This window comes from Eublepharis macularius, chromosome 2 (genome assembly GCF_028583425.1).
Source record: "Eublepharis macularius isolate TG4126 chromosome 2, MPM_Emac_v1.0, whole genome shotgun sequence".
Classification (NCBI taxonomy): domain Eukaryota; kingdom Metazoa; phylum Chordata; class Lepidosauria; order Squamata; family Eublepharidae; genus Eublepharis; species Eublepharis macularius.
Window position 1 is genome coordinate 66,591,955 of NC_072791.1, and position 51,337 is coordinate 66,643,291.

The 51,337-nt window shown below is 45.2% G+C and overlaps 1 protein-coding gene across 4 annotated transcripts; it reads left to right on the forward strand.

Moving 5' to 3' along the window:
• Positions 1–9,083: 9,083 nt before the first annotated feature.
• Positions 9,084–41,081, forward strand: LOC129324851 (carbohydrate sulfotransferase 8-like). Of its 4 annotated transcripts, XM_054972277.1 has the most exons (5): positions 9,084–9,134; positions 21,700–21,834; positions 22,321–22,382; positions 37,843–37,990; positions 40,208–41,081. In XM_054972277.1, exons 4-5 carry the CDS (start codon positions 37,888–37,890, stop codon positions 41,059–41,061), a joined length of 957 nt encoding a protein of 318 aa, XP_054828252.1. In that variant the 5' UTR covers positions 9,084–9,134; positions 21,700–21,834; positions 22,321–22,382; positions 37,843–37,887; the 3' UTR covers positions 41,062–41,081. The 4 variants fall into 4 exon arrangements, with proteins under 4 accessions (XP_054828252.1, XP_054828254.1, XP_054828253.1 ...); XM_054972279.1 differs by lacking the exons at positions 21,700–21,834; positions 22,321–22,382 and having other exon boundaries at positions 9,090–9,134; XM_054972278.1 differs by lacking the exons at positions 9,084–9,134; positions 21,700–21,834; positions 22,321–22,382 and adding an exon at positions 11,125–11,195.
• Positions 41,082–51,337: the final 10,256 nt, after the last annotated feature.

Below are 51,337 nucleotides of genomic sequence, written 5' to 3' on the forward strand. Positions count from 1 at the left end.
TTCCTTTTTATTCCCGTTATTTAAAATTGCTTCAAAGCTGGTCAATTGAGTTTGCATGATCTGTTTTAAATTGATTTGACTGGCCATATGTTGTAGCTGTAGGTATAGAAACTAAGGAATGGGACTTTGCAGGCGGTTTTCTAGCTCCCGTTTAGATAACAATCCTCCTAGGGAAGCAATGTCCATCAGTCTTATATTAATTAGTTTTGAGTGTTGATTAATGAGAACCTGTTGAGATTCCTTAAAAGACCCTAGGAGAGATTGAATAGTGGAGAATCTAGAAGGTTTTGGCAATAATTTGGATCTATATTTATCCCATGTGGAGAGGAGATTCATTAACATTATATTGTCTTGAATACTTATTGGACGTGATTTACGTGTGCACCAAAATACTTCTTGAAGTGTTAAAGGCTTGCAAATTGGGTTTAAAATGTTTGGCCATGCATAGTCGGCTTTGATTCCCAAAATATGGGTTATTTTAGCTAACTGAATAGCATCTAAATATGTTGAGAGATCAGAATATCCAAAGCCTCCATTTTTAATTGTTTGTCTGAGCGTTGTGAAAGCAATCCTTGGCTTTTTTAAAAAAAATATTTTTATTAAGAATTTTCAATTATTTACACAGGGGAGTGGTGCAAAAATACGGCAAAGTGATATTCTTATATAACAACCAAGTATATTATATCATGAAACTTATATTAGTTATTATATCGGATGTATAATCAGGTTATATAAGCAATCCTTGGCTTTTTAAAGTTCCAAAGAAAGTTGTTAAGGAGGGTCTGCCATTGCCTTAGTAGAGTATGAGGGAGTGCTACTAATAGAGTATGAAAGAGAAAAATTAGTTTTGGAAGTATGAATGCCTTAATTAAGTGATATTTGTCGTACCAAGAGTGAGATTGTTCCAGATTAATATATCTTTTTAAAAATCCTTAATCTTTACTGAGCGATTGACTTTTATGAGATGATCCAAATTTGAGGGGATGTTTACCCCAAGATAAGGTATTTATTTGCCCATTGATAATTGTAGTTTGATTGCAATCTATTTTTTGTAATTTGAGGGATATTAATAGGAAGTATTACTGACTTTGTAGTATTAATTTTCAATCCTGCTATTGTTGCAAAGGATTCAAGAGTCACTTGTAGTTCTGATAATGTTTCGTCAGATTTGGTAACATAGAGGAGCATGTCATCCGCAAAAAGACTTATTTTATACGTTTGAGAATTTGAGCATAGACCATGGATGGAATCATTATTACAAATGAATTCCGCTAAAGGTTCTAGGGCTGAAGGGAAAAGTAAAAGGGAGAGGGGGCAGCCTTGCCTGGTGCCTCTGGTTAGTTATATTTCACTTGAGGAAATATTGTTAACCTTTATTTTAGCTTTTGCCTGATTGTAAATAGTAGATAGTGTTTGAAGGATATTATGTCCAAAGTCCATATTCTCCATAATATAATAAAGATATTTAGTCTCAAGTGAGTCGAAAGCCTTTTCCACATCTAATGAAAGTAGTAATGATTGTATGTTTTTCTGCTTGCAGGTTGCCAGGATGTTAAGAGTTTTTTTGGATATTGTCAGCTATATCCCTACCAGGAATGAAGCCCAATTGGTCCTGATTTATATATTGGTCAATAAAGGTATTAAGTCTTTTTGTGATAATTGAGGTGAATAATTTGTAATCATGATTTTAAAGCGATATGGGTCTGTATGAAGATGGGATAAGGGGATTTTTATTGGCCTTAGGGATTACTATTATTGTCGCTTCACTCCATGTTGGAGGTTGGTGACCTGTTTCTAATAAGTAATTACAAACAGCCTTTAATGGAGATGTGATTTATATTGGTCTTGGTACTGTAATAAAAATGATGATGATGATGATGTGATTAATGAAGCAAATGTTCTATAAAACTTGTGTATAGCATCTTGCATTTCACTGATTATAACTGGACTATTTAATAATTGCCTATGCTCTTCTTTCAGTTTTTTTATGATATTATTTTTACTTAAAAATGGCTGAATCTGCTCTGTAGATGGATTTTTAGTTGTGTATGTTTTCATAATAGTGATACTAGTTATGTGATTTCGATTGTTGTAGATTTTTCCCTTGGAATCCTGTATTGCGATCACCCCTCTTGAAGCCCTTTTTTCTTTCATACACCATGCTAATAATTTAAGCTGTTTTGGTGATATAAAGGCATGTTCCTGTTTTTAAAATAATAATTTCTTTTGAATATGGTTTATTTCCAGTGTTTCTAATAATTTATGTTCCGTCATTAATTTACGTTATACTTTCTTGCTACCTTTTTCTTTGTTATTGTTCTAAAATTTGATATTATCCAGCAATTTCTGTTTATGTAACATCTTTTTGTTTTCATAGGCTGCAATTGAAATGAGTTGTCCTCTTATCACAGCCTTAAAGGCGTCCGAGATCATATGTGGAGCTGTCTCTGGTGTATTGTTATCCTTTAGGTAGTTTGTTATGGCAAGTTCTATTTGTTTGGAAATATTCACATTATGTAATAATGCTTTATTTAGTGTCCAGTGTGTTTCGGTATTAATGTTCAAATTCAAAGATAATATGCACGTTAACCATGCATGATCAGAGCAAGTTATGTTACCAACGGTTGTACTGGTAGTTATGTCCTTAAATCCTTCTGTGATCAGAACATAATCTATTCTGGTGTGTGTGTTGTGCCTTGCAGAATAGTATGAAAAATCCCTCTCATTTCCATGCATGACATGCCATATATCTATCAAATTGTGTTTTTTCAAAAGTGGTCCTAATTTAGTTTATTGTGTTTTAAGTAACTTATTATTATGGTGATGGTGAGATTTATCTAGATTACTGTTTACTATATAGTTTAAGTCACATCCAATTATTGTCTCTCCTTCATGAAAACTCTCAAGCTTGCACAAGATTTCATCTATGCATTTTATTTGGTTAGAGCTTGGGGCATAAATAGCTGCAATAGTGACTTGTTTATTTTCCAAGATTCCCTTGATAAATAGGTATCTTCCATTGGGATCCTTACAGTGGCTTTATGCTGAAATTGAACTGTTTTGGAGATCAGAATAGAGACTCCTGTCAATTTGGAAGAACCCTTCGAGTGGATCCATTTTCCTTTAAGCACTGGATCGTCTTTGTCATGAAGATGTGTTTCCTGTAAAATTGCTATGTCAGCTTTATTATGTGCTTGATTGTCTAAGATATGTCTCCTCTTGACAACATTATTAAGACCTCTTACATTGTATGAAATGAATGTAATTTTGGATAGCATTCTATTTTGACAACAATAAAAGTTTATATTAGACTATATAAATGTTACCAGAACTGCTCTTTTTATAATGGGGAAATTAGCTTTAGCAGTCTGTAACTAAAAATAGCGCGGATCTAACCTATGTTTACGGAGGTCCCGATTCCAGACACTCTAGTGACAAAGAGTCAGACTACAAATAGGTTCCAAACACGTGTATTTACTAATAGTGTGGCGTAAGCCTGAACTTGCACATACACACAAGAAAGCACAAAAGACCTAGGAAATACAGAGTATGAAATATAGAGACTTTCGCATTAGCAGGTTCCCAACGATGGTGGGGAATACTCACAATCCTGAAGCGAAGCAGAGACACAACAGCGAGGTGGCCCAATGCCAGCAGTGGAGCCACAGAGAGACAGCAAGGGGGGTCTGGATAGGATGGCACGCGCACCATGCGGTCTGGGAGACCGGCTTAAATACCCCAAAACGTACCCTGGGGCTGGTGCTGTACTTGGTGGTTCTCACAGGTTAAAACAAAGGTTCTAATGGGTTACTGAATGGCTTGGATGGGCCACTTTGGTAATCTGATTGTGATAAGTGATACCTCAGGAAGAGGGGACAAAGGAGGGAGGGGGAAATCCGAGTGGGCTGAATGGATGTTCCAGCGGACAGGGCTTGTCCTGATGTCATCAGCTCTGGAATGCGGAGGTTTCTTTGAGATGCATTCTCTAAGTGCTTGGGATGGTCGGCACTTAGTTCCTTCTCCAGGGCGGCTCCTAAGATATGCAGAGCGGGGCGAGGGGCTCTCGCTGCGGACGTGGTGTGCCCGCTTCGCCGAAATGGCTTCTCAAAGCAGTCTTCTTCCCTGGGTCTTCTGGCTGCCTAAGAACATGGATGCCAGCGGGGCATAGCTGGGGCTGGATAGCAGGCTGCCCGGTAGCGAGGGCAAGCTCGGTGACCGGTCCGCGGGAGGCTCCAGGCGGGAACTGACCAGGGAGCGCCTAGCCAGGCTCGCTGGAGGTTTCCCCGGCAGGCGCCCGGCTGCTAGCAGCAGCTTGGGCCCATATGAGGCAGGCTTCCATGGAGGCAGGGGGGGAACAGCACATAAAACACAGTCCAAAGCAGGGAACAGGCACGGTCCGTGGCAGATGGCAATGCAGGCACGGGGCACACTTGTAATAAAGTCCAAACACACACTGGGAAGTCCAGGTATAGGTCAGGGCAGGGCTGCCCAGGAAGAGAGTCCTTTGTGCGGTTAACCAAACATGGAGCCAGGGAACTACACAGTCTATTGTAGCAGCAAGGCAATTAACAAGCAGGCAGGAAACTGACACGTGTACCAGAACACACACGTGCAGGGCAATCTTTGCGTAGCAGTGAAACAGCAATGCAGGAAACTTTAACACAGTCCATGGCAGGCCTTAAAGCAGGAGAGGGGGCCTACTTGGCAACAATAAAGACCAAGTGTTTTCATTTATACCTATAGCAAAAGGAATATATATATGTTCTTTAGTTATATTACTATTTATGCAGTTAAGTTCCTTGTAAGAATATAATTAAATGAGCTGTAACTTTATAACTGTAACAAGTAACACCTAAGGACTACAATAACCAACTATAAACTATTAAAGATCTTATTGTCGAAGGCTTTCATGGCCAGAGAATGCTGGTTGTTGTAGATTTTCCGGGCTGTATAGCCGTGGTCTTGGCATTGTAGTTCCTGACATTTCATCAGCAGCTGTGACTGGCATCTTCAGAGGTGTAGCACCAAAAGACAGAGATCTCTCAGTGTCACAGTGTCACTACAATGCCAAGACCACAGCTATACAGCCCGGAAAATCCACAACAACCAGTATTAAAGATCTTCTTCTTCTGTTTAAATGAAATTGAGCAATATTTATGTTTTAACCAAATATATATTAACTGTTTCTTCATAGTTAATGCCACACAACATAGATTTAACAACTATTGATCCTAAATGCACAACTATGAACTGGATTAACTATTAATTATTAACTATTAAATAACACACTAAATAACCTTAAACAAAACCCCACACTTTTATCCCCAGCCAGGCAGGCCCAGGCCCCAAGCTGCCAGGGGAGCTGCTGGGGAGGGTTCAGAACCAGCAGAGGTGAGCCCGGCAGAGAGCAGACCAAATGTCCCGCCCTAGTCTGGGATGGAGTGGGTGGGGCTAGGAGACTGCAGAGGCTATCCAGCCCTCCTGTCAGATAGGCTGAGAGCAGGGCCAGTTAGGGAGACTGGGTGGAGATTGGGAGCAGAGCCAGGGAGGTGGGGCAAGGGGAGGCCTTTAAATTCAGGTTCCTGTGAAGGTTGAGGAGGATTTTTCAGGGAGAGGCAGCTGAAACGTACTGTTACTCCCAGGGTAGGAGAAGGAACAAGGTGGTGCAACCCCCTTCCCTGCCCATCTGAGGCCAGAGGACACCTGCCTGGAGAGCTGGTAGGATGGCAGGCCGTCAGGTGGGGGCGCCAGTAAGGGAGGAGCCTCACAAAGGGGTCTGTTTAGTCAATTGAACTTGATAAAGACCCTGGAGGACTCAATACTAGACTTTGGGGGCTCTCTCTTTTTCTGAGTTAAATGCAAACTTGTACCCCAATGAAACTTCAGCTCTTTCACAGTTTCCATCTATGCATCGACCAATTTAATTTTCTTTTCGTGTTTCTCATCATACTGTAACACTCCCCAAATTGAGTATCCGTTAAAATATTGTTTTAAAAAATAAATTCTCAATCTCCACATCAAGCTTCAAGTCAAGCCCCTTGTGAGCCATTGGCCTACTCTTCCCATTCAAAAACTATCCTACCTGCCTTCACAGCAAAAGGAAAACTTATGGAAAAAACATAGGTCTGCTGGGGGTGGGGGAGATTCAGATAATAACAGTGCCTGCCCGTCTTTGGGTGATGGAGATTAATGCGAGAACATCCCATTTTGCATTGAGTGTCAAAAGGTAGGATTCAGATTTGCCCTTCATTGTGGGAATGAAACTGCAAAGCACAAGGAAAAATGGCAGCAACAGGCAACGGCATGACACTAAGATAATTTTTTGGCATTACAAGAAAGAAAGTGAACATAAAGCATTTTTTAAAATGTCATTCTGCTGCACTGGTTGGAGTACTCTTCTGCTTTGGCACTGCTCTGCTGCTGCTGCTGCTGCTGCTGCTGCCCCGCTAACACTTTGTCAGACAGTTTTCTATTCACCTTCTTTGGGGTCTGTTGGGTACATGTGCATAGTGTACTTGAGGAAAAACTGGATGGATTGATGTTTTAGAGGGAGGGGGACTAATGGTCAATATGGCTTTTGTTTTGTGTAAGAGTGAAGACCTCTGCCCCAGAGCCTTGTTTCCCCAACACCCCCTTTAAAAAAGAGTGTGCACATGCTTAGCCACCCCACACTTGCCTTGATTAATGCCTTTCCCAAGCATTCTTCAGGGTCCATAAACACCAATCCCCATTGTTGTATATGCTCAAACTTGGTGTGTTGATTGTTTAGAGGGATGACTGTGTTTTGTGCAATTTTGGAGGTGTTAACTGCAAGAGCCTCAAAGGACTCATTGCAAAGAACAGGGCCAAAACTCATGATAATAAAAAAAACCCTCAAATGGATTAGAGCCAAACTGACAACACTCCACCCCCCCCCCCCAACCCAATGGAAAATAGTTTGAAAACCTCAGATTTAAAACTGAAACTATTTCCAAGTGCATATTTCCAAGGACACAATGATGAGATAAATGAGAATTAAGAGACAAAAAAACCCCTTCGAGTCTGGAATATTCAGGTTTGGCCTTTAGGGCAACCTGGGTAAGAGTGGAGAAACTGTGGTATACACCAAACCTAATTCTTCATATTTACAATGGTATTCCACAATAAAATTATCGTCCTTGATGCTTAAGGTCCAGGGGATGGCTGACCTAGCCTCCGCAGTCCATCTTGAAGAGTTGAGGGTACAAAGACACCACATCACCAGCAGAAAAGGTCAAGACACAGAGCTGGGGGAGAGGGGCAACATCAGTCACTTGACCCCTCCTGTGGCCACGGGACTGACTAATCTGGCTCAAAGAGCAGGGTTTATTTAAGCTACTATGTTCCAAGAGGCTCTATTAGTGTTTACAGGTAAGAGAAGAACTGGTCTTGACTGACTGATTTCTGTTGTAAGAACTTCAAGATCCTCTTCTACAGCTAGGCTTGCATTTTGCAAAGAGGCTGATTCTATCGTGACTGTCACAGTTGTTTCTTTCCTTGAGGCCTTGGTGGGGTTGCTGCTTCCCACTCTGAACTAGCTTCTGAATTGGTTGGAAAGAAGATTTTTAAACTGCCCCGCAGCACTGAGGATTCCTTAGGCTTTCCTCCATCTCTTTGCCCATTTTCACCTCTTTATTTAGTCATTTGCTCCAGTATTTATTCAAGATTTAGAGATGGCTATGTACCGATATACTGCCATGTACTGATGAAATCACTACCCCTCCAGCAGATGTTTAAAAGGTCCGCATAAGCCCTGTTCCCATCACAGGGAATGCACATACATCCCATGTATACATCCCATGCAAATGTCTGTTTGTTGTAGATTTTCCGGGCTGTATGGCCGTGGTCTTGGCATTGTAGTTCCTGACGTTTCGCCAGCAGCTGTGACTGGCATCTTCAGTGGTGTAGCACCAAAAGACAGAGATCTTACAGTGTCAATGTGTGAAGATGTTAGCAGGTAATTTATATCTACTCAGGAAAGTGGGTTTAGGCTGAGTCATCCTGTAAGAGTTTCCCAGGGTGTGGAATGCTAATGAGGGGAAGCTTCACTGTATCCTGAGGAGGTTCTTTTGCAAATGGATTGGTGGTTGATATGCTAATCTTATCTGCAGGGCTATTGTAAGGTGTATGTTCATTTTGCAAATTAAACTGGTACCTGGCCAAATGTGGAGTTGTAATCACGTGTTCAGCTGTATATGTGTTGAACGTAATGTGAGAATTACTCAACACTTGTATAAAGAACAATCAAGTGTATACTGTACATGGATTGTATGTGCATTACTGTAACTTGTGAATAGCGCTATGGCAGAGGAGAAGCCCTTTCCTATTGTTCCCATCTGGGATGTGAGAGGCATAGTACATCCCTTTCTAGTTCTCTTCCACTTCTTGCCAGGATTGCTGGCAGATTGCACCCATCGAGGCAGGCCTCTTTGAGGGTGGGAAGTGAAGTATGCATCTGGGAGGGGTCATGAGAAGTCAATCAATCAATCAATCAAGTACCTTTAATGGCATACAAAGATCTAAGACAGCAAACAAGTCACTATAAAATTACATAAATTTCAGAAGTCAATATATTTATACAAAACTTGTATGAATCTTAAGCATACCCACTAAAAACTCTGCAACCACTTTAGAAATCGCTGTATCATTATCCTTTAACAGAAAACGACAAAAGGATAGATTGTTCTGGTGTTCAATATGTTTTGGCAACCTCTCAAACAGCATTCTCCGCAACTTAACATATAAATGGCATTCCAAAATTATATGCTGGATGGTATCTGGGCAGTTGGCTCCACACAAACAATGTCTTTCAGAAGTCTAATGTAGCTGTTCCTGAGGAAATTCCTATATAATGTCCATCTGTTTGAAAAACAGAGTGCTATGCAGAATAATTACAAAGGGCCTAAAGTGCCATAAGGTGCTTTTTTCTCTCAAGAGATTTTTTTCACTTAGTTAATATTTGGTTTAAGGAAGTTATTCTGTACCTGTTTGCAAGATCTGGGAGAGTCTCCTTTCCAAAGGGTGATTACATTCAGTTGATTTCCTCTTCTGATTTAGAAGAGGAGATAACACTTGCCTGCCTGCTGTCCTGACGCTAAGCTGAAGAAAACTTCACGGTAAATTCAACTCTCTCTCTCTCTCTCTCTCTCTCTCTCTCTCTCTCTCTCTCTCTCTCTCTCTCTCTGGGCACCTGACATAGGGTAGCGGATCTGCTCCACTGTATCTCTTTGCCTCCACTTATTCTGTTTATTATTTATGTTATTTAGTTGTGCTTTCCTGGCATATTTATAAATAAAGTGAATATTACAGCCTCCATGCTGTTTAATTCAAAGGAAATACAATCATCCTGCTATCAACAAAAAAGATAACACAGGCTCTCTGCAGTAGTAATGGTCAAATACTTTGTCCAGGTTTGAAATTTTGAAGATAACTGATAATTGTTGAATTGGCTACATCACGTAAGGCAGGAGTGTCACCATAGCTATCTCCAGTACGTGGAGACTGTCCCCTCTCTCAGAGAGGCATTAATTGCTTCGACTATTCTATCTCCCTCAGGCAGTTTATAGGGGGCAGGAAAGGAAATGGATCCAAGCACCACAGTTAGTTGGCTTCAATTCTCCAACTAAAGGAGAAACATCGGGAGCTAATTTTTGCACCCATTTTTCCCTATTCAGAAAGTTATTCTGTTAGCATATTATCAAAATTGCAGGGGACAGATGGAAGAGATAAGACCGGTGTTAGGAGAGAAAACTGTTTTTTCTTTCTCTCATTATGCGAGATGAGTTGTATTATTTTGAACTAAATGCAACAGCTGAGTTGGAATACTTTAGAATAATATTATAGTAGTATGTGAATTTGAAAGTGGTCATTTTTACCATGCCTATATTGAGTATTAAATAAAATTTTCATAAAACAGGGGGGTGGGTGGAATACTAATGGAATAATTTCCCCCCAGTTTTCTTTGAAATTTTCTAGGAGGGATCACCATTTTTTTTTTAAGTTGGAAAGGAAGAGGGACTGGGAGAGTTTGGAACAAGAAGTTAAATTCTGGAAACACCATTTCTCCCGAATCAAGATAAATTATGCATTTTCCAGCATTTGATGTCCAATTTGACCTGCTTCACTGTTTTTTATAGTACCGTTTCTATATCTATTATGAGGATTCAGGATTATTAACTTTTAGATATTTTATAATTGTGGAAGCTTTCAATCGGCTTTATTGTGCTTATAAATTAAGATTTATTGATTTCATTAAAAATAGAAACAGTCAGATAATTTAAACGATCCACATAACTGCCCTCTTTCTGCACCTTGTTCATTCACTGTAGGAAGACAGAAAAACCAAAAAAGGACTGGACACCACAAGACAGAGTAAAAGATGAGGGGGAAAATCCACTTCTACACTGCTATCAGATAGGGTTGCCATCCCCCTGGGGCGAGGGATCCCCCAATCCCACCCTTTCCCCCTCTGCGCCCACTCACCTGGGCGGCAGGGGGGCACGATCCCGTGCCATGAGAGCAGGTGGCGGCAGTGGCAGCAGAGAGAGCAGGCGGTGATGGCAAGAGCAGGCCGCTCTCACTGCCGCAGCTGCTGCAACCCGCTCCCTCGCTGCGACTGCTGCCGCCGGCACCGCTGCCCCCGTGCAGCCCACGCCAGCAGGATAATAGCAATTAACAGCTTTTGAGCAATTAATAAAATTGCTAGGCAAATGTGAATCTCCTCCCTACCAGCACCAGCACCCCCATCCAACCAAGATAGGTGCTCTGTGGCCTCAAATGGGTAGGGAAAGGGTTGCACCACCCTGTTCCTTCTCCTGCCCAGGAAGTGACAGCACACCCCTACTACTACTCCCTATGCTTCTCCCTCGGAACTCACAGGAACCTATTTTTAAAGGGTACCCCTTTTCCCATCTCCTGAAGTTTGCACCCAATCCCCACTTAGCCTCCCTGAATGGTCTTTCTTCCAGCCTATCTGATGGGAGGGCTGGGTAGACTCTGCAGCCTTCTGGTCCCTCCCACTCCATCTCAGCCCTGGGTGGGGCTCACTTCTGCTGCTTCTGAAGCCTCTCTAGCAGCTCTCTCAGCAGTTTGGGGTCTGTGTTTGTCCTGCCCTGGCTGCCAACAACCTCCTGTGAGTCTGGCTGAGGCTGAACTGCCTGGGCTGCTGCAGAAGAAAGGTGAGTTGGTTGAGTTGCTGGGAGTTGTACAGCAGCTGCTGTTCTGACACAGAAGGTGGCCTGGGGCTCTGTGGAGTCCCCGAAATGTTGACAGAGAGACATTGCAGGGCCTGAGGATATGCCTGTGGCTACAGGGCGGGTGATGAAGGGGATGGCGTTGTCAGACAGCAACATAGTATTTTTAGGTGGTATCATATCTTGAATATTGCAATCTGTTCGAAGAAAAACAGGGAAGGAATTTGAGTATTATTATTATCATTATTATTTTATTCCATTTTTTTGCCTGCCCTTCCCACAAATGAGATCAGGGCAGGTTACATCAGATATAAATACAATATAAAATCACAATAAAATTAGGCAATCATAATACGCATAAAATGTACAGCTTGCATCCCCAAGACGGCGGTCCTCATCCTTCGCATGCACCCAGTAATAGTACACAGGGGAGGAAGGGAAGGGGCAACGTTCAAATTGGGCTGATTCATATGAGAATAGATCACAGTGTTTGGGACTATATTTGGTCTTGAAGTCTGGCAATGTTACCTTATTCTATATTAATGGAAAATTATTTTAAAATAATGCATAGATGGTTACACAAGGAGCTTAAAAATGTATTTCCAGCTTCTGACACAATTAGCTAGCATTGCGGACAAGGAAAACACAACTTAACTTATATATGGTGCTTGTGTTCACAAATAAAGGCATTTTGGAATTTGTTTTAAATATTGAGGTGAAGCTAAAGACAATTCTGTGAGTGAAGGAGGAACCATTTTCTTTCTTTAGTTTTTAATTGGATCTCTTTCAAATAATACATCGAGAAACTTACAATTTTTTAAACAGAATTACACATGAAGTTATAACCATACATGCATTTACATAATATACCACTGAAATATAAATCAACTTCTTAGCCTTATTATTTTTAGTTTGTTATTATCAGTTTTAAAGTTTAACCTTATAAATGCATCTATTACTAAATCTTATGTATCCCATGTAAGGAGGAACCATTTTCAACACACATCCCATACTGCTGCTGACTCCCATTTTGTCCCATGGGGCTACAGTGGGAATAGGAAGGCAGGAAATTTCCATCTTACTGCAGAGCGACTGATCATACTTTAGATCCAACTGTAACTTAATGGCAGAAGTTCCTTTAACTCTTTTGAGCTGTATTAAAGAATTAGGGTAGAGAAATCAAATAGAATGTTTTTATTACTTCCTGATGGCTGCTAGAATTTTGATTGCCCCAAACTGGAAAAAATATTGTTCCCGCTAAAAGATGTGAAGGCCCAGGGGAAAAAAACAACAACACAAAAATGGAAATTTGAGGGAGCACTGAAGAAAGTCCTATGAAATAAGTTGTCTGTTGGAATGAGTGAAATGCTGTTTAAGACAAGGGTTTACATATTCCAAATGTATAACATGAAAAAAAAACTAAGGATTAACAATTGGGACCTTTTGGGCAGCACTAAAAGAACTCTTATGGGTTTCCCCCCCTCTTTTGGAATGAAAGGGCTTTACAGGCGAGGTTTTACTCTAAATGTGTAGTATGAAAATTTTTATATAAGATGCAGCATTAAATAATAATTTATGTGTATGCTGTAGAAATGTACAACATATTTCAATAATACGTTTATTGTTTAAATATGAATAATTTTGGATATAATGTATTTAATGATAATACATTATCATTAAATACATTATTAAATTTAGTCTTTTCTTTTTAAAAATAATAAGCAAAACTATATGATGAACAAAGTTGTGAGATCTACTGATCCCTCTCACTTTGAGTTAAACAAGAGTTCCACAATGGTTCAATATGTGGAAAAGAGCAGGAGTCCAGTAACACCTATAAGACTAACAAAATGGGTGGTAGGGTATGAGCTTTTGTGAGCTGCAGCTCACTTCTTCAGATACAGGTTCAATATGTGTTACATTTTTTGTTCTCTGTGAAAAATGGGCTTAGGCTGAGATTGAAGTAACTCTGCTTAATATTTCACTGTTAATCATAATAAATGTTTATTTTTATTTACCAAACCATTCTATAATATCCAGGCATGTTTCTGTCTTCCAATTTCTGGCAAAAACCAATCTAGCAAGTATATTTTCAATGTTGTAAAGTTTAATTGATATTCAAATATTGTGGTTCTCCTACTATTGTGGATGTACAAAAGTGTTTCTGTCCAAAAGATACATTTTATTTTATTTGCTACTGAATTAATTTTCTATCTTCAGTTTCTATTTTTCCTGCCTCTCAGACTGCAAACATGTAGGTATACATGCTAAGGCAGCATAGGTATAGCAGTTCACAATTATCTCTCAAGCACTGGGTATAAGCACTGGGTATTTTTTCTTTTATAAAACCAATAAATTTATATTTTTAAATTCCATAAATATGCCAAATAGTTTGATACTAAGTTATAAATGATACATTTTATGTTGTTAAATCAGTAAAATACATTATTGTTTGATAGGAAAGTAAGTATTGCATATATGTCAATTTCCCCTAAAACTTTAGTCCCCCTCACAGTGAAATATCCCCCCCCCCCCGCATAGCTTCAGACTTTTTGGAAATTTCACATCTCTAGTTCCTCAATGGGAGCTAAAAAGCAGATAATTTTACAGTTTAACAAATTGAATAAAGTTCTGTGAAGTGAGTGAACTATATATATTTAATCTAATGAGTTTAAAAGGTTGTAATTTTCCTAGGGATGGTAGTACAAGGGACTGACATTGGGTCAGTCTTCACATTACAAAGTACTTATGCTTGACGGGGAACAACACAAGGACTGTATTAGAACTGCGGCAGATTTTTTGCGCCTTCTCATCACACACCTTCCCTTTTCTGCTTGCAATCACACAATACATGGAGAGAAGCAGCTTCAGCCTTGGCACAACGTGAAAAAAGATAGTAAAAATATTGTTTGTAAGTGTATTGATGTAATTGGAGTATGACAAAAAACACCATACTGAGTTACCGCACATGGAGTTTCTGATCAAAGGAGAGAGAAAATTTTGCAACATGCATGTGAAAGTATCAGAAGTGTCCAACTGATTTTATTTAACTTACCTCAGGCATCAAGGATCAAGCATATTACTAACCCAGAAAGCCATCCAAGAGGACAATAGACATCTCAGTATTGCAAAATAATTATTTGGCCACCAAAGCAGTTTAACAACTCTAGTGCCATTCTAAGCAGAGTTGCACACTCCTATTCCCATTGACACCAGGGTGTGATTCTGTTTAGGATTGGTCTGTATATATTCCAGGATTACAGTAAGGTTGAGAATAACACTAATCCTAGTCCACTTCCTTGCCAAAACTGTAGAAACTGTTTTTGGCCCTCCCAAAACAAGTGAACCAAAGTGACCTTGGGTACGTGGCAATGCAAGTAGCTATCATACTTACTATTATTACTAAGTATAATGTATCAAGGAACCAACATACTTGTAACAGAAGCCACAGGAATAAATCAAAGGTAATTAATTTGATAAACTGGTGAATGTTTTGCCACAGTGGGGACTTCTGAATTGTGCTAGTTTAATTCTAAATTCCATTAGCTGCAGATAATATTTAATAAGAGGTTCAACTAGGGTCATAGGGGTGGGTTCTTCCCCCTCCCCTCCACATGGATTCATTGACATCCACTACTGACACACTAGTACAGACCTTTAACGACAAAAGATAGACAAAAGTAACCCATATTTCCCCCTTTAAATGGCTCATAGCAATGCAGTAGTAGTGTTTTTTACAGGAATGGAAGGGTTAAACCCCCTCTTCATTTCTCACATGGCCCTAATCTGAATTGGGTCCTCAAACTGCAGTATTTTCTTTTAAAAGGCTGGTTTTATACCTACACTATCTCATTTGATCCTTAGAATCCCACTACCTGACCATAATGGTAGCTGAATCATTTAACTTATACAAAAAAGGTCATATCCAGCGCCAGATCGAGGGTTGCCCACGCCCGGGGCAACCCTTGGCTGACTGCCTCGTGCGCATGCACAGCACGTGTGTGCTCCCAGAGGCAGCGTGCGGGGCTGAGAAGCCGCCCGCCCCATTCGCCTCCCCGCAGGCGAATGGTGCGGGCGGCCTCGCAGCCTCCCACGCTGCTTTCGCTTGCCCCGCAGGACAGGGGGTGGCCGGCTTGCCGCGCACCCCCTGCCCTCCAGGGCAGGCAAAAGCAGTGCGGGGGGCTGCGAGGCTGCCTGCGGCATTCGCCTCCCCGCAGGACAGGGGGTGGCTGGCTTGCCGCACACCCCCTGCCCTGCAGGGCAGGCAAAAGGCAGCGTGGGGGGCTGCGAGGCTGCCTGCGGCATTCGCCTCCCCACAGGACAGGGGGTGGCTGGCTTGCCGCACACCCCCTGCCCTGCAGGGCAGGCAAAAGGCAGCGTGGGGGGCTGCGAGGCTGCTCGCTGCCCGCACTACCGCCTGCGCGCTCCGGCAGCGGGGAGCTGCTCCCGGCGCCCCCTCCCTGTTGGCGCCGGGAGCAGACTACCCCCCCTGCCCCCCCTAGATCCGGCCCTGGTCATATCATCCACAAATAAAATTAGCATAATGCATGTAGCCATTTATTTTAATGCCTTGTCAGCTCCAGATTGAGAAATTAGTGGAAAATTGGGGCTGGAGCTAGAGAGGATGGAGTTTGGAAGGGAAGAGGCATTAGCAGGGTATAATACCATAGAGTCCACTCTCCAAAGCAGCCATTTTCTCCAAGGAGACTGATTTTTAGGGCCTAGAGATGAGTTATAATTCTGGGAGAACTTCAGCCACCACCTGGAGATGGAAAGCATACTTCTATTAGAATGAATCCAGGCACAAAGCTGTGTTGGTCTGCTGTAGAACAAGTCCATTAACTTCTTAAAAACCAACATGATTTTCATGGTATAAGCTTTCATAAATCAAAGCTCCCTTTGTCAGATCTGACAGAGGTAGGGTTGCTAGTTCCCTACACCATCCCAGCAGGAGGGGGAGACCTGGCACTTACCTCCTGTGGCGGTGCGGTGTCTGTTTGCGCATGCACATGCTCCAGTGTGATGACGTCACTCCTAGAAGTGACATCATTGTGCTGGCCACAGGAGCGCTTCTGTGCTCCGTGCAGAGGCAATTCAGCCCGTTTGAGGCCAAAATCAGCCTCAAATGAGGTGCGGGACTGCTCCCGTGGCCAGTGCACCAACATCACTTCCAGGAGTGGTGTTGTTGTGCTCCACTGAAGAGTGCATGCCGTATGTGTTCCTGAGGTGCCTGTGGGTGGTGGGTGACTTCCGGGGGGCTTGCCACCTCCTGTCAATCCCTGGCAGATCAGTGGGCAAGGGTGCAAACTGCCCGGAGTTTGCCTGCCACTGGTGGGCACCTGGAAATCCTAGACAGAGGGAGACTACATAAATAAGGTGCCAGTATATATACCAGAGGCTGTGGTAAAACCATAAAATGTAGACAGCAGAAGATGGAGCTGGTCAAACTCAGGGCTGCATGGTGGGGGTACTAACTGCCAGAGAGGACATTGTCAAGCCTCAACCATAGGCCCGGCAGAACTTCTCCATCTTATAGGCCCTGCAGACCTGTAATAGATCCCACAGGGCCCAAGTTTCCATTGGGAGAAAGTTCCACCAGGCTGGAGCCAGGGCTGAGAAAGCCTTGGCCCAGGTAGAGGCCAGACAAATGTCTGTCTCTGTTACCCTGAATATTTCTAAAATGTTGCTGTTTAAAAGGTCTACTAATTTTGGAATTAAAAAATCTTGGAACTGTTTGCAGAATTTTCCTGCACACATCAACCTAGGCTAGCGTATTTATGGTTTTCAGAGCTGCTTATTGCAAAGTTAATTTCTTAATCAGTAATTTTAATGGTTGTTGTGGGTTTTCCGGGCTGTATTGCCGTGGTCTTGGCAATACAGCCCGGAAAACCCACAACAACCATCGTTCTCCGGCCGTGAAAGCCTGTGACAGTAATTTTAATAATTGAACAAGATCAGTTGACCAATGCAAGTTTCCCAAGTTAAGTATAAAAATTTAGGTTATTCATAGGTGTATGCAGTAATTGGTAACATTCTGAGAATATGTAACATTTCCCCCCATTGTTGTCAGTAGTAAAATATTAACCAAGCTATGAACTGATTATATTTTATTACATTCCTTCTCCAAGAGACAGATGGTAGCTTACAGGGTTATCCTCTTCTCTAAACTTCAGCTTATCTTTTTGGAAAACAAACCATAAGCTTGAACCCAGTGGAGCATTTCCAGATAAAGAAATTTCCACCCACAGAATGTGATTTTCTTACTCCCCCTCGCTTCAGCCTACGGTTGCCAGGGGCCCAACTGGGGGGGGGGTGCAAGGGGCTGGGGGGTGGACAGCAGAGCACTTACCTCCCATGCTTGCACTATACTCACTCATCGTCCCACACTCCCCCTCCACAACCACCCGTTTGGAGGCAGTATTCACTTTGAGCACACGCGCTGCAACTCCATGCTTCATCCCATTGGAAAATGAGTGGGACGGAGGAGGAAAGAAATTGCAGCATGTGTGCTCAAAGGGAAAACTACCTCCAAAGGGGTGACTTTCAGTCAGCATACCCTGGGATTCTTGTGTGGAGGGGGAGCACATGCACGTGCTCCCCCTCACCCCTATGCTTCCTCCCCCACTGGCCAGGTGAAGTCAGGTGAGCCAGGCCCAGATGGCAGGTGAGGACAGGGGATTTCCTGCACCGGGTGTGGGGGAGTGGCAAGTGTATGCCAGACCCCAGTGCCCTCTAAATGCTCTTCCAGGGGAGGGTCCCCTGTTCCCTCCGAAGCAGCATTTGGGGAGTGTCTCGAGCTGCAGTGGGAATGTGAGCCGTGAAAGTTGTGCTTTGTGCATGCAGATCTTCTGTCCATAGAAAAGCTCCAGTTGATCCAAGCCACAAGTATTCAGGATGATTGTCAAACATTGCTTAGTCAGAACATGTTTCATTTTTGAATGGTATTCCCTGTCCCTCTTACCCTCCCTCATCAATTCTGTGCTGAATATTCCATGACAAGTAACAGCCTGCCCCCCACCCCATGCTTACATAGCTCAGGTAATAGAACAAAAGGTTAAGAAATAGTTAAGAAGCAGTTAGTATGTCAGCAATAAGAAACTCAGTCTTGACACACACACACACCCATTCTTGCCTTCTCTGGTGCAAGTTGACCTAGAGATGGTGGCAGTGACTACTGGAGCAAAGATCCTGTGAGAATAAATATCCATCTGTTAGGTTCAGACTGTTTTGTGTTTCAGTGGCTGATATATTAGAGGTGAATTCTTGCTTGAGTTGTCTTCACTGATTTATTGTTTCTTCAGTTATATCTGGCAGATTTAGTCTACATTTACTTTTCTGGCTTGAGAGCCATTTTTATATCAACTTCTCCTTGTAACTCCCTAAAGCAAGCTTTTAATTAATTTTGTTTCCCTGTGGCAAGGAGATCTGAGTTTCATAAGAAGCTTGGATCCAGTTTTTAATCAAAGTGATTACCATTTGGATAGTTTTCTGGTTGGGTTTTCAGTTGAACAAGAAAAAGAGCTCTGGAATAGATATTCTTCTTTTTGCATCAGCGATCTCTCTCTTTCTCTCTTAATAAACTCAATTGTCACAGCCATGTTTAATATGCTCCTGCCTGGAAGTCTGGGTGTAGGAAGATGAATGTTAAAGTAAATTCAAGAAACAAGGTAAAATAACAAAGGCTTTTTCAGTAACATGAAGCACTAATGTTAGAGATTACTATATAAAGATTGCAATAGAAATATAAATAAGCATCACAGTGATTTAAAATATCCTGATGGCTCACAGCCTAGGGCAGTGATGGCGAACCTATGGCATGCGTGCCACAGCTGGCACGCAGAGCCCTCTCTGTGGGCACGCGAGCCAAGTCGCCGATCGCTAGGTCCAGGGCTCATTTGGAGGGGGAACACCTGCAATGGCGTTCTGAGCAGAGATCACATGGGTTTTGGCCCTGCCCACGTGATTCCTTTTCCTCAAGGCTGCCTCCCTGCTGCCTGTCTCTTTAGCAGCAGGAAGCGGAGGCAGCAGCCGGGCTGCTGGGGCTGGCTTTCTAAAGAAGAGTAAGCTGCTTTGATTTAACTTGCTTTACTTTCATTCGTGGCTCCTGAGTGAGTGAGTGAGAGAGAGAGAGAGAGAGAGAGAGAGAGAGAGAGAGAGAGAGAGAGAGATGTTAATTAGTTGGGACAACTGTATGAGATGTTTTTTCTTAACTAAAACTAAATTGCAGTGCTGGCACTTTGAAATAAAAAGTTGTTTTTGTGTTGCAGTTTGGGCACTCGGGCTCAAAAAGGTTCGCCATCACTGGCCTAGGGTAATATTTACTTAATACATTTCCTGTTCCAAAGAGGGCAGATGTTTGTACTTGTTGGGCAGAAATACATTCTAATATTAGGGTCTGGATCCAATTCCCAGTCTTTCCAATCAATCATAGAATTTTTGGGTTGAAAGTGAAAAAGAGACTGTGAAGGCCCATCAGTCATTAAAGGCTTTCTCACTGAATGCGTAATCAACCTAAATCATATTATCATGGAAGTATTTCTGATTTCCTGTGACTCAGGGCATAACTAGATGTGACAGGTTGGACCCATGGGCATCACAGCCATTTTAGAGCCTAACAGGAGTGATTTAAAAATGCTGTGAGGGCCCAATCCTGATTGGCACTTGAAAAGGTGTGGAAGTGGGTGCATGGTCCATAATGTGAAAGCATTATGGAACTGTTGAGGTGGATTTCTGAGGTGGCAAGTAACTCAACACACAAAATGTATGTTAACTAGGGGTGTGCAATTTGGGTTTCAGATACCCGAAAAAAACCTGAAACAAACCTGTTTTGGGTTATTTCGGGTTTTCCGAAACGTTTTGGGTTTTCCGAAACGTTTTGGGTAACCCGAAACAACGATGCCCGAAACGATGGTTGTTGTGGGTTTTCCGGGCTGTATTGCCGTGGTCTTGGCATTGTAGTTCCTGACGTTTCGCCAGCAGCTGTGGCTGGCATCTTCAGAGGTGTAGCACCAAAAGACAGAGATCTCTCAGTGTCACAGAGATCTGTGACACTGAGAGATCTCTGTCTTTTGGTGCTACACCTCTGAAGATGCCAGCCACAGCTGCTGGCGAAACGTCAGGAACTACAATGCCAAGACCACGGCAATACAGCCCGGAAACCCACAACAACCATCGTTCTCCGGCCGTGAAAGCCTTCGACAATACATGGATACCCGAAACGTTTCGGGTTGTTTCGGGGTTTTTTCGGATACCGAGAATCGCCATTTTGATTTTGCTAGGCGTTTGCCTTTGCAAGCATCTAGCAAAATCCTGCTGGAAGCTAAAGCTTCCTGCAGGCTCTTAGAAGAGGGGAGGGGGGGAGAAGGAGTGAGTGACTCACTCCTTCTTTCACCCCTCACCCCTCTTGCATAGGAGGGAATCCTTTGCTTTGCAAATGCAAGGTGCATTGATAGCATTGCACTTTGCATTTGCAAAGCAATGACAGCATGCAGAGATTCCCGCCAAAATGACCAGGTAGGGGAGGGGGAGCAGGAGGGAGGGTGACTGTAGGAGTGTGTGGGAGGTCATGCAAGGGATGAGGGGACTTTAGGAGTCACCAATCCCACTGCTGCATCCTTCTGCCAGCCAATAGATTCAAATCTTTGGCTGAGGCTGCAGCTGGGAATTTAAATTTGTGGCAAGACTGGGACAGCTGTGTTGCTCACTGACTGTTGACTGAGAGAGGACTGAGAGAGGAGAGAGACTGCACCTGGAGGACATCTGCCTGGATGATCAACTGTGCTGGACATCCAGAGAGGAGGCCTGGTAGGAATCTTTTTTTTAATTTTTGTAAATTTATTGATGCTGGGCCAATGTGCTGCTGTGGCCTGCCTCTGCAAAAAGATGTTTCAGTTTAGTCTTGGCATGGCCTGGGGGGACAATTTCAGGTTGGGCAAGAGGACAATGTTTGGGGGTGGGGGGGAGTTTCAATTATGCTTGTTGTGCTTGCTAGATTTAATGTTTCCTTTGTTATGCTTGAGTGTGGGCTTGATCTAATGTTTCCCAGGCCTAAAAAACCAGTGTGCCAGCTTCTGGCCTACACAAGCCAGAAGCTCTGCTGGGTGGCTTTGGTGCCTTTCTGCTGGCTGGCACTCACAATTATGCTTCACAAACAGGATTGGTAGCTTGCTTTGCTGTTTCTGGTGCCCTTGATCTAATGCTTCCCAGGCTCTTAAACAAGTGTGCCAGCTTCTGGACTACACACAGGCCTGCAGCTCTGCTGGGTGGCTCTGGTGTCTTTCTGCTGGCTGGCCTGGCACTCACAATCACAATTTTGCTTCACAAACAGGATTCGTGGCTTGCTTTGCTGTTTCTGGTGCCCTTGATCTAATGCTTCCCAGGCTCTTAAACAAGTGTGCCGGTTTCTGGACTACACACGGGCCTGCAGCTCTGCTGGGTGGCTCTGGTGTCTTCCTGCTAGCTGGCACTTACAATTATGCTTCACAAACAGGTTGCAGTTGACTGTTGCTGAGATACTGCCTTCGTGGACTTCTTCTGGACTGGACTGCACCTGGAGGACATCGGCCTGGAGACCTCTGAGCGTGGAGGATCAACTTTGCTGCTGGACATACGGAGAGGAGGACTGGTAGGGATTTTTTTAAAATTTCTTTTTGGAAATTTATTGCTGCTGCTGGGCCAATCTGCTAACATATGTTTCAGTTTGGTCTTCATGGCTTGGGCTAGGGGGACATTTTCTGGTTGGGCAAGACGACAGTGTTTGGGGGTGGGAGGGGGGTTCAGTACTGCTTGTTGTGCTTGCTTGATTTAATGTTTCCTGTGTTATGCTTGACTGTGGGCTTGACTTAATGCTTCCCAGGCTTAAAAACGAGTGTGCCAGTTTCTGGCCCACACAGGCCTGCTCTGCAGGGTGGGTGTGTTGTGTTTTTCCACTGGCTGGGCCTAGCCTTTCTGGGGGGCGGGATTCTTGCATGCCACCTGACTTTTAACTCTGGCACAGCTTCCCCACAGTGGCTTCATGACTGTCTAGGCCCAAAGCAGATCTGGGCCTTGACTTTTAGGGGTTGTGTGTGCAGCGTGTGTGACTCTGTTAACATTCCAACTTTCTTAACAGCATTGTGGAGGAGAGGAGGACCAGCTGCACGACTGCCTGAACTTCGCTAGACTGCAGGACTGGTGAGTGAGTCTGTGGGTTTACAGCAGGGTGGGCTTAGGGGTGGTTTTTTGCTAGCTTGGAGGGGGGAGGTACATTTTCAGAACACCGCATCCACACCCCACACAGACACACCACAGAAACATTGTTCCCGCTAAATAGTGTCTTAGGTAGGTAGGCCAGTTAGTAGGCATTCAGTGGCTAATTGCCCTTAACCTAATCGATCAGGGAACCAAGATTAGATTTTTTAAAACATTAAATAGGGATTCAGCAGGAAAAGCATTAGTGAGTGAGAGTTAGGTTATATTTGATTTCTACATAACAAATTTTGAATAGCTGTTAATAGGCTTCCCATTACTGACCCACTAACTAGGGTTCCACTGCCCATCTCTGGCACCCATGGTGGAGCCAGGCCGGCCCAGGCATACTAGTGTTGTTAGTGTATAAGGCTTTCACTTGTTGTTATTGGGGTATAGGGCCAGCTCAATTCTGGAGGAATTCAGCTGTTTGGCAGGCTCAGGTCCCCCAACATAAATAGGGTTGTTTAAAAAGAGATTTGAGTGACCATCTCCAAGACAAGTTACAGAGCCACAAGAAGAACAGATTTAGAAGCAGGTTAGATAGGGCTTGAAAACAAAGTGCACCTTTGTTTTCCCTTGGTTTCTGAGTAGTTAGTGTAGCTTCCGTGAGGGGAAAGGATGGCAGAGAGGAAAGCAGAGAGGGGCCCCGGGGGAAAGGTTAGGGAGAAATCTAGACGGGAGGAGGGGAGGGAGAGGGGGACTGCTGCGGCAGCCCCCCCATCTGAGCGGAGGAGGCCCTCCCCTGCACTGCTGCCGTTCACCAGCCTGGCTTCTGGTGACAGGAAGAGGGTTCGCAAGGCTCTCTTTCCTGAGGCAGCTGCTGGGGGGCCACCACCAACCCAGGTGCATGAGGCAGGGGCTGGCACTGGGCAGGGGCCTGCTGCTGAGGCTCCTCCTCCTCCAGTGGTTGCGAGCCAGCTGCTGGAGGAGGGGCAGCATGTGGTGTCTCCTGGGATGGACGTGGGGCATGTGACTTGTCCATCCCTCACGATCACCCCAGGAACCCGGAGGATGTTGGAGGAACTGCCTGTGAGACCCCCTGTGGGGCAGTCTACCCCAGTTTCCTCTGAGGCCAGCAGCAGGCCTCTCGCGGCTGTGCAGGAGGAGAGGGTGCAGGAGGAAGAGGAAGAGACTGTGGTGGAAGAGCCCACATCTATGCCCCTTCAGCCTTGTCCATCCCCGACTGCCCAGCCGAGAGTGGGACACAGTGTGTCCTGCCAGAGCACCTCACAGGAGGTGCCTCAGGGTGTGCCCGGAAGCGCTTCTCCTGTGAAGCATGGGCCGTCCTGTTACTCTGAAATCTGGAAGCACTTCCAGACAACGGAGGATCCCCGAGCAGCCCAGTGCCTGCATTGTAGGCAGCGCGTCAGCCGTGGCAGAGATGTGCACCATCTCTCCACGTCTGGGATGAGGACCCACATGAAGAGGCACCACCAGGCGGTGCTTCTTCAGGGGGAAAGTTCAAGTGGCGCCAAACGGCTGCCAGCTAACCAGAAGGAGGCAGGCTCCTCTGGTGCTCTCCCCCCAAGGGTTCCTGTAGGGAAGGGACGCCAAGCCTCTCTCCCGGAGATGCTTGGTACACAGGGCCCTAGTGTGCCCAGAGAGGGGATCCAGAGGGCGAGCCGGCGCCTCACACGCCACATCGTCAATATGGTAGCGGTGGATGGGAGACCGTTCTCCATAGTGGAAGACTTTGGCTTCTCAGGGCTGCTCCACGATTTCTTTCCCTGGTACGCCGTCCCTGCTTGCACGACATTGAGCAGATCGGTGGTGCCCTCATTTTACAGGGCTGCCAGGGACCATGTGAAGGCACAGCTGTCCCGGGTTGCCGGGAGAACTGTGCACTTCACATCTGACATCTGGACCTGCCCAAGTGTGCAGCAAGCGTACCTGTCGCTTACTGCTCACTGGTGGGAACCTGAGGCGGTTCCGGGTGGGGGCCGGGGGGGGAGGTGCCTAGTACAGCTAGCCAGGGAAGGATGGGAGACCGCCAGGCCGGCTACTGCAAGGCCTTGCTTCACGCCGAGGTGCTTGCTATGTCCCACACGGCGGAGAACATCGCTGCCACCCTGAGGAGACAGTTGGAAGAGTGGGTAGGCCAGGGACCTGCCACCGTGGGATGCATGGTGACAGAAGGTGGCAAGAACATGAGGGCAGTAGCGCATCTAGTGAGCCGAGAGTGCATTTACTGTGCGGCTCACAAACTTCACCTAGTGGTGAGAGATGCGCTGTGGTTGGGCTCCTCGAAGGAACCCCTTGATACCCGGACTCGTGAACTCCAGTTACTGATCTAGAAATGTTGGAGGCTCACAAGTCACTTCTCGCGCAGCGTGACAGCCACGCACGAACTGCGCCAGAGGCAGGTCAGGACAGGTGTGCCAGAGCACGCTCTGATCACTGACGTTGGAACTCCACCTGTGCCATGCTTGAGCGCTTGGTGGAGCAGCAGGCCGCACTCCACTCGTGGCTCTCCGAGAACCGCGGTGCGAGTCAGGTGGGTGAGTTCAGCCGGGAGGATTGGCTCACCATCACCCAGACAGTGGAGGTCCTGAAGCCCTTCAAGGACTTCACTGTGGCGGTCTCGTCAGACATGGCGACCCTTGGTCTGGTCATTCCCCTGGTGCACACGCTCCAGAGGAATCTGGCCACCCTTGCAGACCGGGTCGCGCCTCGTGCTGACCTTGTTCCAGTGGTGCGCACACTGGTGAGAAGGCTGCAGCATGGCATAGTTGCCAGGCTAACTCCTCTCACGCAGATCGAGTCATACATGTTGGCGACCATGTGTGACCCGCGCATAAAGGGCACTTTCGCCGAGCGGGACAGGAAACTCACCCAAGCCAGAGACGGACTCTGCTCTTGGGTGAGGCGCAGGCAGGCCGAGAGGGGACACCTGTCGATAGGGGGGACGTGAGAGGGGCCCTGCCGTGCGGGTCCCTCTGACGCCCCCTCTGTGAAGGCTCCCCCCCATGGCCACCACCGGAGTGCCGATGGGGATGGAGATGCTCCGGTGGGCCCTCATCCCCTCTGGGGTTGTGAGGAACGTGAGAGAGGATTCGGCGGAGGCAATGGTCAGGGACTACCTCGCGGAGTCCTGCGAGTCGTTCTCCACCAATCCGCTCAGCTACTGGGCCAAGAAGGAGTCGGTCTGGCCGGACCTCTCCCTCGAGGCGCAGCGGCTGCTCTCATGCCGTCCGATGAGCGTGGAGAGCGAACACGTGTTTTCTCATGCGGGCGACATTGTCGGCCCACATCGCACTCGCCTTTTCCCATGGAGAGTTGAGCAGTTGACCTTCCTGAAGGTCAACTCTCGCCTCTTCGATTTCTCAGGACTGGACTTCCAGAGTGACTGAGGTGAGCCCAACTTGTGGCCTGCATCCTCTGCGAGTCCAATCCTTTGGAATCGCGCTCTCCCCTGAATAAAACCCTGTAGACGCAGTTAAAGCCGGCCAGTAGAGGGAGGGTGGTTAGGAACCAGTGGCAAAGGGAATCCACCCAGCAATTTGGAAGCCCCCCCCAAGGGAATTCAAAACATCTCCCAGCACTGAGACAGACCCTGTGGGACCAAATTTATTCTGAAAAATAATGCCCCAAAAACATGGATTACCACTGGAGGGAGAAATAGGTTAGATAGGGATTGCTTAGGTGGGGATTAGGGAATGGGAAAATGTCAGATCCTGCTGTTTGGAATGTTTAAAATGTTTTTCAGAGTTGAAATCTTTGTTTTAAAAAAAAAACCCAAAAAGTTGAAATGTTTTTTAAGAGTTGACATTTTCTTTAAAAAAAAAACCCAAAAAAGTTGTAATAATGTTTTTTCAAAGTTGAAATGTTTATTTATAAAAACAACAAAAAACCAAAAAAAAAGAAGGTTGAAATGTTACTGTTTGGTTTGCTGGGGGGGGGGATGCGGGAAGAGTTGGAGATGGGCACCAGCCAATGATGATGTCTTGCAGATGTTTCCAGGTAAATGCTGAGGCTGGTGTGTGTGTGTGGGGGGGGAACCTCTGCAACACTGCTCCAGAAATACCACTGTGGTTGGGAGATGGGCTCACGTGCATAGAGATAAAGAAATTTTGAAAGAGAAAATGTCTTTGTGTGGTTTTTTGTTGTTATGGCGGAGGTGTTGAGGGGTTAAGCAAATAAGTTTTTTATTTCATGGTAGTTGTGTTGTTTTCTGATTAAGACAATGCTGACCTGCCTGTGGGTGTGCCCTGCTACTGTGTAACCTAAATCTGTTCAAGAACAAAAGTGTTTTTGACCCATTTTGCCCTCCTGCTGTGTAACACACATCTTGTACAGATGTTTTGAAGCTTTGGTGATTGTCTGATATTTATTGAGTTGTGTTATGTTTGAGTAGTGTGACTTACTGCAAGCATGCTGTTATCATGCCCTTTTGTGCCCTACTGCTGTGTAAATTTAAGCTGTTCATGAGGTGTTTTTGAAAGGTCTTGTGGTTTTGTTGTATCTCTTAGTTGAAGCTAGTAGTTACGTTAATTTTGTCTAGTGGACTTCTTTTTCCATGTCCTGTTGTGCCCTCCTACTATCTGTTCAAAAATGTAGAGTTTGTTAAAAAAAATTTTTTTTAAGATTCTTTGATGTGTAGTGAATTGTGTTTTCCTTTTGTGTGGGGGACGGTTAGTGTGATTTGCCGTGATGTGTTGACCTATTGTACTTTGAAAGTGAGAAAATAAAGTTTTTTTAAACTTGAATCATTGTGTGTGTGTGTGTGCTTCATTCTTTGATGTGAGGTTGGTTCCCAGCATAGGGAACAATGGGGCAGGCTGGCCAGCCTTCTCTGTAGGTGGTGGGGGTGTCAGGGGGTGGTTGTCTGTGTGTCAGGTGCTCTTTCCCAGGGACAAGTTGGCACTCAGAAGTGTGCCCACCATTGTGGCACCCCTGGGCTGTGCGGAATTGCCCTGGGAAAGAGAGTTTAGAAGTTCCCAGCATAGGGAACAAAGGGGGAGGGCTGGCCAGCCTGTTCCTGGGGTTATGGGTGTGGGGCTGCTGGGGGTGGATTTGGGTCTGTGAGGGGCTAATGTGGGGATTTGGGTCTGTGTGTAGCTGCTGGGGGGGAATTGAGTTTGTGTGGGGCTGTAGGGGGTGGACTTTGGGGGCTGAGAGCACCTACTTGGGGAGGCCATGAAATGCCCCCCCCCCAGTGGGAGCAGGCTGAGCCTTGGTGGGGGGTGGGAGTAGAGGTGGGAGAAGGTCCCCAGAGGGTTGGGGGGCATTTTGCATGCAAAATGCCACCCCTGGCAAGACAAGCCTGCCTCTTCATTTTTTCCTCATAGGAAATAATGAAGATTAGCAGCAGCAAGCTAAAAAGACGTTCACGTTTCCCTTTTTTAGGCGAGGATAGGGGGACCTGGTTTGGGGGCCCATAACATGACCCCCCCAAAGTCCAATCTGTCTGAAACTTGGGGGGTTGTTAGAGAGGAGTTAGAGGAAGGTCTCCACCAATTTTGGCTTGATTCGGTGGGAAAATGCCTCCCCCAGGCGTCCGGGAAGACGGCGGCATATTCCCATTGAAAAGCATCCCGAAACAACCCGAAACGATACCCGAATTGCTAAACCCGAAACGGCTTGCCGTTTCGGATTTAGCAATTACCGAAACAGATTCTCGTTTCGGGTATACCCGAAACAAGAATCCCGAAACAGTGTGCCTTTGCACACCCCTAATGTTAACATATTCATTTATAAGCATTGACTCATGGCAATTAGAATGCTTGCATTATATTAATGGAGAACGAGACTTCCTACATTGGCTGGCCAAAGGGTTCTCAAATCTTGATACGAATATCTGAGCTAGGATTGCCAAGTCCTCTTACTCTCTTGGCGGAAGGAGGGAGGACCTGGCACATCTTTATTTATTTAGATTTATAAACCACCCATCCTCAGGGGCTCTGGGTGGTGAACAACAGTTAAAATCAATAAAAACAAGAAAACAATAATTCTAAAATCAACATACAATAAGCAATCCTACTATATAATTCCCTTAGCGTCTCTCCGACGACTCACATTGAAGCTGGTGCGCCTGCGCGGGGCGCACCAGCATAAAAGGGCGCCTGGTAAGGCCGCCAATGGAGTGCGCGGGCTAGGTAGCCCAGCTGGAGGAAGAGGGCGGCGCAGGAAGAGTGGCGCTGAAGCCCCGGTGGAGCCCGGGTGACGGGAAGGTGGCCATCGCCCTCGGAGCCCCACTGCGCTGCACCGCACCGCACCGCTCTTGCCGGGGGCCAGCTGGAGGCAAAACGGCCATTGCCCTCGGAGTGCTACTGAGCTGTGCCGCGGCACTCTTGGAGGGGCCCAGGCAGGTGAAACGCCCCTTGCCCTCCGAGCCCTGCAGAGCTGCACCACAGCGCTGTCGGTGGGGCCCGGGCGGGTGAAACGCCCATCCCCCTCAGAGCCGGGCTGTACTGCAGCGCTCTCAGCAGGGACAGAGCGATGGGGCATGAGCAATGCGCCCATCGCCCTGTGAGGCCCACTGTAGCCGGGCATGAGGAGGGAAGAGCGAACCCGCTCTGCCCTCCCTCCCTGGCTCCACACCCCGCCTTCCAGGCCTCCCCAGACCCCTCCTGCCTTTCCACCCTCCCCAAACCACCTCTTGCCCTTCCTACCTGCCATCCCGCCCCACACCCTTCCTGCCTTTCCACCCTCCCCAAACTCCCATTGCCTCCCTACCTGCCATCCCTCCCCAGACCTCTCCTGCTTTTCCACCCTCCTCAACCCCCCTTGCCCTTCCCACCTGCCATCCCGCCCCACACCCTTCCTGCCTTTCCACCCTCCCCAACCCCCTTGCCCTTCCTACCTGCCATTCCTCTCCAGACCCCTCCTACATCTCCACCCTCCCCAAACCCCCATTGCCCTTCCTACCTGCCATCCCTCCCCAGACCCCTCCTGCTTCTCCACCCTCCCCAAACCCCCTTGCCCTTCCCACCTGCCATCCCACCCACACCCCTTCTGCCTTTCCACCCTCCCCAAACCCCCATTGCCCTTCCTACCTGCCATCCCTCCCCAGACCCCTCCTGCTTCTCCACCCTCCCTAAACCCCCATTGCCTCCCTACCTGCCAGCCCTCCCCAGACCCCTCCTGCATCTCCACCCTCCCTAAACCCCCATTGCCCCCTTACTTGCCGTCCCTCCCCAGACCCCTCCTGCTTCTCCACCCTCCCCAACCCCCTTGCCCTTCCTACCTGCCATCCCTCCCCAGACCCCTCCTGCATCTCCACCCTCCCTAAACCCCCATTGCTTCCTTACCTGCCATCCCTCTCCAGACCCCTCCTGCTTCTCACCCTCCCCAACCCCTCCTTGCCCTTCCTACCTGCCATCCCGCCCCACAGGCCTCCTGCCTTTCCACCCTCCCCAAACCCCCATTGCCTCCCTATCTGCCGTCTCTCCCTAGACCCCTCCTGCATCTCCACCCTTCCCAAACCCCCATTTGCCTCCCTACCTGCCATTTCTCCCCGCACCCCACCTGCCTCTCAGCCCTCCCCAAACCCCTATTGCCTCCCTACCTGCCAATACTCCCCAGACCCCTTCTGCCTCTCCACCCTCCCCAAACCCCTATTGCCTCCCTACCTGCCATCTCTCCCCAGACCCCTCCTGCATCTCCATCCTTCCCAAACCCCCATTTGCCTCCCTACCTGCCATTTCTCCCTGCACCCCACCTGCCTCTCAGCCCTCCCCAAACCCCTATTGCCTCCCTACCTGCCAGTACTACCCAGACCCCTTCTGCCTCTACACCCTCCCCAAACCCCCATTGCCTCCCTACCTGCCATCCCTCCCCAGACCCCTCCACCCTCCCCAAACCCCATTGCCTCCCTACCTGCCATCCCTCCCCAGAACCCTCCTGCTTTTCACCTCTCCCCAGACCCCCCTTTCCCCCCACCTGCCAGCCCTTCCTAACCACCTCCCCCCCAGCCCTCCCCAGCTTTCTAGAGCCCATTGTATTTATTTGTACAACGGGCTGTTTCTAGTAATAAAATAAATTAACCTAGTATATTAAAGTGCAATGGTGGGGAGAACCCCCCCCCCACCTCAAAGGTGGGAGGCCGACATGGCACTGCCCCCTTCAACCACCGAACGCCTGGTGGAACAGCTCTGTCTTACAGGCCCGACCATGACAAAGGGGGATTTCCCTGGACTAGCAGAACTACTATATGTACACAATCAGGGAAAAGCACAATTACAAAATGTGTAAATTTTATCAACATGCAAGGTGCAAAAATCAATGGTTTGAATGTAACACACCATCTAACAATCAATGCATAGTAATAACATATCCAACAGGTAAAGTCAAACTGGTAAAGTCAAAGGTCCATCAAATGAAAATCCAACTGGAGAATCATGCAAGAGTCATGACTCCGGTATGACTCCATCATTTTTCCAACTGTGGAGTGTGTGTGAAATTGATTGAGGACCATCTTTAAAATCTTGGCTGTGAGGAAGTGAGAGTATGAAACGAGAATTAGAAACCTGTGAGCAAAAACCCGTTGGCTGTATGTTTGAAGGAACATCCAGCACTTATCCTTCTAGACTGCGTGATGGTCTACACATAGGAACTTGTAAATGAACTGAAAAGAAATTTTGTTTATGAAAGAAATGGTCAAGTACTATTGACTCTTGCATGATTCTCCAGTTGGATTTTCATTAGATGGACCTTTGACTTTACCGGTTTGACTTTACCTGTTGGATATGTTATTACTATGCATTGATTGTTTAGATTGTGTGTTACATTCAAACTGTCTTACAGGCCTGGCAGAACGATAATATGTCCCGCTGGGCCCAGGTCTTCATTGACAGAGCATTCCACTAGGCTGGGGCCAGGACTGAAAAGGCCCTGGCACTGGTTGAAGTGAGGCGGGCTTCCTTAGGGCTGGGGACCACCAGTAAACATTTATCCGCTGATCGAAGCAGTCTCCAGGGAACATACAGGGAGAGGCGGTCCCAAAGATATGCCAGTCCCAACCTGCTCAGGGCATTAAAGGTAAGAACCAACACCTTGAACCTGATTCGGAATTCAACCGGAAGCCAGTGCAGCTGACGCAGGACAGATGTGATATGTGACTGGTAGGATATCTTCTGGATGCTCCCAGCGCAGTGCAATGATGTCACTTCTGGGAATGACATCATCTTGCAGGCCCTGCGAGAGCTTCCGCACCTGCCATTTGGGGCCCTAATTGGCCTAGTGCGAAGTGCAGGAGCATTCCTGGGGCCTGTACAATGATGTCACTCCTTGGAGTGATGTCATTGCATTGTACCAGGAGCATGGCCCAATAGGCCTGTTCCCCTGCCTTTCCCCCCTGCTGGCCAGGTGAGTGGTGGCAAGGGGAAGGGTCTGGGAGCAGGGAATCCCCCACTCCTACCGGGGGATCAGCAACCCTGAGTCAAATTATACATGCACCACATGCAGTATGAAGGGTGAATGCATATAAAATTAGGCACATGTTCCATTGATAAAATTCAGAACTAGTAGCTTGAAAAAGATCAGGTTCCTTTTTCAGCATATGTTAACCCCTGAGTGCATTGTGTGGACAGATCATACTGTATGTACATATGTAGTCATTAGTTCACACTGCAGTCTACAAACAGGATCAAATTATTATTATTTTATTATTTATTCAATTTATATACCGCCCATCCCAGGGGCTCTGGGCGGTGCATGAGATATGCTATCACACCATATATCTATGCACTCCTCACTCCTCCAAGTGGCAAGAACTTCCAGCTGTTACACTTACTTTGCAGGAGAAACTGTAAAGACATACAGTGGGTTTATATACAAATATGCAGGTAGAACTCAGATGTGGGGGGAGCTCTCCTACAGATCTGCAGATCCACTACCCTACAACAGATCCCCAGAGAGAGAGAGAAATGGCACCCTCCGAGGTTCTTTAGCAAACTGCAGCAACATGTGTCTCCTTTTCTCACCATCTCTTCCAGAATCTAACAGTGCAATCCTAAGAAGAGTTACTCCAGTCTAAACTCATTGACACCAATGAGCTTAGACTGGAGTAACTCATCTTAGAATTGCACTATTAAACTACAATTTCTTCACACTTATATGATAAACTACTCCATGGTAACCACAATCATAGCAATATTAAGGACAGTGTCTAACTCCAAAGCAGTATGAATTGGCCACATCATCTCAGTGTCCGTATTCATCTAATATTAAACTAGATGGCCTCTGTGAGGGTAATGAAAACTGCTCAAGGGGGACACTCACAAAGGTGGTTTCTATCTACATGACAACTCTCCAGGTATATAGAAAAATAAATCTTTGTAAATTAACCAAAAGAAAAAAGGGGGACCCAAAAATATCTATATGAGTGTCAAATACACTCCAGAAGGGATGGAATGTAGAGAGCAGCACTGAAAGGGGGAAAAGGGAGAACTCAGCCTCCTCAAGCATCCAAGAAGAGAGAGAATTTGCTGGTGGGATGGGATTTCCACACTGTTCCCCCCTTCCCATGATTCCTTGTGGGCTCCCAGCCTGTAGTACTCAGTTTTTCAAACAAGAAGTGAATAAATTCTAGTCTTTGTGGAATTCACACATTCTGCCCTGAAAGTTTTAATCCTAGATCTATGAAGACTGGTTGTAATTTCTCAGCAGTAAAGACAGAAAATGTTTTGCTCCAGTTCAAACAACCTCAGTGTTAGAGTTGTCATTAAGAGTTGATCCCTGGATTTGAAAGTAGTCTCATCCTTCTGAATATGTCCCTGCCTCTTCATTCAGAAAGACATTTCGAAAATGCTGGGTTTGCCTTTTAAACATGCCCATCCTGAGGATTAGCTCTGTTTATAAAGGTCAATATTGATGTTATGCTGGTTAATAGCTGCCTGTATTTGTCATCATCTTTGGTCATGTCACATAGCTTAAATGTTACCTTTGTGGCTTGGGAAGGCAAGAATGTGTTGAGTCTGCTTTTATAAAAACAGAGCTCCTGATCTGGAGCCTTCTGATCAGTTCTCTTACTTTGATGGTGGAAGCTGATTTTTTATTACAAGTGTAGTGCGCTCCTGCTTGAGGACTTGTCCGACACAGAGGGAGATCTTTTTTAAAAAATGAGTTAGATTGTGTCCTGGAACAGCATGAAGGCCTACAACCTGCAGTGCTGAGCAAAAGGTAGGTTTTCAGGTGTTTCCTGTGATTATATCTGTATGTATGCAAAAGGCAGAGCTTCTTCAGACTGAAATACTCAGAGTCAAGCTACAAGTGACAAATGACACTTGCCTGGCAAGTGAACAGACTCACGTGTATTCCTCCTTGTTCACTTGCCATTCACTTGCGCTCCACTTGATCAAGTCATCCACTTGATGATGTCATCACGCAGTCTGGGGGGGGCACACACATACGTGGGGGTTGCTGCGGGTGCCAGAAACCCTGGCGCCTGCAGTGGATGCATAATTACTTCATGTGCTGTATATACTTTTGGAAGAGTCAGCAAGAATTCATCCTAAATGAGTTGAAACTCCCTTGGGAAACCTCATTTCTTATTACATTCATTGGGATCCATTTGTGTGAATGAAACATTAAACTTCTTGAGAGTTTAGTACCTGTTGGATCAAAATTGTAGAAACCTCATGGGACACTTTGGAAACTGAAGAAGAATGGGCCAGTAAGCAGTGGCTGAGATGGGGTTCTGCTTAACATTGTATGTAATACTGCATATCTCAGCTGAGCAAATTTTGCAGTTTTTACTTACATAGATCTTAATGAACCCTTTCTTCTATCATCTATGCAAATCAAAAGCACAAAATTAAACAGAGAATTAACTAGGGGAGACCAGTGATATTCTGCAAAAAGAGATATATAGATTAATAGGAAAGAGGATTTGGGGATGAATCACATTTTATGATTGCTGTGGCATAAATGTATAGTCTATTGCCTTGGTCTTGCCTGGCAGTGCAGTCTGAAGAGTGAACTTTTCTGTGCACCTTAAGGTTGGTGCACGTAAGATAACTCCAGTTTTGCTTTCAAAGATCAATAATCTCTTTTCTGATTACGTGGGCTGTTGAGTCATGAGAGTTATAGTGGGTTACTTACAAGGGTTACAAGGGTTGTTTGCCCCTGTTTAGATGCTATAGGGAAGTGGAATGCATTGCTGCAGTGTTTGGGGAAAGTTTACAGCAAAGCTGAGGTAGCACCCATGTGAATAAGGAAGTCCAGATGTTCCTGGTGGTCCCACCCACATCAGCACCATTTTCTCTGCCCCCATTCACACAGTGGTCATTATTCACCCCACCCCAGGGTCTGCTTTTAAAAATAGGCAACTCACATCATTACAAGTGGGGACCTGCAAGACTTGTGAAGGATATCTGATCCTTTTTATCCCAACCCCCTTGCTTGGGCACCCACTTGCCCCCCCCAGGCCACTGCCTGCCTGGCAAATGCAGCTCTGGCTCTCCCCCACCCTCCTGAACTTGTGACTTGTTGGGATTCCCATCCTCCTCCTCTGTGGGCTGGCCATATTGTTTGTTTCTGCACCTTTTCCAATGCTACAATATCCTTTTTGAAATACAATGAGCAAAACTGTACAAGTAATAACATCAACACCCCACTCTTCCTCTGTACATACACAGTATTGTATTTCACGCGTCTGATGAATTGGGTTCTGGCTCATGAAAGTTTGTGCCACAATACATGTGTTGGTCTTTAAGGTGCCACTCAACAGTTTCTGAGTTTAGCTGCAGCAGACTAACATGCCTATACCTCTGGATTTCTTCCATTCTTTTCTCAAATGCAATGTTAAAAACATACATACACACACACCAGCTTTGTTTTGCTTCACAGATATTCACACACAGGTCACAATGACACCACATGTTTAGAAGACAGAGACCAGTTCCTGAGGTGGTAAACTTCTGCCTGGGTTGTGCTGACTACAGGAGAAGGCTCACATAACTGAATGCATATAAGCCCACACACAGAAAACAAGAATGTCAAGGAGAAGGACTTTAGGGCGTGAGTTCTGCAAACTTGTAAAAAGGGCTGGCCACTAACATGGGAACAAATATGACAAATTCTTCCAACAAACTATTATATCAACAAGTGTTAACATACTTGGGAGCAATAAAAATGGGCCAGAGTATAGTGGGGAAATACGTAGCTAACCACCTCAAAGAATGACTAAAGTTACTGTATCCTAGGTGTTCTGGCTCTGATAGCAAGGACCTGAAGACTCAGTAGCTAGGTGCTAGGTACAATCTTACAGGTAGCACAGCCATATACAAACTGGTTGAACCAGTAAGGCTCACCGTTTGGCCTAGAGCTTAAATATCCTAGAGAGGAAGAAGCCCCTCTTGTTCCTAGACTTCATCTGACCAGGGCTTGATTGAGTCCCAATCCTGTGGAGCACTGTATGCACTTAGGCAGCGATAAGGTTGCCGGGTCCTCCTAGCCCCCCGGCAGGAGATGTGGGGCCTGGCTCCTACCTTTTACTTTCCTCTTTTCGTGTGTGCGCATAGTGCACATGTGCTCCAAGCTTGTGTGATGATGTCACTTCTGGGAAGTGATATCACATGGGTCACAGGCCACCCTGGGAGCGCTCCCATACTCCCCAGGGGGGCTGATTTGGTCCCAATCTGGCTCAATTCAGGCCACTGCAGAGCACGGCAGCACCTCACACTATGCAGCAGCCCAATTCGGTCCGCTGTATGGCGCAGCAGCACTCCTGCACAATGCAAAGGCCTGATTTGGCACGATTATCGGCCCAAATCTGGCCACTACAGACTATGGGAGTGTTCCTGTGCCCCAGAGTGGCCTGATTCAGGCCGAATTGGGCCCCAGTCCAGCCAAATTTGGCCTGAATCTGGCCACTGTGGCATGCAGGAGCATGCTGCGCTGACTGGCAGCGTGCCCTGGGAGGTGCATTTCCCTCGCTGGCCAGGTAAGTAGGGGTGGGGGTGGAAGGTGGGAGCGGGGGATCCCCTGCCCCCAGTGGGGGACTGGCATCCTTAGGCAGCGATCTAGCTCAGTAGCTGGAACACAAGCTGCTAGCCTGGTGCTTCTTTGTTGCCGAATTGCCTCTTTATGGGCCCACCATCTCTGTTGCTCCCACTGGGTGGGTGGGGAGAACTTGGGGGATTAGTAGTCCAGGATCTGTCCTACAAGAAAGGGGACTGGCTGCCCTGAGTCTGACATGTTGGTAGCATTTGTCAGGAAACTAGACTTTCTTAGACTGTTTCTTGGCCTTTCAAAACTTTGGTTCAGGCTTTTGGTCCTAGCCAGGCTGCAGAAGAGATATCACAGGAAAATTACTGAGCTGGCAGTTCTCTGTGAGATATAGGCTTGCCAGATTCAACAAAAATACTGGACACACACACACACAAATACCTATACTCACACACTAGGGTTACCAGTTGCACAGTGGGAGCAGGAAATCCCTGAGTGTAATTCAGTATGCAAAATTTATGTAAATATTTTCTACATGGATAGTTACATGTTGAGAAGATATCCCGGGAAATATCTATCATGTATTTAAACTTTCGGGGTGTTTGTATAATCAGGAAATATTTATAGTAGGGTATATTTAATGGCTACAAACAGCTGATCCACTTCTCGTTATCACAGGATACAAAGATTCCATCAGTGGCAATGGAGGAAGCTTGGTAGGGTCAACTAAGCCAGTGAGTTCAGGCTTTCTTTTCAACATTTTCTTAGGCAATGATAACAAGTCTACTGCAGTGTATCTTCTCTTGGTGATTTATTTCAGATATGCAACACACACAATGCAAAGTTATTAGCAATGACCTATTATTATAAAATTAGTCATTTAGGAAAATTAGACCCTGGGTTTTCTCAGGGACACCCAGCTTCTCCTACAGATCCTCCCACCGTTGAATCATTGGTGTAAGCTGAAAGTTTCTCTGCATATTTACTTTACTTGTAATTATGTACTTGTAGAAGATTTTTATACAATGTTTTGCCCTTGAGTAACGCTCTTTCATTAAATAAAGAAAGCAAAAGTGGCTAAATTGTGCTGTGTATTGTGGAAAATTCTAGCTGTAGATCTCCTGCATGTTGTTTAGATCCAGAGGAGTTAGCTGTGTTAGTCTGTAGTCGCAGAATAGTAAAGAGTCAAGTAGCACTTTTAAGGCTAACCAACTTTATTGTAGCATAAACTTTCGAGACGAAGAGAACTGTGGTTCTTGAAAGCTTATGCTACAATAATGTTGGTTAGTCTTAAAGGTGCTACTGGACTCTACTATTTTGCATATTGTTTAGTCTTTCTCAAAGGAATTACATCTGTGAAGAGATACATCCTAGAAATTTTAACTAAGGAGAAGAAAATAATTGCGATTCTGGAACATACCTTTAAAATTTATTACTGATAGTTCAAAACTATTCAGTTCAATTGTGCAGTCCTATTTATAAAATGCCAATGTCAGTGTTTTTCATTGTCTAGAGTTCATCACCAAGGCTCCAACATTTGGCTTGTTGGGAAATCAGTATGAAGAAGCTGCTTCAGAAGTTGTTGGCTTTCCTTTTCATTGGCAGTTTGCTTGGGATTTTTCTGCTGCAGAAGTTCCGTCCCTGGCAACCCGAAAAGAAGGGTAAAGTAGAAGTGGTAACAACACAGATGACATTGAGGGGAAACCACCTGGCCAAATTCACATTTGAAACATAGTAAATGAAGACTGGCTTTAGTTTTACCTAATAATATCTTTGCCGTCTTTTAGATTTCATCCAAAGAAGTGCTCTCGCTTGTTTGAGGGCTCAAACAGATGAGACAAACATCATGCAACTCCACCCAGCCATCAAATGCAAAATATAAATTGTGCAAAGAAGGAAGGTTTGTTTTTTAACTTAAAAAAATATTCAACCTCCACTTGGCTTTCCTGTTTGAAACCAGACTCTCTGTTTTGCAATTAGCATTTGAAAAGAAACAATATGTGTTTTATATTTCATGGATTATCAGAGAGGTGTGGTCTTCATCTCATCTGTCTGAACCCTCATTGAATGGCTTTGGCCAAGTCCAAAGCTCGGTTTCAGTGCTCTGCCTGCAACATGGGTCCCCTAACCCTATTGAGGTGATGTGAAGGCAGCCTATCAAAAGTATAAAATACTTTTTTTCATTTAAAAAGCTATGTAAATAATAATAGGTTGGGTCCACCACAGAGTTTTCATTGGCACAAGGACTTCTGCCCAAACAGTGTGAATTTCTCAGCTCTTGCCACCTATGACAGCCCCAAATGCCCCCAAATCCTGATGTTGGAAGAGAAGGGCCCCCCAGGAGGAGCATTTAGACTGCCTTATAAGGGATGACTACTGCTGCACGGGCACCCTCAGAAACGCTACACTTGATCCAGCCCAATATCATGCAAAAAGATGCAGCCTGAAAGACCATTATCTTATGAAGGAGATGGTGCTGTATATATTACTGGATGCTTCCTTCTGCCTACCAGGAACATGTTTGATGGGCAGTGCTGACAGATTCAGTTTCCTTTGTGTGAAAGAGCAGAGCGCTGGAGATTTGTGCTTATCTTTAACATTTGCCTTAATAACAAAACACAGTAGAGGCAAACAGACACAGCTTCAGCAGGCAGCAGATGCCCATAGAATAACTCAAAAGTTTTCACTTTCTGTTGCAACTAAGTACTAGAAATAGTTATATTTCATTTGTTAGAGTTACCTAGTCTGAAGGTTTCCCCCGAGGTGCAGTAATTGATCTTCAGGGAATTTAATTGTAGAAAAGATAGAACTTACATTTATTGAGGTAGATTCCATTCACAGGCGGTCATGGTAGGAATTCTGAAAAAATGTGTCCTTCTCCTTGAAAAGTCATGAGGCAAGACAGAGAAACTTTCTCAATGGAGACAGGGAGAGAAGAGAAGTCTGGAGGTGTTCCCACCTTAGAGAACGAAAAGTCATTTGTTTATCAGGAAAAGAGAAAGAGTCCATCTGACTCTGGTATCTGAAGAAGTGAGCTGTGGCTCACGAAAGCTCATACCCTCTTATAGGTGCTATTGGACTCTTGCTCTTTTGCACTGCTACGGACAGACTAACATGGCTACCCATCTTGACTTATCAGGAAAGTAACGCAATTTCCAAGGCATTCTGAGTCACCTATCACAACACTAACTCCTTCTCAAATGCTCCTTTTGCTATGATTTTGCCCCTACCTTCACTTGGACAGGTGTCATCTTCTCCAAGTTCAGATGGATATTGCATTCCAAAGGCAAGAGATTCCCAGCCAACAGAAACCATCTCATCAGCTCCCGGTAGCCAATCAGTTTGTACTAGCATTTAGGCTAACAAAGTAATGGTTTGCAGGCATTACTAACACCACCAAATGATTATTAATGAAAATGAACAACCTCTCCCTATCCGATGTATTGTCGAAGGCTTTCATGGCCGGAGAACGATGGTTGTTGTGGGTTTTCTGGGCTGTATTGCCGTGGTCTTGGCATTGTAGTTCCTGATGTTTCGCCAGCAGCTGTGGCTGGCATCTTCAGAGGTGTAGCACCAAAAGACAGAGATCTCTCAGTGTCACAGTGTCACAGTGTCACACACTGTGACACTGAGAGATCTCTGTCTTTTGGTGCTACACCTCTGAAGATGCCAGCCACAGCTGCTGGCGAAACGTCAGGAACTACAATGCCAAGGCCACGGCAATACAGCCCGGAAAACCCACAACAACCATCTCTCCCTATCCCCCAATCATTATTACTGATAATTCAAATCATTCAAGTTAATGTTTTTTTTAAATCCACAAATTAATTTCATCCAAACATGGTGTAATTTTTCTGTGTTCACAACTATTCTTCCAGATCCTGAAAAAGAATGGCTTAAAAGACAAAATGATCGTAAAGACCAATTGTATGTCATCTGCCAGAATGAAAATCTGTCAAGTTCAGAATGGAAACTGAAGGATAGGGTTGCCCGACAGCTCTTTGTGGTTCAGAGGCTTAGGCTGATCTACTGTGAGGTACCCAAAGTTGGCTGCTCCAACTGGAAGAGAATCCTTCTACTCCTCACTCTCAACCTTGACAGAGACCCCTCTGAAATAGACCAGAATGAAATCCATAGAACAGGATTTCTGAAGAGGTTGAGTTCTTACCCTTCTGAACAGCAAATGGAACTTCTGGACAACTACACTAAGGTGATGTTCACCAGGCATCCTCTAGAAAGGCTGGTGTCTGCATACAGGGACAAGCTCCTCCATAATGAGCCTTACTATGGCATCATACTAACAAATGAGATCAAGGCCTTGTTAAGGAAGAACATAAATTCCACAAAGGAAGTAACTTTCCAGGAGTTTGTGCAGTATGTTGTGACAAGGAAACCCAAGGATTTGGACATACACTGGAAGCCAATGTTTGCACTCTGTGATCCCTGCAACATTCATTATGACATTCTGGGGAAGTATGAGACGCTGGCACAAGATGCCAAACAAGTTCTCAAGAGAATTGGTGCTCCAGAAAGCCTCCACTACCCAAATACCAAGATGTATAGTTCAGAGAAACGGACTAATAAGAATATCACCTGGGAGTACTTAAGGGAACTCAGCTGGAATCACATAGGGAAACTCAAGGAGATTTACCGGATGGATTTCTCTTTGTTTAACTATTCTTTCAATTTCAGAAATGAAACTTTGCCCCTAAGGTTCAATCATACTAAATAAACAAAATTTATTTTATACGATCATTTCCTTTCAAACACATCAATAAAATCAAGACCTCCTCAGTTGTACAATATATCAAGTGTGGGAGGCTTGCTGGAGCTTATAGAAAGTATTAATGATAGAGAGGTGGACTGGAAAAGGAAAATGGCCCTGGAACAAGCCAAGGTGAGTAGTCCCTGTGGAACTACAAGCCAGAGCTACAAAACAAACAATGGGCACTGGCTCACCCATTGCCTCATCCCACAAACTGGTGCCCAGGTAGAAAGAGGTAATTGGTGATCTGACATTGATAATTATTGCTGATGAAGGGTCTGAGCCAAGCAACCCCTGAGATAATTGGCAGAGTTGCTAGCACTTGAGTCACTTGTTCCTCATTGCCAGTGGCCTCTAGGGCAGCAGCCCTCTGGGATATTTCCCTGTAAGTTGAATGGCCAATCTGCTCCTGAATGGTAGTACACTCTGCCATTTCTTATGTGAATGAAGTGTGTGTTTTGATCACGGTATTCAAAATGTAAAATGAGCTTAACACCTGAACTGTTTTAGAGTACTATTTCATTAAAATATATCCCACAAACTCTTTGCCCAACTCTTGAAAATTTTCTGAGCAATCAAAGGCAAATGCTAATCCAGAAGTATTTGTCTGTCACCTTCTATCGCTGTCTTTTGACAGCAGGTAAAGATTTTTTTGTTTTGTCTAGCATTCCCTCAATGAACTCTCCTTCCTGCCCTATAGTTTAATTGCTGGGTTTGTGTTTTAATATGTATTTTATTTTTGGTTTTAAAGTGGTTTTATGATTGTTATAATGCTATGCTTCTAATTATTAGGTACCTTGGTGGCCCTGACTGGACAGAAAGGTAGAATATAAATTCAATGAATGAATGAATGAATGAATGAATGAATGAATGAATGAATGAATGAATGAATGAATGATCAAAATCCATAAAAGCAACTAGTACACATATGGCTTAAAGATAGTAAGCACTTTGAATTGTGTATAGAAGCATATAGGGAGCCAAGAGTCCTCCCCAAGCATGAAATATACATTGTCTGTATATGCTAGTCGATAATCTTGCTTTCACATTTTGCACAACTGAATTTTCCAAACAGTTTCCAAAGTCAGCCCAGCATATGAGCACACTGAGAGCCAAGCTACAAGTGACGCCTGACACAGGTTGGACACTTGTCAGCTTCCCTCAAGTTTTGATGGGAAATGTAGGCCTCCTGGTTTTACAGCTTGGCTCTCCATTACAGCTGAAAGACCAGGATGCCTACATTTCCCATCAAAACTTGAGGGAAGCTGACGAGTGTCCAACCTGTGTCAGGCGTCACTTGTAGCTTGGCTCTGAAACTATCTAATTTGGATATAATTGTAGCATGAACTACTCTGGCCAGATCATGCCTACCAAGGAAAGAGCATGAGTGGTAGACCAAGCAAATTTAGGCAACCGCATTATATGCTGGAGATGCAATGTCAGCTTTTTGTCTGCAGTCGGAGAACAAATCATACCCCTGAAGCCACAAATTTCTCTTTTAGGAAACAAGATGCAGAACAAGCTTTAATCCTGTCTATCTAGTCTGGATTGACAGTCTGTTAGCCTTCATCCAGCCCATTACTGCTTCTAGACCCCGGTTCAGGATGTGCACTGCTTCACCTGACTCAATTGGAAAGGAGTAGAATAGGGTGACATCAACATACTAATAGCACCTCACTACAAATTACTGAATGCCACAGTCCATGTTACTTTACTTTAAGCATTTTACTGAAAACAGCTGCTTTAAATACATGCACTGGCATGTTGATTGGAAAAGCACCCAAAACAAACAAACAAACAAAAACTATAGCATGATGTTAAGTAGATATGTAACCTATGTTACAGTCTGTTTAAGATAACTATAATTTTATTTTATTTAAAAGGAGAGGTTGGAGTTTGGCTATAATCAGTCTGCATGTGGGGAACTGGGGTTGGGCAGGCTGTGGGGGAAGCACCACCATTGCACCAAGGCTGAGGGAGCCAGCTTGGGGTGGGGGGGAAGCCGCCAGTGCAGTGCTCACAGGGGGTTGCTGAGGTGGGAAATGCTTTTTGAATGTTTCCTGCAGTTCCCTCTCTAAGATTCTCACAGCGGCCCACCCTTGTATTATATATAACTGATACAGAAGTACTAGCAAATCTGTAAAAATGCCCTTCAGGAAAGTATTCAGAACTTGGTTAAATTATTTATTTATTTAATACTCCGCCTTCCTTCTGGGCGGTGCCCAGTAAAATGAAGAAAAGAAAGCCTGCCACCAAGGACAGCCCTTCAGTGACTCCTCCTGCTGAAGATGAATGCTTGACAGTATTATGGGGCCTGCAACAAACCAGCAGCATTCTCTGAAGCTGACCTCTCCCTCCTGCTGTCTGTGGGCTGCCTGAGGGATGAGCCCCTCATGGACGATAAGACAGGAGCAACCTTCTTAACTGCAAATGATCTGTAACCTTTTGTTTTCCTCCACGGCTTCCCCTCCCCTCAGCCTCCTTTGGCAAGGCAGGAACTTGCACTGGGCCCAGTGAGAGCAGGATCGTAGGGTAGGTCCAGATCCCTGGTGCCGCCACCAGGTCCCGTGGGAGTCCCTGCCTCCCCCACTGACAGGCCTATTGTGGAAGTAAGGAGGTGGCTGGGGGAGGCAGGAAAAGCCAACTGCCCCCCCTGCCACTCTCGGGCCATCTTAGCCTCCATTGCCAACAAAGGAAGAGGTGAGTTTTATGTACATGGGCAGAAAATGCTTTTGTTTTTTTTGGGGGGGGTATTTAAACACCCCAATGTAATTTTTAAAACTTTTCAGATATTTCTGCAACCTCGTGGAGTTCCCCAAGGTTGCAGAAGCATCTGATTTGTAGCCAAGTGATCCTGATTCTCGGATTTAAGTATGCACACATTGGGGCCACTTGGCTATTAAATATATGATATTTTTGGGGTGTAGAGCTTCAAAACTTTACATAGCGTTCTGCCAGTCAGCTCAAAACCTGATCTGCTTTACAATCATGTATTTAGCTAGGTTTGAGAAACATTAGGGGACCTGAGTTTTCTTGCCTATGTTTTTTCTGTTAATTGTAGGATTAATTAGCCTTTGTATTTACTTAGCAAGTTCTTGCCTAATAAAAAGAGTTATGCTTTGCTTTAAGAAAATCATTAACTCAAAGAAGTTCTCTGTTCTTCTGGCCAAAGATTAGGCTCCAAGACCCTAATACTTCATTGTACTATAAAATATAAGAGTCTCAGAAGGTTTATCTTCTATAGGTCCTATAAGGATTTTGCAGCTGTTTAAGCTAATAACTCTCACAGAACTGAGCAGTGTAGACCCTAGATTGGGTACAAATTAAATCATTCATCACAATAGAATGTAATAATTTCCCCACTTTCCCACTGAAGAGTTTCCAGTGGGTAGCCTTGGCATCTTGCATTCACACAACCAAAGGCAAGGAGCTCGATCCTCTGAGCCCTACAAGGAGGGCTATCAGATCCCGCAGCCACTGTCAGGAGTTCAGGAAGGTGTGTGTGTGGGGGGGGGGGGCGTGAGGGGAACTGGTACTTAAATCTATCAGACTCATGGCCCATGTGAAACACATGCACACGCCCATACCTCGCATGAAGGCATCCCTTCTGGCCCATAGCTTTTTGGGCTGATTCTTAAAGAATTGGCTCCTGTGTGATGTCGTTGCTTCCAATGTAATTGGAAGAGAGTGGACAAGGCATTGAGGTTGTCTTTTTTGTTGCTGCATGGGAGGCTGACAAAGATGCGCCCAATTTTTTCGGCACCCAATTCTCTCATCCTTTCCTTTAGCAGCTCTCCCCACCCCCCCAATTTCCTCTCTCCTTCAGCTGCCTCTTCTTTATAAACCAGCCTTAATGGAACCTGAAACCACTTGAATGTCACCCAGTCTTCAAAGTTATGGGGTTTGTTTTGTGAACAAATGGGGTTAAGAGGACGTCTCTGATGCAAGAGGGGACCACTAAAGGGGGCAGGGGGGGGACGGGAATGGGGGCTTTCACTCCCCCTCTTTCCTTCATGCTTTGAGTCTTGCCTTGAAGCCCTACCACATCTTTCTCCCTCTTTCAAATCCCCTTTGAGCACACCAAACAATGCAAGCAAGGAGGGGGGCTCAGAGGCAGATCTTGCAAGAGGAATGGGGAAGCAAACATGAAATGGCTTTCTCAGGTCTCCCCACAACCACATGCCTCTCTAGAGCTCTCACTTTAATCCTTAGAGAGTATCTCTCCAGTTAAATAAAAAGCAAAGAGAGCCTTCCAGCAAGAAAAAAAATTCCAATCCAGATTGCTTGGGTGCCAGCTCTTTTTACAGGCCAGGAAAAAAACAATGGCTGTTCCCATGACAAATCAAAGCAACAGGAAGAAAGGGGGGGGAACCCCCCACGGGAAACCACAAACACTTCAACGGATAAATTCCTATACCAAAGTGTATTTTAAAGTGCAAATGCTCATTACTCAATACCTCTCAATAATTCATTAGTTACATAAATAGAAAATCATTCCATATTCTCTACAAGTACATAATTCAGCATAGAAAGAGTGCAATAACAGTCCGGGTGTAATAAAACTTCATTTTATATAAAGGTCCCTGTAGTCGTGTCTTTCTTCTTAATTTCGTTTGTTTCTTCTTTATTTCGTTTATTTCCTCCACACAAGCATAGATGTAGTGAGGCAGATGGAAGGCTCCCCGTCATGCTCAATCTGGGGCCGGCTACAACGAACAGATTTCATGCCCACTTCCTCAGGAGTGTGTTTACTGTTATAAATATAAGTTAATGAGCTAATAAATATAAGTTCATGAGCTTATAAAGAAGTACTAGCCTTCTCTACAGAGGAACAGGAGCAAATCCTTGCTGGCGTCTCCTCAATTACGAGTGAATCTGATAGTTCCCCTAAAGATGATTGGGATTCACTTAATTTTTTGAAATACAAAAAAACTAAGTATGACCTACATGTGGCTACTCTTTTCGATTATCACAAGTCCCAATGAATCCCACGGGGGCTGAGGATTCAGAAACCCCCTGGGATGTTTGGATTCGATGAAGAATTCAAGTCTGATTGGGCAGCGATACTGAATAAATGCAGCCTAGACCTTATGTTACTTATAATTAGAAGATGTAAAAAGGAAAGTGCTGAATTGTTGAAAGACATAGAAAAAACGGAAGCTTCCATTCAGGCTTCTATGGCGTCGGCGGATTATGAATCATGCCTTAAAGAAATAGAGCAAGAGGTACGGCTGTTTGAAGCACGCACTAAAGAGGTCAAGATTAAGAAATATAAGAGGGACACTCTGGACTATGCTAATAATAGAGTGTAGAACTGGTGGGATGCCTCTAGTGTGAACAAGGAGACCAAATGCAGGGTCTCCTGGGCGGAACTGGTGAGGTCATTTTCAGATCTTGAGACATCAGGAGTGTCGGACAGTTCCGGAGATGAGGGAACTAGTGGCTGCCATCTCCGCAACAGAACAGTATACTCCAGCCTTTTTTAGGGAGCCTTTTTTAGGGAGAGGAAAGAAAAAATCGTTCCACAAACCCAGGCAGAAACCTTAGTGTTTAATCTTTCTAAACGTAATCTAAATTTGGTAGAGCAAATAGTCCTCAACAAAGGCTTGGGTTTTGTTCCAACGCCTAGATATTTTCCTTTTCAAACTAGGCTGTATCTTTTCAAGCTGATCCGTCAAATAAAACTTAGGGCTTACTTTGGAAAATTGGATACTGTTTATCCTAAATTTGACTTTGAAATACCCAAACGCTTAAAACCAAATTCTAACTTTGTGCCCCCCATTTCTGACCATATAATCGACACGTTCGAATATATGGTCATGAAGGACATTGTAAAATTGGAAACTCAACCTATGCGGACCTGGCAGAACTTATCCACGATTGAGAGAAGGGCAATCAGATCACTTAAGGATGACAAAACTAAGCCAGCAGACAAGGGGGGAGGGATAGTTATCTTGGATAGGGAAATGTATGTAGGGGAGGTGATTAGACAGCTTGGGGATACGTCTAGTTATCAAAAAATCTCCTCGGACCCCATGGAGCATATCAGGAGTATCATCAAGGTGGTCCTTGATGAGGTGAGAGAGCTGGGTGAAATAGACGATCAGTTATATAGGGCATTACAAGTAAGAACTCCCAGAATTCCCCTCTTCTACGTACTACCCAAGATACACAAAAAGGTCTACCCTCCCCCCAGCCGCCCCATAATTTCTGGATGTGGGTCAATTCTGGAGCCCCTAGCTATTCTCCTTGATTCAATGTTGCAGGCAGCAGTGGCTGAAATACGTCCACTGATTCATGACACCCGAGACTTTATCAAATGGGTAGAGGGTCATCCTTTGGGGGAAGACACTGGCTTTCTAACGATGGATGTAGCTTCCCTGTATACCATCATTCCACACGACACGGCCAGGCTAGTGGTAGAAGAGGTTCTGACAACCAAATTAGAGAGATCCATCTCTTTAAATTTTCTCCTCCAACTACTGGACCTTGTGCTAGAAAAAAACTACTTTCGATTTGAAGTTACTTTTTACTATCAAGTTAGGGGTGTCGCTATGGGGTCCTCCACAGCACCTTGTATAACGAACCTATTTATGAGTAAATGGGAAGACCAGTACATTTTGCATCCATCCAACCCCTTTAGGGCAAATATAATCCAATATTTTCAATACATAGACGACCTTTACTTTGTATATAAAGAAATAAGACATGTAGAGGACTTCTGTAGCTGGCTAAATAATAGTGATACAAATGTGAAATACACCTGGCAGTACAGCAATCAGGAAATTAATTATCTGGATGTTGTAACATATAGGGATAAGGATAATAAGATCAGAGACAGGACCTATAATAAGGACACAGATTGTAATTCATATTTAGACTTTCATCCCCGACATTTACGGGAAAACATCCCCTTTAGTCAGCTGTTGAGGATTAAACGGAACTCGTTCCTGGTAGACTTTGAAAAAGATGGTAGGGTGTTGTGTGCAAATTTTGCTGGAAGAAATTACCCACAAGGGGTTATAAATACAACACTGGAAAGAGCAAGGGCTACAAATAGGGAATCCCTATTTGAGGCAAAAAATAAGAACCAGAGTAATAGAATAATATGGACTTTGAATTTTACTCCTAAGGCCAATCAAATTAAAAAGGCTGTATTTCAACATTGGAGCCTTGTGGAGGGCATAACAGGCTGTGAATTTGGAATTCTCTTGTAAATTATTTTATGTTGGATGCACCTTAAGACCTTTCAAAGTACGGGTGCTCGAACACATCTCTCGCATCCGCAACAATATGCAGGAAGCGCCCTTAACCCAGCACTTTAGGGTGAAAGGGCACTCAGAAAATGCGTTTAAGGCAATGATTCTGGAAATAGCAAGTAATAAAGGCAACGGCGAGTCAGTACAAACGTGGCTCCTTCGCCGGGAAGCCTTTTGGATCTTTAAACTTGATTCTGTAAAACCAAGGGGGCTCAACAGTGAGCTGTCCTTAAGTTGCTATCTGTGAGGGGAATTATGCTTGCGGCCACAAGAAATGGGATGCTATACCTTTAAGGGGATTGATATCAATTAGCCAGCATACGATTTGTAGGAAATTGCTCTGTCTCTCTGGCGCGCGAGAGAAAGCATCGCCGCCATTCCGGAGTGTAAAGACTATGATTTTTCCTCCTGATTGTTGTGTAAGTACTAGATTATTACATCATAGATTGCATGAGTATATGAATTGTTAGAAATTAGCTCATGAATTGTTAGAAATTAGCTCATGAACTTATATTTATAACAGTAAACACGCTCCTGAGGAAGTGGGCACGAAATCTGTTTGTTGTAGCCGGCCCCAGATTGAGCGTGACGGGGAGCCTTCCATCTGCCTCACTATATCTATGCTTGTGTGGAGGAAATAAACGAAATAAAGAAGAAACAAACGAAATGAAGAAGAAAGACACGACTACAGGGATCTTTATATAAAATGGACTTTTATTACACCCGGACTGTTATTGCACTCTTTCTATGCTGAATTATGTACTTGTAGAGAATATGGAATGATTTTCTATTTATGTAACTAATGAATTATTGAGAGGTATTGAGTAATGAGCATTTGCACTTTAAAATACACTTTGGTATAGGAATTTATCCGTTGAAGTGTTTGTGGTTTCCCGTGGGGGGTTCCCCCCCTTTCTTCCTGTTACTTTTCACAGGCCAGGCATTAATATGCCCTCCATGTAAATTCTTTGAAGAGAAATCAGCATATGCAATCTCCCTCCTCCTTGCCTCCTTGTAGCTTCTGCTGGGAAGATGCTAAAGGATGCTGGGAGCTTCCTGCTATGGCTGCGTTGCCCTCCCTGGCTGATCCCAGCTTTGCTGCTGCCATCACTGTGGCAGCATTGATTTCCCCCCAAGGCCAGGGCTGTAACCACTTCCCATGACCCCACCTTTGGTGTAGTGTCAGCTTGCCCAGCTCCCCGCAGCCTCAAAGAGAAGAAGTTCCCTCCATGCTGCTGTCTTGCCTACCCTTACTGGAGCTCCATTGCCTCACAAGGAAGAAGTAATTGTGTTTTCGGTGCATGAACAGAAAACACTTTTTGAGGTGGTAGAATTTTAACCCCCCATGTATTTTGGAGGAGTTTGGGATATTTTTTTTTTTTTGCAAGTGTGGGGTTCCCCTAAGGTTGCAGAAGCATATTTTGTACCAAAGTGCCCCTGATGTGATGACTGATGTATCTGCATGCTGGGGATATTTTGCAATTAGATATATGAAGATATATGATATGCGATTGTAATGTGAAGCCACCTTTCAGGAATTCTTAGCTAATATCTTGGCCTTCAGCTATGGGATCCCCATTCTCTCTGAGAAAGATCAAATGGGAAATTCACCAGGGCTCCAGCCAAATGAGGACTTGGCCTGCAGATAATATGGAGTGGGAGACACAGGATGGAACAGGAACTCATCTGTGAAAGGGGATCTGTGTAGGCAAACTTAAGATCTACTTTACTGTGTATTGGCCATTCCTCATGGGTAATTTAAAAACCACCTTCCATTAACTGTGCATACAAGTGTAAACATAGAAACAGTGCTGGAAGGGACCCTGGGGTAATCGAGTCCAATGCACAAAATTCACAGCTATCTCCCCCCCTCACTCTCCCAGTGACTGCTGTTCTATGCCCAAAGTAAGGCAAAGTTCAAGTACAACTGATTTATTTCACAGGAAATGTTAGAGTGAAATCCATATAATTTTGAAAAAAGGGCATATGGTATGGATGAAGTGTAATATACAATGCCACTCTAAGCAGAGTTACACTGTTCCAAATCCTTTGGTATCAATGGACTCAGAATGACGTAACTCTACTTAGGATGTCACCCAGGGCTGGATCGAGGGTTGCCGGCGCCCAGGGCAACCCTAGCCTGACCCCTTGCGCGCGCACATGCACTCCCGGCGCTACGTGATGATGTCATTTTGGTGACATCATCATGCAGGGTGGAGTGGTGGAGGCAGCGTGCGGGGCTGGGAAACTGCCTGCACCATTCACTTCCCCGCAGGCAAATGGTGCGGGCAGCTTCGCAGCCCCCCACGCTGCCTTTTGCCTGCCCTGCAGGACAGGGGGCGTGCGGCAAGCTGGCCACTCCCTGGCCTGCGGGGCAGGCGAAAGGCAGCATGGGGGGCTGCGAGGCTGCCCACGCTGCCAACCGAGTGCTCCTGGCAGCTGGCAGCTGCTCCTGGTGCCCCCTCCCTGGTGGCGCCGGGGGCAGACTACCCCCCCGCCCCCTCGATCTGGCCCTGATGGGACTTCCGGTTTGGGATTCATGGAGGTCTAACGCAGCTCCATTTGTGGAGCTGACCGGATTGCCGTTTTAACCGGCCGGAGGGGTGAAAATAACCCGCGGCCGACTGCTCTCAGGCGGGGAGCAGGCAAAGAACGCTCAAGACCCTAGGGTGAGTTAGATCTCGGACGAGGGGGGGCTCTACACAAGGAGTCTCCCCCCCGATCCTTGAGGTCCCACCTTGCGACGGGTCGGCTATAATCTCTGCGGCAATTTTGGGGCCAATTCGGCTGGCATAAGACCTACATACCCAAGCTTCGATCGGGGAGGGAAGTCGAGAGGAGAATTTAAGATCGAAACAGCGATTACAACCCGAGAAACCTGGAGAGAAGGTAAAGATCGCTATCTCTTGAAACGGGACAGATTGACAAAAACAGAGAGGAAAGAAAGTAGACTTTTAAACTGCAACAGACTAGCGAAAAGGAGG

What these genes read in the sequence shown, in the direction of transcription:
- LOC129324851 (XM_054972277.1), top strand. Translation starts at nt 37,888, where the DNA reads ATGAAGAAGCTGCTTCAGAAGTTGTTGGCTTTCCTTTTCATTGGCAGT. An exon ending in CTGGCAACCCGAAAAGAAGG is followed by an intron (nt 37,991 to 40,207) that starts GTAAAGTAGAAG and finishes CTATTCTTCCAG; the next exon opens with ATCCTGAAAAAGAATGGCTT.